Raw genomic sequence first — 72,089 nt, 5'->3', positions numbered from 1 at the left:
CTTTCTGTGATTGGTTAATTTTATATGTCTACTTGGTGAGATGATGGTACCATTAGCCAAAACCAAATCTAGATATTCCTAGATTGTGATTAACATCTATAGTCAGTTGACTGTAAGTAAAGCAGATTACCCTTAATAATGTGGATGAGCCCCATCTAATAATTTGAAGGCCGTAAAAGCAAAAAATGAGATTTCTTGAAGAGATTCGGTCTCAAAACTGCTGCTTCAGTTCCTGCCTGAGTTTCTAGCCATCTGGCCTGCCCTGTGGCTTTAGGACTTGCCATCCTTACAATCATGTGACCAATTCCTTAAAATAAATTTCTTGATATAGGGTAAGATATATTTCTGTATATTCTACATAGAAATATCTGTATACCCTATCCTAGAAATATATTTCTATTTCAATGTATATATACAGAAATAGAAATATATATTAAAATGTAAATATAGAAATACACAAATGGAAACATAAGAATGTTTCTCTGGAGAACCCTGACTGATACACCTGCCTTATATTTGTCCTAGAATATCAATATTATAAAATTTCTCTCCATCAATTTTCTCCATTCCTTAAAGGACCTCTATATATTTGCTCTATCCCTATTTTCCCTCCTCCTTGGCAACATTTTAATTTTCACTCATGTTCCTGGATTCCATAATTCTCTTCATTACAGGACCTATTTCACCAATCTTTTCTGTCAATTTCCATTTCTTAGTGAACATAATCCTAATGCATAGGACAAAATGGTTGTCATTAGCCAGCTCCTTTCAATCTTACTATCAGTAAATGAGGGGCACTTGAAATCATTACTCCAAATATCTGTTAGCCAGATAAATACACATACACACAGTAAGTTCTAAAGAATATATTTTATTTTATTTTTCGTTTCAATCCTGTCCAACCTATTTATATTTTTTGCAGTAGAAGGCTGAAAAGCAAGAAATCAACTATGAACTCAATCGCAAATACTGGCTTTCATCATGAGGTATTGAATACTTTGATCCTTATGGCTTTGCATATTGGTAATTCTTAGAGAGCTAGGAATTTTTGGTTGCCTACTCAAAATCATATGGATGCTCTACATGCAGTTCAAATTAAACCTTATCAAAATTTAACTCCCAGCTCCACCCGCCCAACTTTCTTTCTCTTTTCCTGTATTACCTATTTGGCTGTTGGCAATATCATTCATATTTCTCAGTGACTTTTGAGTGTACATTTTCCTGTAAGTATCCAGTTTGGTCCTAATCCTGCCAATTACTTTTCATTACTAAATGCACTATACTCTCTTCAGCTTTATGCTTTTTTTTTTCAACACTGATTCATTCATTTAATAAATATCTGTTGACTGTGTAAGCTGCATCAGACATGGTTGTATGTGCTCAGGATACACCAAGGAATAAAGCAAAGTCATGGACCTTAATATATTCCAGAAGGTTGAGCTATATAATTAACAATTAATATAATTAATAAGTAAATTATATGTAAGAAGATGACTTTTTCCCTTGAGAAAGGAAGAGAAAAGAAAGAAAGAAAAGAAGAAAGAAAAAGGAAGGAAGGAAGGAAGGAAGGAAGGAAGAAGGAAAGAAGGAAGGAAGGAAGGAAGGAAGGTAGGAAGGAAGGAAGGAAGGAAACACAACAAGCCCCTCTGGGAATCGGGTAGCTAAATATGTATTTAGGAAACATTTATTAAATTAGTGGTTGATTGAATGAATAGTACTTTAATTTGTCTGATGTTTAATGTCCTGGAAGAAATGAGTTATACATAAAGAGGGCTTAGTTCATCTGTTTGCTTGCTTTGGTCATGTGAAGACTTGTTTTGTTTTGTCATCTGTTTGCCTCTCTGTCTTTGGTAGAATAAATGGGTGAGGGCTCAGAAGATGCTGACAGTTTAACAGAACAAGTGGGTTGTTAAAAAAAAAATCCTCTAATCTATTAATCTAATCTAATCTATTCCTCTATCTCCCTCTGTCGTTTTGTTCCTTCTTTCATTCCTTTCATTTACTTTAGTAAGAAACTATGTAATTCCTGCTATGATGCAGAAACTATGCCCAGCACTGGAGATGCAAGTCTTACCAGTAAAGAACCACTGAACTTACGGAGAGCCCAGTTGGATGGGGGGGGAGGGGGGACACATGTAGACAGAGGTTGGGGGAGCCAGGGTTCTGGAGCTATGCTCTGGTTGCATTCCTGTCTCTGGGCCTCAGTCTTCTTTTTTGAGGAATAGGGGAAAGGAATAGGAGCTACACAGGAAACTGTGTTAGGATTCAATGAATTTCTATTTGTGAGCTGCATAGAAAAGCAGTTGGTATATAATAATTACTCAGTAAGTTTTCACTCATTTTACTTCGTCTTTTATTATAAGGACAATATGCTGTAGTAAATTGCCGAGTAGTAAATTGCTGTAGTAAAATGCCAAGAGTTTATGGAAGGTTACACGTGGTAGAGCTAGAAGTGGAGGGATGATTGTTTGTTGTCTGTAAATTAAGAAGTAAAATGAGGTTCCTAGAGACAGTCTGGGGATCAGGTTTGTCGTGAGGCTCAACGAGACAGTCAATTTGGGAATAGCCTTCAGTGAAGAATGAAAGCAAGCCCTGCTGAAGAGCAAGAACTATGTTTGAAATTTCCAGACAAAACATATTGGAGAATATTGGTAGCACGGTATGGAAAATATTTGGCGAGGAAACGGGCCGTCTGTAAAGTCGTGAATGAAGTAGTGGAGTTTTTACTTGAGTGGTTGGTCTAGGACATGATCGTTAATGGATTATTCATTGCAAAATGTCATTGTTAGCACTTTAAATTATAATAAGTAACTTTAAAGTGCTAGTTGTTTGGGATTTGACAGACTTGGAGTTTATAATTTAAGAACTATGCCAATTTTGTGAATTTTAGGAGATTTTTATGTTTATTCTAGAAACTGTTTTCTTACCTATAAAATGTTTCTGATACTATTAAATCAAGTATATTATCACGTCAGTCTTGTTTCTAGTTAAATTTTCAAGCTGTGGAAGTTCATGTGTTATAATTGCTGCTTGGTAGGTTTCTTCAGGGGATAGAGTTGAGTTCATGCACACTTTTATATAATGTGCAGTTATTAACACTAATTTCAATAATTTAGAAAAATACATTGCATTGCTATATTTTATTTGTTAACCTAGGACTAGAAAATATTTTTTCCCCTAAAAATAAAGGGAACAGTGATTTGCTTCCTGACATAAAGTAGCCTTAACATAAACACACACACACACACACACACACACACACACACACACACATCCATGAAAGCATATATTTGTCTTCAAAGAGCAAAAAAAGATTTAGAAAAGAGGGCAAACTTGCTAGGATTTTAAATCAATATTTGTATGACACCTTTTTATCTACTGCCTGGAAGAAATAAAAACACATTAAACTTTTTAATAAAAGTAAGTTAGAGTAACAGAATTTTTTCAATCACATAATAAAGATTTGTTTCAGACATAAACAATGACTTTCTGTGAGCTCAGCCCTGACATCTAAAGAATTCAGAATGACATTCGCTATCCAACAGGGTTTTTCCTTCCGAAAACACAGCCCACTAAGAATCCCTAAACTACTCTGCCTCTTTGGTTCCTGTGTTAAACACCAGGCAGGCATGAGAAACAGAAACAGGCTGGCTGAGGCTTGGTAAAGAAGACAGTGCAATGGGGAGGCTTAAGGCAGAATTTTCCTAGAAGCCAAACCAGGCCTTCAGATCCTCCTGTCCCTTTCCTGGCCAGGAACGAGTGGGATCTGGGTAGGGATAAAGAAATAAGGCCGTGGGAGATCACAGGAGAGCAAACAGAACACATCCCCCAGCTCTACTAGTATAGTAGAGAGCAATAGTAGATAGTAATTATCAACATTCAATTAATTAATTAATTAATTAATCCATTCAACAAATCTTTGCCCGCCAGGCATTGTTCTTGGTGATAAGATAAAATACTGAATAAATCAAAGTCCTTGCCCTCAGTTTAATTCAAGAGACAGACGAGAAACAAAGATGTGGTAAGTCAAGTGGTTATGTATACTACGGAGAAAACTAAAATAAAAGAAGTATTGAGATGGACTTAGACTTGCTAGGGCGTTAAGCTAAAATTTAATTTCAGATAAACACCAAATAATTTTTTAGTATAAGCATGTCCCATGCAATATTGGGGATTTTTTTAAAGCATAAAGTATATCTTCTGCAATACTTGGGATATATTTATACTAAAAGATGAAATATTTGTTGTTCATCTGAAATATAAATATAACTATCTCGGTGCTCTTCCATCCCCAATCTGGCAACCTTGTTAGAATTAGAAGCAGGAGAGGGATTCTATTTTTATATTGAGCAGTCAAGGAAGTCCTCTGATGAAATAATAGAAAAGCAGAGACCTAAAGGAAGTGAGTTATTTGATGGAGGAGTTTCCCCCAGAGAGGCAGTCTGTGAGTGAAAAGGCCCTGAGGCTAGAGGTGTTCTAAGAGGCCAGTGTAGACACTGAGGGCTGGGAAATGAAGTTGGAAAATGCAAGGGGATGAGCTCAGATAGTTGGATGGAGAGCCACATCCTGTAGGTTTTATAGGATAGCAGAAGAGCTTTGGCATTTACTCCAAATAGGATGAGAAGTCATTGGAAAAGTTAGGTCAGGAAATGCCATAATCTACTTTGAATTTTAAATGGGTACACCAGCTCCGAAGACTGGGACTAAGAAGAAAGGTAGAAGCAGGAAGACCAGGAAGGAGAGTTAATTGCAAAATGTCCAAAAAAGACATGACTGTGGTTTTGTGTGAATGTGGTAGCAATGGAGGAAGAGAAAGGTGGACATTTTCTGAAGAAATGTTGAAGGTAGAACCCATAGGATTTGTTGACAAACTGGATGTTTGTGAGATCTGTGGTAAAGAAGGCCAGGCTACTCATCTGGTGTTTGGCCAGAGCAATTAGAATTAGAGAATGTAGTGGCTGTGGCCTTCAGAGCAGGCTGAGGAAGCCATGGTGTTAGACGGCAGTCCCAGGTATGTTTTTAAGGAGCTGGGTTTGCAGTGGTTTTGTTATTCATGTGGAGGTGGCTAACAGGCCAGTACACGTCCATCTGGTGTTTAGGGAGAGGTCAGGATTGTAGACATATTTGTGAGTTGTCAACAAAGAGATGTTATATGAAGTCATGAAACTAGTTGGAATTACCTAAGTAGAGAGGGGATCCAAGGATTGAACTCCGGACATGACTGTGGGTAGAAGCACAGTAAAGAAACATTGGAGAAGGAGCATTTAGAGACATAAAAGGGAAACTGAGCAAGTGGAATGTCAAAGAAAGCAAGGGAAAAATAGTGTGAAGGAAGAAAGATAGTCATGTTAGATGCTGATATAGTTTTAAGATTATTTATTTATTAGGGAGAGAGTGCAAGGGGCACCTGGGTGCCTTAGTGGTTGAGCATCTGCCTTTGGCTCAGGTCTTGATTCCAGGGTCCTGGGATCCAGTTCTGCATCAAGCTCCCCACAGACAGCCTGCTCCTCCCTCTGCCTATGTCTCTGCCTCTCTCTGTGTGTCTCTCATGAATAAATAAATAAAATCTTTAAAAGAGAAAGAGAGAGAGCGTGCATGTGTGTGTGTGTGTGTGTGTGTGTGTGTGTGTGTGGTGGGAAGGGCAAAGGGGGAGGGAGAGGATTTCAAACAGAATCCTGCTGAGCATGGAGCCTGACATGGGGCTCAATCCCATGATCCTGAGATCCTGACCTGAGTTGAAACCAAGAGTCAGATACTCAACAGATTGAGCCACGCAGGTTCCCCAAATGCTATTGATATTTTGAATAAGAACAGCAACAACCTTAAGGTTTTTTAACTATGCTAGTTTCACTGAAAATACAACAAAAAAATGAAACACATAATATCTATGATGGGGCTTCTAATCCCTTATTGATTTCTTTAGTTCCATCTTTCTAGATTGGAAGTATTTTGATAAAAAATTCAGTAATATAAGAGGACAGATATGAATCAATATTGGTAATTTCAAGCTCTTAATTCACCGTACTTATATTTGTTTTGTATTCAATTAACTTCCACTATGTCCTAGACTCTGGGTCTTTTGATAATACATCCATTTTTTAAATCTATATCACTATTTTGAACCTACCTATCTTTTATTTGATTTTTTTTTCTATGCTCACCTCAAAGACATTTACATTCTTAAATAAATACATGAATTCAGGGCAAACCTAAAGTTTGCCTTCCCTGGCCATGCTTCCACTTATTACAGCTAATAACCCACCTTGATCTAAAAAGCATCTGAACCATAATCCCCATAAATAAAAACCTCATCTATCCTGTGATCCACTCCCACGGTGTTCTGCAACTAATCTGAAAAACAAGTCTAAATCAATGTGTTGAACAACTAGTAGCCTAATAGCCTCCCTTTCAAAATATTACATTTTATTCCTTTCTAAAAAGATGTTTTACTTATTTATTTGACACAGAAAGAAAAAGAGAAAGAGAGAGCACAAGCAGGGGGAGCAGGAGGCAGAGGCAGAGGGAGAAGCAGGCTCCCCACTGAGCAGGAGGCAGACATGGGGCTCCATCCCAGGACTCCAGGATCATGACTCCAGCCGAAGGCAGAGGCTCAACCAACCGAGTCACCCAAGCACCCCAAAGTATTAAATTTTTAAAAGAAGTTCTTATAGCACATAGTAGCTACTGGAAAAAAAAAATAAGTTGAATGATTTCTCTTGGAGAAGTTAGGTGTGAGGACAAAGTGGATGGGGAGATAGTTTGGAGTACGTCTCTAAAAAATCATCCCCAATTCATCGAATGTAGTCATCCATCTTTCCACATTGTTTTTCTTTTTATATATGAAAGGATTGCCTCATTCTTTTCCTCAGTTCAGGCTAAACAGATAATTGGTGAGATGTTTGGGGAATGTTTTTTGGTTTTATTTTTAAAAAATCAGTGAAATATTTTCTCTACAAACTCCTAGAGTTCCTGTTTATTTTGTTGCTTTGTGTCATGCTAACAAGAAGTTACTTCTTTAATGAAAAGTTGCAGTTAAAAATTAAGTCATCTTCACAGATGTGTTCCCAAACAAAGCAAGCATAGAGCGGGATTGTCAAACATCTGATGTGGAGTTTACATGTGACCAGAGAATCCTTTACTAGACTCATTGAGCCACCAGGAAATCCTCTTCTGGCTCTGTGGTGTGTCTGTGCCTAGTGTGGGGGATCTGTGCTACTTGCAAGTTCACCTCTGACTGGTCAATGGAGTCAGACAGTCAGACCATACGAGCTACAAAAATGTCACATTTGTTGAACCCAGAGACCCTTAGTGTCTGGGTTCTATTTAAATAAAATCTGATGCTGAGTTGCTTATCTGTTTCCTTCCAAATGCTCAGAACCTCACAAGTTAGTCCACAAAGTAGGGTTGAAAATTTGGCCACGTTTCTAGAACATCCACCCGTGGTGTTCGCCAAAAATATCAAAACAGCGGACTTTTTTTGTGGTACTCTGGCTCTTCTGATTTCAGGCCCAGTTAAATACCAGGCACTTTCTTCTTCCTTTTTGGGTGGGAAAGTAGAGTAGAGAAAACTAGGACGAAGATGGAATATCTAGACATTTTAAAAGTAATCTTTTCATATTTTCAGATCCTTGATTGGAAGTAATGTAAACTAATGAGTTTGAATGTTTTTCGTGTGAAGTAAAAAGAGCAGCATAGAAAAAACAAAAATGGAGGCAATGTCTGTGCCAAGACCAAAGGGTAATTTTGTGTCCTGGCAGTTCAGGTTGTGGGTTGCTTTTCCACAACTATGCTTCCCCTGCTATTACTTAGTCTGCTCAGAGTTCTACCCTGACTAGTACCCACATAATCTAATAATGAGCAGATGCTCCTGCTGTGGACATTGCTTTTATATGATGATTTGGGAGGCGATTTAACTGTTTCATGATTCCAGGAGACAAAGGAATGGAAAGGGAGAGAAAAGAAGAAGAGTAACCCAACTTCCTAAAATAATTAATAGAGCTTACAAACTTACCTAGTGTACAGAAAGGGACCTGAAGCAAATAATAAACACACAAGAGATAGTGTTTTAAAAAGCTTTCTCTTTTTTTTTTCTTTAATGCTTAATGGTCTTGGTGATATTATTGCAAATACCTGGGTTTTCTTAGGCATCATTAAGTAAAGGCCCCACACAACTTGTCAGAGGTAAGATATTTCCCTGTCGTATGTAGTTGAGTGATACGCGTTCAAATTTCAATGTCTAGTAGGAAACGTTACCTGGCTAAGTGATGGTTCTAGGAGAAAGAAGCAAGGTTTTGATTTTGGGGGAAGCAAAATACATGTAAAATGATATGTAGCTAGAAAAGTTTCTCTTTAGACATCTGGAGATACTTCAGGAACAATAGGTATTTCGAAAATCTAGAGAATAAGTTGTGCTTCAGAAATTTACTCCAGAAATGTCTCCTTAGGGTATAAATTGTCAATTTTGATTGTGCTAGCTCTATCATCACCCTTTCTGGAATGTACTGTATAACTGTAGGAGACAGAGTAGAGAGCTTCAGCCTGCAGAAGATGGCAGATCCATAGTTTGATTAACAACTTAGTTATTTGATAATATTAAATAGTTTTTTTTATAATTTCAGTGTAATGAATGAATAATATAGGAGGGATCCCAAAAATATATAGAATAAAATAAACATTTATTCTTATTACCCATAGTTAAACATTATTGAATATATATGGGTATATGTGTGAGTATATATGTATGTATACACACACACATATATATATATATTCATTTGTGTTTTTTTTTTACTATAAAATGGTGTTATTTCCTATAAAATGGCATTCTATAGTTTTTCCTGATGTTTTGCATTTAGCATTATATTTTGGGTGGATTCCATGTTATTAAATATTCTCAAAAACATGCTTTTCAGTGGTTGCATATTATTCTGTTACATTATGGGCCCCAATTTTTAAAATCACTTCACATTTGAAGCAGTAATGATGTCTCCAAACTTCTACCATCATAAATGATCATTCAATAAATACATTAAATTTTTATAAACATTTCTCATGATATATTTTGGGAGGTTTTTTCCTAGTATAACTGCCAGATCAAAAAATATATTATAAATTTTAAGATTTGATACATATTGACAAATTGCTGTCCAGAGGCATATGTTCATTGCAAAATCACAGTGTGTATGTGTATGTGCATTTTTAACCTTTTACGGTGTGGTCTCTTTTCTTAGCTTTTTTTCTTACTGGGGCTTTGATGTTTCACAAAGTTTGTATTTGTGTTCCACTGGTTACCTTTATAATTACACCTCATTATAAGACCCTTCGTTCCCTCTTTTTTTTAGGCAGCATAATATTTTCTACTGTGGGTATTTTGATTATCTATCATTGCCTAACAAAGCATCCTAAAGCTTAACGGTGTAAAAGAGTATTTTATTATATCTCACAATTTTGTGGGGAGAAATTCGTGTAGGGGGTACCTGAGTGGCTCAGTGGTTGAGTGCCTTCAGCTCAGGTCATGAACTGGGGTCCTGGGATCAAGTACTGCATCAGGCATAGGGAGCCTGATTCCCCCTCTGCCTGTGTCTCTGCCTCTCTCTGTGTGTTTGTCATGAATAAACAAATATAACCTTAAAAAAAAAAAGAAATTCATGTAAGGATCAGGTGGGTGATTCTTCTATTTCTTATTTTTTCAACTGGTTTCACTTGTCGGTATTCACCCGATAGCTTGGCTGTCAGAAGGTTTCAAAAAGGTTTAACTTGTACGTTGGTGGTTTGGTGGAGATGACCAGGAGCCTGGGCTCAGTTGGGATCCTCTCCTTGCCCATGTCGTCTCAGGGCCTTTCCAAATGGCATCTCCAGTGGGGTAGTCAAACATATGACAACTCATGGTGCAAATATTAAGTATGGCTTGAGCCCGGGTAGAAGCTGAAACGCTTCTTATGACCTAACTTAAGCCTCAGAAGTGTATTTCAACTCCCTTCTTTTGAGCAGGGAAATTACTAGAGTCAGGACAATTTAAGGGGAGGGAAATTATACTCAAACTTTCAATGAAAAAAAGTAGAAAATAATTCATGGTATCTTCAATCTACACCATTTATACTTGGGCCACAAATTATTTACTTTCTACAACATATGAAATACTTTCTTCTCCTCTCAAGATTTGCAAAATTATCATCCCCTTATCACATCAGTGTGTAGTCCAAGATTTTGTCCTCTAAATTAGGTCCGTGTGCTCTCTGCCCCTCATCCCCACACACAATGTTGGAGTAGAGATAGAATCAATAGACGCTTGAATTAGAAAAGGGGAACAGGAGGTACTTCGTGGTTCACAGTAATTCTGGGAATCTAGCAGTTTTCATAGTCTAATTCAGCTCCCTAAAAATGATTCTTTGGAGTCTTGGTTATACCCTCTGGGTTCCTGGTTCTCACATTCAAGTCATCCTTCTTTTTTCATTAGAAATTACCAATATTAGGGATCCCTGGGTGGTGCAGTGGTTTAGCGCCTGCCTTTGGCCCGGGGCGTGATCCTGGAGACCCTCGATCGAATCCCACGTCAGGCTCCCGGTGCATGGAGCCTGCTTCTCCCTCTGCCTATGTCTCTGCCTCTCTCTCTCTCTCTCTGTGTGTGACTATCATAAATAAATAAAAATTAAAAAAAGAAAAAAAAAGAAATTACCAATATTAGTATCTATGTAGCTTTCTTAATGTGCTTTGTAGCTATAGAATTTTTGAAATTCAGAGATCTTTTTATTTTGTAGTTTTTGTACATTACAGTTTCAGTCTAATGTAATATAACTACTTTAAAAAAGCTTTTTTTAATTTATCAATTAATCATCTATTCCATTAGATAAAAGCCATATTCACAAATCTCTTTGAGATCAATTCCTTCTTTATCTTTGGCTTCCTGTGACATTGCTGAGGGACAATACCTTTAAAAATCTCAGAAATATTGTCTATGGATGAGAGTTTTCTTAATATGTACCCATTCTGTGATCTGTGGCCCCTTTACCTCTTAAAACCTAATCCATTCCCTCACTGCTTTTGCAGTCTTTCTTTAATGTCTTCTTGGCCACCATCATGGATACAGTACATAGATAGAGGGATTTCCTTTTTCTGGCACTTCCAGAGATCTGCCATCACTAGATATCGTGGCCCCATTTGTCATTTCTTTGCTACTCCTTGTGTTGCCTCTTTCTGTAATAATTACCAAATATCAAAAGACTTTGTCAATCTCAGTTGCCTTAATCAGTCCATACGCCATTTGAAATCTGTCTTCAATTTCCCTGGAAATGCAGTACATAGATTTTGTTCTTGTTGTTTTTCTTCTGTAGTTTCTAAGAGAGGAGGGAAGTTTCATATTTAACTTCCTGCCATATTTCTACTAAACTTAGAATTGATTTATTTTTATATCCTTATATTTAAAAAGAAATCACCTTTAGAGTAAATGCTAGCCTGATAAGGGAAAAAATAGAACAATTTGAAATAGACAATTTGAAATTACCTTAATGTGTACAGACACAATTTATTGAGGCCATTTGGGTACCACAAATTGTAATAATATCTTGATGAAGCATCCTGTCCTTCATTTCAGTAATGAGTTCAGATGGAGGTGATAGTCAGAGATAAGATGAAAAAGAAAGAAGATGAGACAGTATAAGAGAAGGACAAAATCTAACTTTGAGTCAAAGTGAACTGAAGTCAAAGCAACTAAATTGAGAAGGCGAAGTCCAAATGGACTTCATTAGTATCACATTAATATTGGAAGAAAATAAACCCAGAATATTTACATTAAAAGAAGCACATTTATATTACTAAATACAGTATAAAAAGTTAACTAGTTTTGAGTTAAAACAGGAGATTTTTTCTGGAATTCTCTGCAACTTAACTTTCACATATCTGGCCCTGGTCATTCAGGTCTCAAATTAAATGTCGTGTACTGAAGAATGCCTTCACTGAACTCCCAACCTATAGTAGCCCGTGAATCTCCAGCTTATCAGTCTATATTATTCCTTATAGCACTGTTTATTCTCAGATGCTTCCTTGTGTATTTATTTTTTATTATCTCTTGCTCCGCTCACCCCAATAAATTATAAGCTCCTTACAAATGGAAACCTATGGGTCTTCTCCCACAGGAGAAGTGTTGTTTTCTCTCCAGTGCTGTTTTCTCTGTATCTGGACAGACCTTAGTACCTAGTTGGATCACAAAAATATTTTACTTATGAATGATAGAAAGGACACAGAAATTTCAGACTGGCAGTGGTATCCCACGGGGGTTCCACTTCTGGGTATCTAGTCACTCTTTCCTGTTTTTAAGCATACTTCCATGCAGATGGAACTTTGTTCCAATTAGCTACTTGTAGTATCTAAGAAGCTAAAGATTTTATTTTTCTGTTGCATTTGATCATCATCTCAGCATTCATTAATTTTAAGAGTTTTTAAATGGTATGTTTTGTTTTCGGTGTGGTCTAGTCATAAAGATAACTTTGCTCCTTTCCAAAGGTTTTGGTACATTTGTGTAGACTGTTTTACTAGCTCTTTAATTAGCCAGGACCTTCCCGATATTATTGTGTAATAATGATAATGGTGCATCCTCTCTTATTCCTCAGTTTCATGGGAGTATCTCTAGTAATTTAAAATAAGGTACAGCTGATTAATGATTTAAAAGCTATTCTATACTATGCTTAATGAGTAAGAGGATTACATTTTATTCAATTGTATGTCTTTATAATGGTGAGATTGGTACTCGTGTTTGGTATTTTCACATCTATATAACTGACATAAATGTCCAATTTCCTTATTGTTACTCTTATCAGATTTTGATATTAGATATTTCACTTTTAAAATTAAAAATCTACCTTTTATCCTTTAGAAGCTCTAGAATAAATGACACAAAGCTGGTTTTGTTCTCCGAAAAAAATCTGAAAAGCAATGATCATTAGTTAAAATAAAATATTATGTTGGCCTGGAGCTATCTTCAGAGATTTTTTTTTTTTTTTGGTAACATTTCCAATTTATTCAGTAGTTACTTGCATATATAGATTGCCTATTTAAAGTTGATACGATTGGAAAATGTGTATTGTACCAGAAAATTGCCCGGTTCTTCTAATTTATCAAATTGATTGAAAATTATGCATTCTTACCTTTTATAGCCATGTTTTCAAATGATTTTGTTAGAAATAATATAGCTATTAGGAGCCAGGTCTTGGCAAAGTCAAGGAGAGGAAGTGATTCATTAAAATCCATCTTTGATATGTACGAAGCTTTGTGATAATAGTAAATTAATTTCCCAGCTTCAATCACTGCTTTTGTAAAAAAGGAAAATGAATAAACACTTCAGGGTTTTGCTCTAAGGATTAACTGAAATCATATACGAAACTCTAAGGGTAGCATCTGCTACAGTGAAAGTATGTACTACATCCTAGCTATTTAGCATTATAGTTATCATCATGCCCATTTCCCTCTCCACTTTATTTGCAGGAAGTTTTTCTGTTCTTTATACTTCTTGAATTTTTAATAAATATTTCTATTATCTTCCTCCTTTATAATAAATTAATTTCTGTCTTTATTTTCACTCTTTTCTTTCTCCTATTTTCCTTAAGTGTGTTTTCTTTTTCTAATTTCTTTAATTAAATGCTTGATTTATTTTCATTTTTTTTCTCGTGTAATTATAGAAATATTCCAAGGCTGTGATTTTGTCTCTGAATACCACTTTGGCTGCATCTCATATGAGTTAAAAATTAATATACTGATTTATTTTCTAAATAATTTAAAATTGTTCATTTTTATTTCTTCTTGGTCTAAATGTTTTTAGAAAAAATATTTCAAATTTCCTAATAGAATTTTTACTGTTTTTTGTTTGTTTCTTGGTTGGTTTAGCTTCTTCTTCTTATTTCTTATATTACTGCATGGTCATCAGAGAATGTGTCCTGCATTATTTATGCTTTGTAAAATATATTGAAATATTTTGTGACATTATAGATGACTATTTTTTCTACATGTTACATAAATATTGCATATTTTATATTTTTGTACAATTTATAGTTAAAATATGTTTATTAATTGAATCATATTACTTTCTGGCATAATTTATATATTTTTTCTTGACCTACTAGAAACAACAAAGACAGAGAACGGTGTTAAAGTCGTTTATTAATCTGAAGATCTAATTGGTTTTATTAAGTGATTCATGAATCAGGGGTTATCCCATCTGGCACGTAGAGGGAGAACTCCTGCAAGTTGTACAAAATAGAAAGTTTTCATAGGACAGAGTTGGGGGCAAGAAGTTATTAGCAAAAGAAAAGATTGTTTCAGGCTAGGACACTTTTCCTGGGGAGAAGGGATGAGGAGAGTTTTTATCCTGTAGCTTACCCCACTGGTGCTCATCAGGAAATTTCAGATTGACTGTTAAAAAGTCACATTCCTGGAAAAGATTGAAACTCTAAGTCTTGACTTGTTGTCTTAGAGGGAAATGACTCCATTTGGGGCTTGCTTTTTCTTTTTGGACAAGGGCCTCTATAGAAGTTCTATTTCTACCCATTTTTTACATAATATTTTAATGCAATTAATATATAAGATTTGTAACATTTTTACAACTTTATTGTAAAGTGTATTTTTTCTGTATAAATAGCCTTTGTCATCTGATTACCTTTACTTTCAAATGCGTGTTGATTTTGCACTCATATTTTCATCCCTACAGTTGAACTTATGGTAAAAATAAAAGTTATATGAAATTTTCCTTGGTAAAAATAAAAGTTATATGAAAAGAAAAGAACTAAAGATCAAAGTCCCTCGTGATATATTTAGAGCAAGGTAACTGCCCTTGTTTTTTTTTTTTTTTTTTTTTTTTTTTTTTCTGGAGGGAGAAATCTTTGCCTGAAGAATTTTCTCCTGACATGCAGGTGATAACATGCAACATTAGCATGAAAAAGTATGAGAAAGAAGGATTTGCTCTTGACTAGTTAAGAAATAGGCTTAACAATTCACAAATTTCTTATGGGATTAGACTTTAATACCTAATAATCACCTTTGTCAAGAAAAATGTATTCGACACTCTGGGAAGTAATTGCAATTTATGGAAATGTTTGGAACCAAAGGAAAATAAAAATATTGCTACCAAGAATGGTAATATAAAGTTGGCTCAACTGTGCTAGAAAGGAGATGCATCTTGACCAGGGCATCCTCTGGTCTTCCTCTCAGGTAACACGGCATGTCTGAAAAAGAAAAAAAAAAAGAAAAAAAAAAAAGGACACCTGCAGAAAATCTGCAGAAAATAAAGCTTAACTTACATCTTTAAAAGAAAAATTTAAAAAAAATGAACTCCCCAGGTTTTGTTCATTACATTCATACTTCATCATCCCAATTAAGACCCCTTTTCCACAACACTCTGGAAGAAAAATTGCAATTGACTCCCCTGGTAGCTTTTCCCTTTAACACTCTATTTCACATAACCGTCTCTCCCTCTTTTTTAAAATATCTAATTACTTATAGACATCCTTGCTTAATGCCTTCTCATTTGTTTTTGTTTTTTAAATATTTATTTATTTATTATGAGGAGAGAGGCAGAGGGAGGGGCAGAGGGACAGGAAGAGAGAGAGAAAGAGACTCTATAGCAGACTCTGTCCTGAGCATGGAGCCTCATGACCCTGAGATCATGACTTGATCTCAGGTCTGAAATCAAGAGTCAGAGCTTAACTGACTGAGCCACTCAGGTGCCCTTTTTCATTTGTTTACTCTTCCTTCTCCAGTGACAGATGGTAAGCTTCTAGAAGGCAAGAATCTTCTTGAGCTTAGTTTGCTCTGTCCTAGGCAGAGGACAGACACATGCTTCAAACTCTCATGATGTGCCAGCCATTTCCTTTTACTACCATTATCTATCCATTCCTCTGCCAACTTTTTTTTTTTTTTCCAAATAAGAGCTTAGTAACGGATGCTAGTCTAACTATTGGGTAAAGAAGTAAGGTATAAAATTGAAAGAAGTCTTAATTTTCTTTTAATATCTTCAATTTTTGCCCACAATCATTCAAAAGCTATATTTGACAAGGCCTGTAATATAAATTTAGTTTGAAATGTTTTTATAAATTTGCACTTGCATAGTTAATTGGGTGAGAGGGAGTAGCAGTTAGGTTAGATGTAAGTTGCTGTATCATCTCATCAAAGGAAACTAAGTAGCCTCTTGTCTCAGTCTATCCATTAATTTTCATTTATGTTTCAACCACTTCATAATCTACTGATTACTGAATGAGCTATTATCATGCAGTCTGATATTTGGGGGCCTGAAAAAGAAAATTATCTGGGACATTCAGTACCTGGTGGAGGTTGGAAGAAAACAGTGGCCCAATACACCAGCTCCATCTCAGGACACCTAGGATCCCTGAATAGTCTGTAATTAAGGAGGAGTTGTGTAGGAGTGGTGCCTATATTATGTAAAGCAGGATCCCTAATTGAATTAAGCAGTGAGGGGAGGGGAAGAAAACAAAGCTCAAATAACATCAGGTCCTCTTCTTGGCAATGACATTAATGATGAAAAGATTTCTTGGTTCTTTTGTCTATTATACCCCACTTAAAATGAACACATTATTGCAAATTGCTCAGAAATCCCATTTTGAATGTTAAAGGAAAACTTGAACAGGTTGAGTTTTCAGAGTTTTAGAAATCTCCTCCTAATACTTCCTACGTGGAAATTTAAGGCTGTACATGAAAGCAGCTGACAATGTTAAGAGAATGAAAACCCTTAAGAGTGAGCACCGTTATTGGTGTCCTACACATAAACTGCCGTTAGGAATAGCCTCGGGGGGCCATTTCCAGGGAAAGCCTCACCTGGTGAGGTCAGAACCTCAGGAGTTTAAAAGCAAGGGTCATGCTTCATTACAATGTGGACTGGAGGTGAGCAAACAGATCCCATCACTCTTTAGAGAAGCTATTTCAAGTCTTGCCCAAGTGCTGAAGCATAAATACACTAGCAGGAGGCCCTTTAGAAGGGGTTCAGACAAGTTATAGTACTATCTGAACGTGAGCCAGGCCAAACTGCTAGGGCCTGAATTAAAAGGAAACAGTTTATAGGCTGTGGGACCTCTTACCAATCCATCTTTTTCACTGGGGAGAAAAAAACGTCTCTTTTGCAGAGGTGATGAAAACCTGTATTAAAAGGTGACACAGCAGAAAAAAAAAAAAGAGGCTAAGCCAATTGGTGGAGTATTTCAAAAAACAAGGAAAAAAAAAACAACAACAACGTGCTTTTGAGAGTTATTTAAGTAGAGAAGAGAGAAAAAAGAAAAAAAAATCATGGTATATCCTATGATTAACAGTTCCAGGACAAACGATCATGACAGTAAAGAACATTTAGAAAACTCACAAATTTATGTTATATTTAGGTTAACTTCTGCTTTTTTATAGCAACATATGTGAGTATGTTAATGAACCCTTTACTATGGCGTGAGATGTGAGATTTGTAAAATTTAAACGCTGCCAATTAAGTAGGACCATAGCTAAAGCCAGTGTCCTTGATAAGTCTAGAAAGGAGCAGTCCAGCCAAAGCACAGCTTATGTATCTGATAATTGTTCTTCTATACTATAAATATTAGCATATAGGTTTTTTGTGTACTTCAAGCTCTTTTTCTTATCCCCACAAGCCCATGGGCACTTGCACATACATCTATACTTCAATATAGACCACAAAGGTGTAGTATTGCCCGTGACAGGTTGAAATATGTCTGGATAGGACATATCTTATTCTTTGCTGTTAATATAAATGGTATAAGAGGATTTGCTAGACGGTACTATGAGTGGAAAAAATGGAAATGTATCACCCAGATCCCTCTATAAAAAGGGACTTATTGCCCTAACTTCCAGTAGATAGTCTCCACTTGTCATCTCCTTTAGGGTCTGCCAAACGTTCTGTGGGCTGCTTCCTCCTAGACATGCTTTTTCTGCCCCCCACCCCAACCTTACCTGATACTGACTTACGCGAGTATAAATATCCAGCCATTCCTGCCCAAGACAGAGCAGCTCGGAAAGGCTATATTTTCCCCAGAGCTCCCCTGAGATTTTGACTAATGGTTTATTGGGCTTCTATGGCTGTTCAAATTCTCCCTCTGCCCAACCTTGCTTTCTCTCCTGACATATTCTAATTGTCAAATTCACCCTCAGTTCCTACCTCCAGAGAAACTAATCTGTGCATATGACTGTATTAAGAGAATTTCTAAAAAGTGCTCTGTGCATGGGCCTTATTTTACAGATTAAGCAATTAAAATACAAAATGAAGAGAACCTGCTTAGAACAAATATTGAATTACATATTAGGTATCATGGCTGTGATTTTCTAATCACCAAATTAGCCTCTCATTCATCTGATTGTAAGACTTCCCAGGGATCTTCAACAAGAAGGACAATTTTATAAGTTGTAGTTCAGTTGGTTAGTGTGAATCTTGACTGTCAAGTGATGTTAATTGAACAGTAAAATTATGTATAGGGTAGCTGATGAACTAAAACAAGCAGAGATATTGAATAATAGAGAATCACCATTAAGTTTCCATCTTTTTTCTAAAAGATTTCTATCTTTTAGAGTTTCAGTAAAACTATGTAACTAGAAGAGATCTTGAAGATTATGTTCATTCTCCCTTTTCAATTGATATACAAGTAGAACTTGAAACTACGAACATATAATTAAACGGGAAAAGTAGACAAGATGTTTTGACTGGGCCACAGGTAGATCAACCCAAGGACAGCCAATGCATTATGTAGTACCGGAGGTCAGTATGAACCAGGAGAGTTGTAGACAATCAAGGTGTAACCATCTTCATGCTAATTGGCCAGTTTTTGTTAACTAGTATTGATACACATTTACTTCCTTTAACATATAAAATGGATAATGAAACTATATGATATATCCTGCCATTTATCTATTTTCATATGTTTCAACTTTCAAATTGAGTAAAAAAATATCCATTTAGATTATGAATGTTTATTTCGTATCTGCTCTGTGCTAGGCAATATTTTAGACACTGGGGATATAGTGGTAAGCAAACACACACTCTGACCTCATGGAACTTATATATTTGGTAGAAGAAATAACAATAATGAAGAAAGTAATTAATTAAATAAGTAAATATAATCCGTAAGGATATATTATAATGTCAAGTAAGTTTGTAAGCATTAAGATGCAGTAGGATAAGAGGATAATGACAACATAGGCTGTTCTACACAGGATTATAAAGGTTAAGCTCTGGGAAGTGAACTGTGAACAGAGAGGGAATAAAATAAGAGGATGGGCCATGCAACTATCTAGCACACAAGTATTCCAAGCAGAGTGTAAAAGCCCTGAGATGGGGAGGCAAGTGCTGTTGGAGTGCAACGAGTAAGCTGAAGTATGTAGGAAATTAACTCCTAGTGGTTCCAGAAGATGGCTCTGGTGTGGACTTAGATGCCATGGTAGGGATTCTGAATCTTATTCTAAGTATAATGAGAAGGGGTTGGAAGATTGAGGTCAAGGACATTACACAATCTTATTTTTCTTTTAAAAGGATCATCAACAACTGTGTGGAGGTGAAAGTGTAGGGAACAACAGTAGAACCAAGTAGCATGAGGACCATTGCTTACTGTAGCTCACTGCTCTTTACTACTGTGGTGGTATAGACAAATGATTATGATGAGTGGGTAACAGCCCCAGAGATGAGAACTTGTTGGATTTGCTAATGATCTGAATGTGGAGTGTGAGAGAAAGAAAGCAGTCAATCATGACTCTCAGGGTTTGTTTTGAGCAAGTAAGTGGTTGATGGTACCATTTACTGAGATGAAGGCCACCATGGTAAGAAATAAAACAGTGCCGTAACTGATCTATTGCCAACGGCTCATGTCTGAGATCCTGGAGCCTCCAAATTGTTTCTTACCTAGTTATGGCTCTGCTTTTGGTGCTTAGTGCTTCATGCTTTAGTTGAGGGTCAAAACAAGCACAAAATCAGAATGTGACATGCAGAATGCCAAAGGAGGAGAAATGACAGTTAGGAAGCATGAGATTGTCAGATGGTAGGGAGCAATGCTTGTGGGAGAACATTTGTGTGTGTGTGTGTGTGTGTGTGTGTGTGTTTCTTCCCTGAAAGGTTACAACAAAGCAAAAGTGATGTTTTCCGATTCCCCTCTATCGGGAATATAAAAAACACAACACAAAGGTCCTTTAAAATTCTATAATATCCCCATTTTTAATTGATATTTTGTTCTAAGACAAAATAGGACAGAATTAGGGAAATGACTTTTCTGATTGCAATTTTCAGTTCTTTTTCTTAAATCACAATGTCTCACTCACAGCTATGTAATCTGGCACAAAATAGGCAAATGCCAGTCACTCTCCCAATAATCCTCTTTTCCTTCAGCATTTCTCTGCGGCCTTTGGAGGAAGACTGCTTTCCCTGTGGCCTCATGTGTATTAGTGAAAAGGAACTTTGGTTGCAAGTATCTGAAAGATTGCATTTACATTTGAGTCACCTTTCAAATTTTGGTCATAGTGCTTAAAGTCTGTTTGTTTCAAGAAACACTCATAAGGTCACAGTTATGGTTCCAGCTGGGATCCCCTGAGAATTTGAAGCCACACTGAACCTCCATGCCAAGAGATTAATGCTTGAGATGTTGAAGTTGACTAATCCTACCACCTCCTATACCGACCTTCATCCAACCAGCAACAAACACCTAAAGAATACATTCTTTGTTAGTTCTACTAAGACAAACTATGCCTTTGCCTTGGAAAGGTTTTGCCAAAAACAGAACATGGTGGAGAGAAGCCCTTATCGGATCATCTGATCATCACAGACTTTGTCCATGATCATCATTATCCCGGGGTGGGAGATAAAACACATTTGTGGTGAAGTGATAGATTTCTTGGGCACAGGGAAGATTTCTAATCTCTTTTCCACATACCCCATAGACTCTTGTGTCTTGAGATTTTTAATATGCCTGTTCAGAGACTAGTAGTGGTAATAATAAAGCTAAACTTAATTGACGTCCTGCAGTAATATGTAGCTCCGACTAACTCTTGTAAAGTGGCAACCAACCTATAGAGAAAAATTTCAATCCTTAATTATTATGATGTAGCTACCTTGTGATTTATCTCTGAAGACATTTCAATGGGCATTGAATTTTCAATATAGGTCAATTAATGTCATATTAATTGCTGTTATTATGTTGCCCCAATTGACCTATTTCATATTTGCAGGACTCCAGTGAAAGAGAGGAAAAGACAACAGAATAAGCCTTTCCTTTAATGCTGCTGTAATGTCCCATCTTTCTGGAATTGCATTCAGAGTAAGGATTTTGCATGAAAGAGCTTCAGGAAGTTACAAAACTCCTTTACATGGGCTGTTGGATCTGTGTACAATTTCCAGCATTACCCAGAATAAATACCAGGAGACTGGTGTGGTTTATACAAGAGTTTATAGAGAAAAAAATCCACCCACTAGCTCCCATGCTGAGGATTACAACCAGGTCCCTGCTGCCAAGTTTTGTGTTTAGGTAAAGCATGAGAAAATCTGCCATTTTTTTAAAGTCACAAAAGAGTTTCTATAGTAAGGAGTGGTAAGAAGCTGACAGCTTTTTATGCATAAAAGGCAGCTGTTCCTTCTCAGGTAATATTATTAATAAACCCTAAGGTAATGTTTGCTCTGAAATATGTCTAATTGAAATAATTTACTCTGACCCTTGGAGAATTATGAAACTGTTTTCATCATGTTCACACACAGCAAAATAATTATGAGATGCCATATGGAAAAGCCATCATGTGGTAGATGTCTTTCTGAATCTATATTTTTGAAATGTTTCCCACAGATAAATCATATAGCTAATTTACAAAGTAGAGGTGAGCAGTCTCTTTTCCACGTGGAGATTTGATGTGAAATGTTTGCAGTTCCAGAATATTAACAGGGGTGTTGACATCAGTAATTACTACAGTTATGAGACATTTTTCACAAAGTATTATGAGAGTGATACTTGGTCATACTTGGAGAAAAAAAGGTATGGGGCTTTATACACCACATTTGAAGTATCTAGGAACCTTTAGTCTCAGAAAGCTGTGGGCATGTTGGTGACTGAGGTACTTTTTGCCTGTAGCATAAAATCTGTCTGGAAAGTTCCAGCAGTTTCCACTGAGATAGCACATTTGGCAAGATGAGGCTGAGCGTGGTATGTAAGGACTTTCGGGAAAACTTGTCAGCTTTCACAGGGAAAGGTCCAAGTGTTTATGGGAACTATGAAGTGGTGTTGGGTGGCTCTCAAAGGGATTTGTGGGGTCATTTGGGACAGGGATTTGAAAGCTTTTTGATTGAAGCTCTTCTGAACTTATCAAAATGGTTAAAATTCTGGCTGTGAGTCTCATGAGAGCAGACTTTCTTGTGAAATTTCTGGTATGGTACTTTCCTACTGGGATGAGAAAATCGTAGTAGGACTGACTTTCTCACCGTAGTTTAATTCTTGAGATCCTCGTCCCTGTTAAACCCAGGAAATGGAGAGTCACAGGAAACCGAGCTTTACTTTGACTCTCTGGTAAGTTAAGATTCAGATCTCTCTAGAGTTTCAATTGTTGAAATCAACTTGTCCAATTTCCTGGCCGTGCCCCCCCACCCCACCCTCCACCCCCTACCAAAAAAAAAGTGGGGTGCAAGAAAAAAAACACATAAAAAGAAGATTATTTAAAAATGCCATTCACTTTTTTCCATAACTCTGCCATTTGTCCAGATTGCTATTGAAGAAAAAAAAAAAAAGAAACATTGATAAGTGGAGTACAGCCTGTTAACCCTGTGCATCTCCTACCGGGAGCGGTGTCAGAGGCCTCTTTGACCCTCAGCACTGTCGGTTATTAGAGGGATCTCCATTTCCAGGGCCCACGACTGGATTTCAGAGCACTTGGGCACGGCTGAAACAAATGAGCCTTTTCTCCTCATAACAGCTCTTTTGAGGCAGGCGCTAGGATGCAGATTGTAAGGCTGGCCAGGCAGTGTCATCCTCACAATTAGCTAATATTTGGCACATTGAGATCCCAGTTCCATCCCCTTGGGTCCTTGCGGGAGCCTCCCATTTGTTGACAGCCTCATCTCACTTCAATCCTCAGCATTCAGTTATCCTCGAAGTTTCAAAAGAAAAAACAGATTTACAGAAGAGCTCGCATCTGTATATGTGACTTACAAATATTTACGAGATTTTTAGGGAAATGCACCAGAGACCTTTGTTCCCTTCTCCAAAGCGGCACTTCTACCTTCAACAACAGAACACAGGGTTTTGAGAGAGAGAGAGAGAGAGAGAGAGAGAAATGCAAAACTGGAAACCTGACAAAACGATGAAACTGCTGTTGTTTTCAATATATTTTAGGTCAGATTCTCGTACTTCCCATTTTTAAACAACTGCCAAGCATTTGTTTTTATATCTCCTAGACATCTGTGCTATTGGTGAGCACTATTTCTAGCTATCGACTGTCCTAAAAGAAAGGTACCATTTCTGTGTGATTTATAGTCTATCATTATTATAGTGCGGCCCCTGAATGCATGAGCTAGAGATTTACTGCACACTTGTGTCTTAGCCCCGACTCATGTAATAGAGGAAAGGTAAAATGTCTTGGCTGGGTGAGGGCTCCCTTCTTCAAGCAGCTGTCTTTTTTGGTGTGGTGCTTGCAGCTCGGTGAAACTACCTCGAGAAGGTCAGTGACTAAAGTTTGCCTTTCACAGTTTCCCATAACACATGGTCCTCCCCGGGAGCAGTGCTCAGCCCAGGTTATTTCCAGCGATGCTCTCAAACTGAAAGAATGGTCTTTGCAGTAAACCAACACATTCCCACTTTCTGTCCTTTATCTCACACGTCAGCAGTGACAGCATTTGTATTTCTTCCGCTGACTGGGCCAAGAACAACTGGATTAGGGCTCTCTCTTTTTCATAAGTGTATTATACTCTTTCTTTGACCTTTTGAGACATGGGAATCTTCAGTTTTATAAGACCTCTCAGGAGGGGAAGTGCCCTCCCCCATGCACCTCTATTTCCCACCACTGTTCTCCCTACATGGCCAGATGTCAGTGGGAATAATGCACTCAGCACACACACACACACACACACACACACACACACACACACAGAGTCCCCAATCTCAAACACATTTACTGGAAATTTAGAGTATATAAAGGAAATAGAAAAAAAAAAAAAAAAACAAGCTTTGCTGTAGGACTGGACTTCCACCTTATGTCACACTCCAAAAATGTTTTGGGAAGACATGATCACTAAAAGGTCAGTAACCAGTAACTTGTACAAAGTTTTAAGAAAACATAGTAGCTGACCCTACAAGAGTGAAACTTCAGAATGACATTTTGACACCCAATTTCCTTTTATAAAATATAGCAGCGATATTTCCATGTTTTCTTACCCACCCTTGTTTAATAATAGCTCCTGATTTCAGATTATGTTTTATATGTGAATGGCTGAGGACTATTTAGGAATAGAAATATGAGCGTATCACTAAATTGACAAAGCCAGTTCCCAAGGAATGCTTCTCTTACATCCTTCAGTTGGGTACCAAAGTGCTACTAAATTTTTATTTTAAATTCCATAATTTCTTTCTGGTGTTCATGGGACTGCCTATTTTTTCTCCTTCTTTTCCATCTGAAGAAATTTAGTTGAGACCAAGGCAGCAGACTGATTATGTCTCAAAAGAGAATATTGACGGAGGGCAATTTCTCATGGTGTTGGTAAGTGCAGTTGGCCATTGCGTAACTCCACCTCCTGTTGGTCTCAGGGTGTTAGAACAAGCACTTACTTTTGTCATCTCAGAATAAGGTAAAATGCTCTTTAGTAAACTAAAACAGTCAGTCAAATCATTTGTCATATGTCAGTATAGTTTAAATGAATATATTCCTAGAAACTCCATTCACCCGCCCCACTGCCGGGTTAAGGGCCACAAAAAGAGCTGGACTCTGACCATTCAGATATCAACTGCAAGAGAAAAAGAGGGCTTAGAACTAAAAGATGACATTTGGGAGGCAAGGTCTTTCCACAGATCTCTGGATTCTAGTAACCATCTGCCAATTAAATCCCTTTGGCAATCCTGCAGGGATCTCATGATGAGCCCATCTAAAGGAATGTCTAATTTTTACCTCCCCGTTGTCCCTCCATCTATCTAGTCCATCTTAATAAATGATGCTATTGATAATGTAGTTGTTCAAAACAGAAACCAAGCATGCCCCATGATGCCTCCTTTTCTCAACACCTACAATTTCTGCATCAGCATGTCTTCTCTTCTGTCCAAATCTCTTGGTCCCTATTACCAGCACCCTCATAGCCTAATTTAAGCCACCATCATCTTTCATCTGAGCCACTGAGATGACCTCAGGCAAGGTCAAATGAGGAAAACAATGTGGTAGGCTTCATGTTGCCCTTTCTTGGGCCTCAAACTCCTATCTTCCCATTTACCCTACCTAGCTAGAGGGCAGTTGACAAAAGTAGCCTTGAAGATGTTGTTTGCAAAAAAACAATTCCTGAGGAGCCACATAAAGGCAGGAATGAATGTGTGAGCAAAAGTGCGAATACATGTCACAGTCCACCTTTTTTGTTATGCAACATGTGTTCTCCCCAAACATATTTATCTTCACACAACAGCTTCATGCTTCCACCTAATATAATCCAAATACAAATGGAAATGCTCCCACACTTCCCCACAAAAGGAGCACATGAAGTCTTATTATTCACTCTTAACTCTCAGAATTGAAGGTCTCCAGGTAATGAAATACCCTCTTCATCAGGTCTGGATATAGTTCCTCAAAGTATGGTGACTAATAAATTAAAATGGAGGTTTAAGTATCACCAACACTCTTCATATAGATACTCAAAGAAATCCTCTTTTTGAAGGAATACATACAAATAATTTGTTAATATATAGAGTATATAAAGAGTATATAATATATATATATATATATATATATATATATATATATATATATATATAACAAAAATGAACAGAATTGGCATAGCCCTTATTTCTGTCTCTAACCAGGAGAATGATTCTTCCTTCCAATCTTGTATGTTCCTCTTGCCCTCTACCAGAACCTCAATTGATCAGGGTTCTATATTCTGGTCGGTGACCCAAGACTTCTTTCCCAAAGAGCCTGAACACTGAGTGGTTCTGGCTTTATTGGGTAGTTGTTGTGGATTTTATAACTGGTCTTGGGATTACTAAGGTTGGAATAGTGTCCCAGTGAATTCTATCATGTTTCAGCAAACTGATGTCTTAATGGTAAGCAGGGTCAATATTCCATCCCTTTTCTTTGGCTGATGACTAATGGCAGGAGAAACCCAAGCTATCCAGGTAGAGCTCTCAACTTGTAATTCAATGGGACAATTATTGGGTGATTAATTAAAGTATTCCTATTTTAGGAACTAACCTTCTAAACTCGCAGAACATGAAGTTATAGGTACAGGGAGCAAAAATGATGCAAGTATACATAATTTGGTGTAATAGTGAAAACAATAATGCCTACTTCTACTTCTTTGTTTCCAAACTCTAATGTACTGGTCATGGGAGAAATAGCATCTAATACTAGTCCCTTGTTCCAAGTACCTGACACTCCCAGGATGTGATCTCCCAGATAATGTCACCTGTGAATCATCAGTAGGCCATTCACTATTTTGTGAGGTCAGTTTCCTTTGGGCTTTGCAATACAGATGAATTTCATGGTTGTAAACCCATTGGTGCACATTTTTCTGTAAAATGAGCTCAAATGTGCTTTGCAATTCTGTGATGATTAACAAGGTATTTCTAGAGTTCATGGATCATAATACCGGCAGATATATAGATAATCCATTTACAGAATAGGTATGTGTTCTAGAAGGGATAAACACCTCTTCAAAATTATAGAGGCTCACTATCTTTAATCTGCTATTGGGAAGCTGTTGATCTCTTTGGGAACGATGCTATGTCAGATGTTAAGGTTTGGCCATTGCTATGTTGTGTTGATAAAGCAGAAGTAAAACCGATGCCACTGAGCCCTCACGACTCCTTTATTTCTGGCATCATGGTACCTATGTACATGGACCCATTGAGTAAGCACTGTGATGTCTAGGGAAGGATGCTGCCTGAAATCTATTGAATGAATTATTTTACGCCTTTGATATGAGAGCCTCTTCAACAGTGGATTTTTTTTTTAAGATTTTATTTATTTATTCCTGAGAGACACAGAAAGAGAGAATGGCAGAGACAGAGGCAGAGGGAGAAGCAGGGTCCATGCAGGGAGCCAGATGTGGGGCTCGATCCCAGGACCCCAGGATTGTGACCTGAGCCAAAGGCAGACACTCAACCACTGAGCCACCCAGGTGCCCCAACAGTGGATGTCTTTCACTGAGCATTTTAAATGGGATACAAACATCCTCATGCTTTGTGTCCATACTCGGTACCTTCATCTAATTTAGCTTCAGACAATGTGCACCAGTTTTCAAGTGCTGTGCTTCTAATTCTGAGCCAGCTAGCCTAATGACCAGTGACTGCCTATGAGTCAGTCTGTTCCTTAGGCCATTTATCTTCCCAAGCAAACTAGGTAACCAGATTTGTTACCTCAAATTGTGCCCATAAGAAAGAATATCCCTTTATCATATACTTTAAGTGGGGATTCATAGTCTTTGAGCCACTTATGAGTGGGTCTGCAGTGACTGGTACCAGCATATCCTGCAGCCCATCTGTAACAAGGTCTGGGTTTTTCTTCCTCAATCAACTGGTCATAGGAAGTTCCTAATAGGGGTGTTATTGTGAATGGGTTGGGTGGATTGAGAGAGGCAGAGATAGTGTGGGGTATTGGATATAACAATAAAATCAGTTTTATTTGACTTATTGAATGGCTGCCTCTTCAATTTGCTCTTTAGAATTATCTACTTATCTACTCTTCTGAGTCATCACATCATCGGGGTGTTGGGACATTTTGGGGTAGAAATAGCTTTAACACTTCATATAGATGCCCCTTACAGGGCCTGGGGAATTGGATCAAAATATCCTCTCTAAAACTCTCAGTAGTTACCCATCCTGTTGACTGAATAGACCTATATCTTGTAAAATGTTCTTTCTTTTTTAAAGATTTATTAAGTTATTTGAGAGAGAGAGAGAGAGAGAGAGAGAGAGAGAGAGAGAGAGAGAATGAGAATCTCAGGCAGACTCTGTGCTGAGTGGGACTTGATCTCACAAATCCTGAGATCATGACTTGAGCCAAAACCAAGAGTTGGACTTTGACTGAGCCACCCAGGTGCCCCATGGCCCCATGAAGTGTTTCTTGAATCTGGATCTTAACCTTGAAATTACATTGTTCTGAAGCATTCTTTCAGTAGAGATAATTGTTGCCTCTACTAGTCAAAGTATGCACTGGGTAGGATCTAAGGACCAATTTCTAGCAGTTCCCTTATTTTTTCCATAGCTCCAATTTATCTCAGTAATTTTCCAGGGTCTCTGCAATTACTCAAAAAATTTATCTTGGGCTGGAGAATTCACATATTATAATTCCAAAATAACTTTATTACTCCATGGGAATAATTTATTCTGGTCATTTTAAAGTGATGACCTGGGCTTCTTCCCTGTATGCTTCCAAAAACCTGGCTTGAGCAAAGCTTTACTTTGACTTTACTGAGGGCTCTAAAGAGGGTCTGCATCTGTCAGGATACTTAGTGCAAGCCACAGAAATAAGCTCTAGACATTTCAAGCAGAAAATGAAGTTACTAAAATACATTGTGGAGTTTGCTGATGGCCAGGGAACCAGGCTCCTTCTTAGAACAACATCCAGACACACACCAGAGTTCTGTCTATGAGGACATTGTGCTGCTGCCTTTCCCCTTCACTACTGATGCTTTTGGTGCTGACTGAACACAGCTGAGAGAAATGCTGCACGTTACTATTTTGATGTGTTTTTCTTTCCCTAGGACCTTTTCAAAATGTACATATATTTTTGTTTCTATACAAACTAGGATACACTTTTTAAAGTTAGCAATACATGCTGAATATATTCTTGGAATGCTCAGAAACTTTTTTTTCTATAAAACAATTTACCATGGAGCATAGCAAATTATTATGTAGGTCTACCATAGCTTATTTAACAAATCTCATGTTTTTGTGCTGTTTAGAATCCCTTTTTATCTTACATAATGTTTTAGTGGACATCTTTGCATTTGTATTTTATACCAATTTCAGGATATTTCTTTAGGTTAAAATTCATAGAGATGGAGTTGCTGGCTCAAAAAACATGGTGGTTTTCAAGCTTTCAGACTGATATTGCCAAAATGAAATTGTGAGAATCACCTTGAGAAATGAGGGCAGATCCAAGGGCATTTTGGGGGAAACAATTAGTTATGGAAAACAGAATAGGCAAAAAGATTCTTTACTCTTTCAGTCCCGGTGTCATTCTATAGTGTTTCACTTATCTGGATTCCAATTCCAACTCTGCCCTTCTCTTTTTATAAGATTGTTAGGATAATTACAGTAGATACTGCGTAAATTGCTACTTACCACATGCCTTGCACAAACTAAAAACTTTTTTGGAAGTTAACTATTATTATAGTTTTTTTCATCCTTCTCATCGTTGGTAGCCAGCTCTCATTGTTACAATGTTAGTTCTCTGCCTCTCAAAGACTCTTGATGTTCACATATATGTGTAAGAAATTCTGCCCTTTGAAGACAGCAAGGTATAAATTCAAAATGATTGTTGTTAAAGTGAAACAATTATAGGTATAAAAACAACATTTTTTTGGAACTAGATTCACATCACCCCTAAAGCCTCTATAGAAACAAAGAAAGCGGCCTCTCATAAATTGAAAAAATGTCATTTGCATAGATATTTCTAGAAATATTTAGTATAAAAATGTATTTTAGATTTATCTTGACGGACGTAATTTGTTGTAATTACATCACCAACACATATAGATATTATATATATGTCGCCTTGGCTTAATAGTGACCTGAGAAGGAAATTTGTAGGTTTAGCAAATCCCTTCTAGTAACACCCACAGAACTGAAAACTTATCCCACTTCTTGGTGGTCTTTTGCCCATCCAAAGCTCCGGAGGACCATAAAAAATATTGGTTCCTCTCCTAAACTGCTGTGAAATATATCCTGTGAGACCCAGGGGAAAATCTTTCTGAGACTGAGCATTCCATAGAGACTCAATATTCCATATTTTGAAATGTAGCTAGAAGTGGAAGTGGATTTACTTCTCATGATCTCTTTGTTCATAATTAGGGTTATAGAAAGTAGAGTTCAGAATGTGAATGAAATATGATTGAAAAGAAAAGTCTTGATTTTACATATAAAATTTCTTTACCAGATGGGTGCACCGAGGTAACTTAAGATAGTCCTTAAAATTGAATAGCAAAATTAATTGAAACTATGGAATATAAAACTTCTGACACCCATGAGCTTGAAAGGTTATCATATATTGTTAATGTGTTCACACATTTAACACATATGAATGTGTTCGTTATATATAAGGTGTAAGAGTTATAAGAACTTGAAATTATACATCATTCAGTGATGATAATAATTCAGTAATCATTAATGACAGTAATGGTGTTAGTAACCACAAGGCAGGTTATTTAGTTTTTTTTTTTCTTCCCTGTTCTTTCCTATTTCTCTTGAATTTCTTTAATTTGATGTTAGCCTCTCACTTAAATATAACCTCTTTTGTTTCAAAAATTACTTATGACAAATATATTTGTATTTGTTATCTAGAATTCGTTAATGATTTGAACATTGTCCTGGTAACCTTGTGTTCCATTTTTCACTCTATTAGTTGGGACGAATTGCTGTGATTTCTCTTTCACTTCTTTAAAGATTTCATGTATACAACAGTCTCCCTTGTGGGTTCAATTCAGTCTTGATATGGAATCCAGAATCTTTGATGACACTGAGTTTGTGCTTGAGTCACAGTGATACAGACTTAGTCAACACATTGACACTGGGTCAATTAGAGCATTCTTCATGGTTGAGAAAACTGGTCCTTTGGGTTCTGGGGACTGCTGTGGCAGAGAAAGCCCCTCCTTTTGTTATGAGCTCCAGAAATCATATTCTTTAACTGTATTCTGGAGGAAAGGGAAGGCACTAAGTTTTTGAGCATCTACCGTGTCAATTCTTCTCTTTTCTCAGTAATTTTCACGGAAGGCTTTTCTTTTATTACTTTTCCCATCTTAAAGATGGGTGAAAAAAGTGCCATTAGTGCTAAATAGTGAATCAGAACTAAAATCCAGGTTTGCCATCATTTATTCAAACAACAAACATGTAGCACATACCTCACTGTTTTAGGCATTGAAGTAATGGAAATTGTTGGAAGGTTTAGAAGAGCTAGCATGGTGGGAGTTATCCCAAAGTTGCTTTATAATCTACCACAGTTGCTGAAAACATTTTAGGTGCATCCTTGGTATTCCCTGAAGATTAAAATCCTAATGTAGTAAGTCAAATTTAAGTTATAATCAAGTCATGCACAAACTAAGAAGCAGCAGTCAAATAAACTGATTGTGTCTCTGCTGGCATTGTCATCAATCGTGACAAGGTCTTGATGGAATCTTCTTGTTCAGTCTGCAAATGTAGAGGATCTGGAATATTCAGTGTGAACGTAAGGTAAATATTGAGTTGGTATGCTCCAGTGTGGTCATAGCCAGAGGTGGGTTTTCATAAAACTAATCATGTTTAAGCTTCCAAGGTCCTGGGAGAGGCCCTGGTAATGATTGTTTTATTTTCTTTTTTCTCATATTTATTTGAGAAAGCAAGGCAATATGTATTCACTTTCTTCATGGGTATATTCCAAATTATATGAATTCTAGCCAGAACAAATTCTTTAACCACCTCTAGTTTTACCAAATTTTAAAACATTGTCCTACTCATATAACTGATTATTTACTAGCTGCAACCCAGGTCCTTAGGGGTCACGCCTCCCACTCAAGCTATAGAGGTTTCTCCTTGGAAATCACCTGGCTCTCTGTATGATCCAGCATTGAGAGGTTTTGCCAGTACAGGAGGGAGGCTGAGAACCCTACTCCAGAGCCATGGTGGGGGCCTGTTTGGATCAGTTGTCTTGCTATTTTGGTTGTTAAATACTGTGAATATCATCCCATACAAACCTGAAGATCCAGATGAATTTCAAAAGTCCCATAATTGGCCACCAGGTGAGCCACCTGGGTGGCTCAGTGGTTGAGCATCTGCCTTTGGCTCAGATCGTGGTCCCAAGGTCCTGGGATCAAGGGGAACCTACTTCTCCCTCTGCCTATGTCTCTGCCTCTCTCTGTGTCTCTCATGAATAGAAAAAATAAGTCCCATAACTATTGAAGGATAGTTGTAAAGCAATGTCAGCTAATTTGTCAAGTTCCAATTACTCTGGCTTAATAAATAGGTAGAACTTGAACCTGTTTGAATGCCCAGAGTTTCCTAAGTAATTAGCCCAACTTCAATTAGGTATAAAATCAAATAATCATTTCATTCATTGTATTTGTTGTATTGTGATCCTTGACTCTCAGGATCTTGGGGGAGAAGGAGAAGAAGTAGGACTGGATGATGGCTAAATCTTCTCCCTTTCACCTCCTTTTGTAAATTAGACTTTATTTTAGGAAATGTTGTTCTCTTCCATCCTTCTCATTCATACCCCCAAGGATTAATTTTAAGACCCATTCCACTAAATAATTAACATTTTTAATTTGACAAAGCATTATTTATATTTGGACCTCAGATGGTTCCTGAATTGAATCAATCATAAATCCTTGGTTCATGACGCATTAAAATCATTGGTTATGAATATTCCTTTTCAATCTATATCAATCAATCAATTAATTAATTAAAAAGGAAGAAATGCCCATGAACTCACCAGTCAACCTAAGCACTTGTTATCAATAACTAGGGTGACACCGTGTCCAGGTCTGCCTTGGGAAAGTCACTGTTTACTAGTACTTCCTGCTTTAATTATCAATAGTGCCCCTTTTTGCTCTCAAAATCATCCTGGTCTCAATGATATATTGCACTATAACTCACTCTTCCCTCACCTAAAAGGCAAACAACTAACTATTCTTAATGCTATGTTGTTTTTTTTTAATTTTTATTTGCTTGTCTGTTTCTGTCACACAGTCATATATTCTTAAATATTATTATGTTGTTCTTTTTAAAACATTATAAAAGGGCTATCATACACATCTACTCTTCTGGAATTTGCTTTTTCCAAGTGAACATTATGTTTCTAATATTTATGTTTTCTAAGTTGTATCTCTGTTGTTGTGCTTAGGGGCAGTTCATTCATTTTAATTTTCTCTGCTGTGTTATATTCCATTGTGTGAATATACTACAAGTTATTATTTCCAGGTGATTGTTATGTGGATTTTTTGCAATTTTGTTTTTTGCAGTTTTGTTATTTTTTTAAAAGAATATTTATTTATTTATTTATTTATTTATTTATTTATTTATTTAAGAAAAAGAGCAGGGGAGTGGTCAGAGGAAAAGGGAGAGAGAATCTCAAGCAGACTCTCCACTGACCATGGAGCCTGATGTGGGGCTCAATCCCATTTCCCTGAGGTCATGACCTGAGCTGAAACCAAGGGTCAGACACTCGACTGACCCAGCCACCCAGGTACTCCTAATCAGTTTTATTCTGAACATTCTGGTACAATTTTGGGAGTTGCATGTAAGAGTATACATTTATCAGAAAATTTGCTAATAAAATATTTTTGTTTTTATTTTCTTGGATCCCTTAGACATTTTTGGTAATTTTTAAAAAGTATCTTTTTTTGTGATAAGCAGGTGGCATGAGGGCTAGTTAGATAAATTATAGCTCATTTAACATCTGTGTGCAAAAAAATATTTGTTAATGGAATAGTAAATTAGCATTTATCTTATTTGTTAACTGTATCATACGCTAGATACATTTACACCAAATTTGGAGTCTAGGTTTAAGTTGGTCTGACCTCAAAGTGTAGTTTACCTGGCATACAAGAACCCCTTTTATAAGCCATGAGGTTTCAGAAAGAGAAGTATAAGTGTTTACCAGAACAGCTCATGTGATGTCAATTGGGAGAAAAATGGTGTATAAATGCAGACATTAGTGACAGAGAAAGCAATCTCTGTTTTTACCACAAACTCCCAACTGAAGTGACTGAAGGCAGACACCTGAATGGAAGATAGTAATCGGTGACTGTGCAGCTTCTCTTGAGGGCAGTCAGCAGGTGGGGGTCTCCTGGCTTCTCTTCCCCGAGCTACTTCACAGTCCTCTCCTGCTCTCCTTCTGTTCCCTCTGTTGATCTCTTCTCTGTGTCTCCTTGTCCTTTTTGGAATTCTTCTGGCTTCTGCCCTGGGCCCTCTGCTCCTCGTGCTGCCTTCTCTCTCCCTAAGTGATATGTTCCAGTCCCGTTTGCAAATGCTCTCTGTAGGCCGATGACTCCCAAACTGTCTTCTCCAAAAACATCTCTCTTCTAAGCTCCAGATCTGTCCAGCTGCTTGTGCAACACTTTCACTTTGATGCCTTAGTTGAAAAGTTTTGAAACTTTATAATGGAAGCTTACCATTATTGATTCCCATCTCCTCCTGAGTCTAGTCCCACACTCCCTTTTATTTCCCCATCTTGGTAAATGCTATTATCACCACTTAGTTTTTCAAGCCAGAAGCCTGCCTATTATTTTGGATTCCTTTTGCTCTTGAACTCCATATCAAATCCATCATCAAGTCTTAAAGATGTGACTTTCCAAATATACCTCAAGTCTGTCCATATCCTTCCATGTCCAATGCTGTCATCTGTCCTAGTGCAAGTCTGTGTCCTTTTCACCTGGACTAATGAACTATTTTTCTCTTTGGTCTCCCTGCCTCCACAGTTGTTCTTTCTAATTAAATTTTACCTCTCTGTTAACTCTATCATTATTTTCCAGGCAGACAGGATTATCTTAAAAGGTCAGTCTTATCATGCCACTTTCTGGCTGGGGGCCCTAAATGTCTTCACAGAAGTTCAAAATCCTCACCATAGACCAGAAGGATCAACATGGCTGCTGCTGATCTTTCTAAGATCTTCTTGTATTTCCCCAATATTTGTTATTCTCCCATTACACTGGTCATATTTCAGTTCTTCAACCTAGCCTGCATTTTCCCCTTCTGAAGATGTTTCTATTTCTGTTTCCTTCATAATTTCTACTTACCTTTGGTCTTAAAATAAAGTATCAGTTTCTCAGAAAACTTTGCCTCCTCCCCATGCCCCCTAGACGTCAGATCCCCAAATAGACTCTCTCATCAAGTGGTGTTCTTACTTCACAACTTGTATCACTGGCTGTAATTTTACTTGTGTTTCTGGGATTCTTGGCTTCATGTCTCGTCCTCTACCAGAAATATGTATGCCACCTGAGGGCAAGGGATCATAGCATTTTTAAAATCTGACCCATAGTAGGTGCTTGATAAAATTTACTAGATCAATGAATTGATTTAAATATTTATCAAGTATCTTCTGGTCACCAGAGTAGTCATCTTGAAGGAGGAAGAATGCAAATCAATTCAAAATAAATAAAGGAAAAAAATCTCTTAAACCACTAACCCTCTAAACAATTAGAGAAGAAAGGAAGAGAGCATGCAATTAAATGTGAAAATGTGTGATACAGCATGAAACTGCTGCTATGCAAGCAAAGAAGAGATACCCTGGGGCTCCAACCACCAGGTGACTATTCTTTGGATTAGGTAGGACATCCGTGAACATAGGCTTGGTCACTTCAACCAACATATATAAATTTTTACTCTCCTATACCCAAGTCTCAGTTTTAACAATTATTGATTTTTTTACAGCCCTTCTTTTGCTGTTGTAAAGGGCCTCATAAATATGTTATTATTTAAAATTCCTTTTTTCATCTTGACATAGTCATATGTTTCTCTGCTGCTTACCACCCATTTGAGTGACATCAAGCAATGCAGCGTTTGCTCTACAGGGGCTGTCCCAAATCAGAGCCTTCAGAAAGAATGGTGTTCATGGCACCAAAGTGACACTTCCCCCACCCCCAGCAGCAGATGAAATATTTCAAAGAGGACATCTGCCACCACCACTGAGATTTTATGGAGTACCCACACATGTAGACTCACTAAAGTGGGCATGACAGCTGAAAAATATTAAAAGTGTGTGTGTGTTTTTAAAAACAACTTATGGTTAGGAATTAAGAACTGACTTTTAAATAAGAACAGAATTTTTTTTTGCAAGTGTGTACTTTTTTTCTTTTTCCTTTTTTTTTTTTTTTTGAAGACCCCACACTTGCAAAATCTTTTAGGTCATGTGTTTGCTTTATGAAACATTTGGCAAGTAATAGGTGCCATGGGAATATATCCACTCCATCTGGAATCAGCAGATCCTCCTGGTTTCCCTGTACCTGTGTTACCACCAGTCCCCATGGCTCACAAATGTTTTTGTTTTCTTTCTTTAATAAATTTTGGATGCAATAATTAAGTGGAGAAATCCTAGTGAAGGGAGTTCTTCCTTAAATTTTGTAAAGCAAATCTTGGTAAATAAAGTAAATGCATATTTGCCAACTTGATGTTTATAAAAATGAAACCTGTGTAGAATGTCCTTACTTCTTTCCTTGGTCGAGCATTTTCCTTTCACAAAACAAGGCCCAGTAAACACATTATTTCTGACCTAGTTTGTTTTCTCCCCTCATCCCTCCAGTGGAAAACTTTTTAAAGGCATTTAATTTTATTTAGATAATAACAAGTTATGGGTCATGTTGTCCTAACTTCTGTGTTCCTTTTAAAAATTGAACAAATATTGAAACTGGAAAATGATTTGGTTATCTGATCTATTCACTGTCAGGGTAAGATTGTTTCTTGCTATATCCTTTTTTTATTTTCAATTTCTGTCATCAACTGAGGATGGTTATATCATTTCACAAAAAGCCTTCTGGGTTTCCACTCCTCCAATTATTTTATTTTGTTTTATTTTATTTTAAAGGGGAGGTCATGTAGAAAATCAGGCTTATAATCTCACAAATACAGCATCCCCTTGTTTGATATTTGGATCTTTCTTCTTTCATTTTGGCAAGAAATACTGTGGGAATAAGTGTTTCTGCCAAGTATCAGTTATTTAAATATTTCATTACCTCACAAAATAAAAAAGAAGACAAAAAAATAGCTCCTCTAAGACAATTGGACAAAGACAAATTCCTGATTTATCTGAAGACCAAGTTTCTGCCCTTTCTTTAGAACAATACACTAATTTTTAAAAATTCCTCTAAAAAATGTCTGGAGTTATTCATACTATTAAATTAATTCAAATGTTGACAATCAAAGACAGTTTTCTGAAAAGGAAACAATTTGGTATAAAAAAAGAGATGTTTTCCCACAAAAGCAAAACCAAAACAAACACAGAATAACAACAACCAAAAAATATAATAATAAAGTATCACTCTAAATACCCTTTAAGGAAAAAGAACATACATCCGCATGTGTAGAACGGCCTTTCATTGATCTTAGTGTTTTGGGCCATTTTCTTCTTATACATATATTTCTAAATAAAAAAAAATTGAGGGAATATTAGTCACAAGAAGAGATTAGTGGTGGTGGTGGTGGTGGTGGTGGTGGTGGTGGTGGTGTGTGTGTGTGTGTGTGTGTGTGTCTATGCAAGCATAGACTAAGCAAAACCAGAAATACTATATAGAAATGAATTGTTTTGCATGTGCTAAGATTTTTTGTTTGCTCAATTGCTACAAAATACAATTTTTGGTGGAGAGCCATAAACCTAAATTTAGTAGCAATCCAAGTAGATCTTAGTGGTTCTAACTTTTCTATCAAAAATATATTATCTGATTTATTTGGCAAGAAACAGTCAAATCGATTTTAATAAAACACATTTCTCAATTCATATTTATTTCACCCATCACTTTATAAATGCATCCTCAATGTTGTTATTGACTAACTTGCCAAAACATGAATTTAAAAGACAAGAGAACAGAAAAGGACTAATATATTTTTCAGAGAGAATCTTATTAGTACATTTCTGATAATGGTGGGGCATTTGACTCAAGATTATTTCTGTTGGACCTCAATCCAGGGTCTTTATTATTGTTAGCTTCAGATTGTCCTCACTTTTAATCCATGTCAGCCAACTGACAAAACCCATAACATGGGTCTCTGTAAGAGAAGTGTATTGACAAGTTTCGGTATATTATTATTTAATCATATTTTAATTTCCTAATGACAGAAGGAATCTCCTATATGCCAACCTGTTGCTCTATGCCTGGTTTTAAATTTCCATATTAAAATAAAGTGAATCCCTCCATTTCTATCTAGAACTATTGATTTCTGAATGAAAAGTACAAAACCTCTGAGAAGCTAGAGATGGTCAAAACTCTAGGACACACTTCTCGGCGTGCAGTTAGATATAATTTATACACCAATAGCTTACACATTTGTTACATGTCACATATAAAGCTCAGATCTTAATGAATGGAAAAGTAATATTTTCAGACATTATTATCTAAAAGTAAAACTTTTCAACATATTATGACCTAAATTTTTTGATGATACTGTAAAGATGAAAAGAATAAGTGATTATATTACAGAATATACAACAGACTCAATACTCATGACATGTGTAAATTTAGCTGATACTCCTCGGATTTCTTCTTTAATACTTATTTTTGTGGACAATCCTCTGAAACCTAGTTATAGCAAATCTCCAAACATTTCTATACACTAGAGGATCAGGAGAAATTTGAGTCAGATTATGCCTCTGAAGTCATATGTGACATAGAGTATTACATGACAGAGAGAATATATATCAGTGCTGCTGATTTCATTCATAAAAAGCAGGTTTTGGTGGAACTTTAATTTATTTTTAAATATTTGAAAATAATTTACCTCTGGAATAGTGACTCAGAAGCTATTCCATGAAATAAGCAATCTCTGAAAGTTCCCGTTGTATGAAATATGGGTTCAGTAATCATTGAGTTATCTCCTTCCCTTGAATGGCTTGGCCTAGTCTCTTTCTCTCTCTCTCTCTCTCTCTCTCTCTCTCTCTCTCTCTCTCTCTCTCACACACACACACACACACACACACAGACACTCAAAGCACCTTATGTATTTCCCATTTTGTTCCCTTGACTGATAAATTTGGCCAAGGCATTTAAGTTTGGGGATATGACCAGAAGTGGATATGGGTTTTTGAGGCCCTGAAATATATAGAATTTGGGAGACCTTCCTTGAGAAAAAGAATACACAATTACAAATATAAAAATAGGTACAAGGATCTTGGAAGGAACCCTTACTAGTGAGTTACCAGAATCTTACGCTTCATTAGCATCTGGGAAGTGACTATAGGATGAGAGACTGAGGCTTCTATGTGAAGCTTCAGACCCCTCTCTAATCTCTTTGCCCTTTTCTGCATGTGATTCCCAAGGGGGAAGTGTTAATGTTGACCAAGTCATTTGGGACACTAACCTGTTTATGTCCTAGTCTCTCTGTCTCTGTCTCTCTTATTCTCTCACTCTGTGGTTGGTCCTTCGGGAAACTTTGATCATCACTTCTTCTTCCCAGTTTGTTTTTATTTATTTATTTATTTATTTATTTATTTATTTATTTATTTTATTTATTCATGAGAGAGGCAGAGACGCAGGTAGAGGGAGAAGCAGGCTCCATGCAGGGAGCTGGACGTGGGACTCAATCCCAGGTCTCCAGGATCAGGCCCTGGGCTGATGCTGGCACTAAACCTCTGAGCCACCCGGGCTGCCCATTCTTCCCAGTTTTTAGATTGGGGCATGTCTTAAGAAAGCCTGGAGAGAAGAAGGACATTGTCCTTACTGAGTAAGAACATGAAACATATGTTTTCCCTCTTTCTCTTGAAGTATTTTTCTCTGCGCCTTGCCATCGATGTTTTCAGATATAGAGGGCTAGGACTCAGGTAGAGAATTTAGATCAAATGTCTCAAATGGAAAGCCAGGCAGGTAACGGAAGTGAACAAAGCAGGTCTGGCCTAAGGGCTTCACATTGAGTGGCAGAGACTGTAAGTTTTGTTTCATGGACAGAACAACCAAGCGTCAGCTCTGGAGAAACAGTCGCAGGTAGGCAAATGTTCCCAGTGGTGCAGATCTTTTTTGTTTTTTGTTTTGTTTTGTTTTGGTTTTTCCCAGAAAAACAGAAGTCTTGCTTTTTAAAAGATGAAATCTGATTTTTAGTTGTTTGTAAGGAATTCCCTGTTTTCAAGAATGAAGTGAGGGCCAAAGCACATAGGAGCGTGTTCCAGCTAATGGCCCCTGATTTGTAATCTCAGGTCTACAGGGAAGGGACAGAGTGGAGACGTCAGTCCATTAGGCCATAAGCTACAGATGTCTGCCTCTAGTTTATGGAGGAGGAGTCTGTTAGTCCAATCTAGGTTTTCAAGGTTTTTCCTGCTCCATTGGAGGAGGAATGAAGAACATGTATCTCCTTAGCCATATCTACTGTGCATATACATTTCCTCCAGTGATCTTGTGTGGGATGAAGATGGAGACTGGAATTGTGAGATAGTGGCTAGTGGCAGGACAGGCCAGGAGTCCACGATCCTGGACCTCTAATAAAGTACATTCAATCCCTAAATGTCATGAACACACACGCACTTTCCTTTCAGGGAATTCCTGTAACTTTTCCTTGGGCTTTAGTCTAGGGAAGCTTTCCCTTAACTCTGTAGCTCTGGCATTTTGTGGTTTCAAATCCATCCAGGAATGCTGTGCTGTTGAGGATATTCCTACTCCCACATTAAACATGAGAGCAGCATGATTCTACCAAATGCATTTCCTGTCACTTGGCCTCTTGACATTTCCAGTATTCTCTATAGCTGAGCCTGGAAGGGGTTTTGTATGTAGTTTAAATCACTCATGGGGAAAAAAAAAAGCAGGTCTGGAATCTCATTTCTTTTTTCTCTAGGGAACATCCATGCGCTAAATTGACATCAACACATGATAGAAATTGGTCACTCCCTGATACAGTCATTCAGGAATTTTTGCTATTTTAAGGCCTATTATTATTTCCAGCAGTTGCTACTTCATCATTCAGCAAAATACAGTCATCCAGGACTTCCTGACATATCAGTAGTCCTGTTCCAGTCCTTAACTCCCCAGTAGCCGGCCCTGCCACTTCCAGACATGGCAGGGGGAGCGCTCATGGGTGTGGCTCTAAGAGGACTGGGAGCACCAGGCCTCTGTCTCTTCTCCCCCGACGGTCCCTGGGCCTCTTATCAGAATGAAATCAAGCTGATCTTGAGACTGCATCCTGCCTGTGCTAATCCCAATTGCATCTGCGACTTCTCTTCGTGCAAAATGAGGGATGTGAACAACGAAGGAAGTGAAAAGAGAGCAGAAAGATAAAACATGTATGGTTTGTTGCATAAACTCAGGTGCAAAGAACAGAAAAGATGGGGAAGAGAAAACTGTGAGACCATAGGAATGAATAAACAGGAGGGAATTGGGGAAAATATATGCTCAATTACAATTTGCTCCTCTTTCTCGTTTTCCGTGTTTGAGTGTTTTACAGAATTTTTCAATTTTACATGAGGGAACTCAAGAGGATATTTATTTGTTTCCTTCCCTTCTCCTCATCTCTCCCCTCCCCTCCCTTGCCCTTCCCTGTCCTGTTCATTATGCTGGTTCACTATAGAATTTACAACTATCTAGTTGCTAAATTAATTCTTCATATGACACGATGTGTGTGCCCATAGCCTGATTTTACATTTTTCCTTCAAATGCGTTTTTTTTTTTTGTTTTTTTGTTTTTGTTTTGTTTTGTTTTTGAGGCTTTGATTGCCAAGATTTCCAAGCATGGATAACTGAAGAAGATTGCTTGACTTGACTTCGGCACAAATGAATTCCTTAAAAAAATGGTTTGGATAGATATAGCCTCACATACAGAAAAATTTAAACAATTTCAGAGAATAAATCAATAGAGCATGGCAGGAAAAGCATATGAGGTCTCTGCAACTATGAGAACTTTTTATAAAAAATATTGAAGTCATTTTAAACCATAGTTTACTTCATTATTGGTTTAGAGTAGGTAATATGGACTGATTCTATGCTATTGTTTGCCTAGATGACTAGATTGTCAGTTTTAATTAGCTTTTGTTTTTCTTAAAGGCTAATTGCTTCTACAGAACTCAAGGTTTCTTGATTGCTAATGACAGGAGTAATAAGTAATATGGTTACATACTTTTAAAAGAAAATTCACAAGCCTATCTAATTGTACAGAACTAGATTTCCTTTGATTTTTTTATAATAAAGTACATATTTTTAAAACCAGAAAAACACATATTTACTAATAATATTAGTAAAATAATAAAATGTCTTGTTTTTGGCAAGTGGATCGCTAACATATTTCATAAAACATAAACAAACATTTCTGGTTCTATTTGGCTTTGAAATATACTTTATATCTCCATTTCCTTATGAGTATCATCTCTTTCTGGATTAATGCACTATACTATCCAAATAAAAATGCTATATATAAAAGTGTTTTGGGGGTGCCTGAATGGCTTAGTCAGTTAAGCAGCTTCCCTTGGCTCTGGTCATGATCCCAGGGTCCTGGGATCCAGCCCCGCCTCAGGCTCCTTGCTCAATGGGGAGCCTGCTTTTCCTTCTCCCTCTGCCCCTCACCCCTGTTTGTGCTCTATCTCTTAAATAAATAAATAAAATGTTGTTTTTTAAAAAAACGGTTTTTATGGATACTCCCTATAGGTATATGCTGTAAGAATCTCTCCTTGTTCAGATCATGACCTGAGTTGCATGATGTCATCAATATTTTTTTATTGTTGTGACTTACTGTATACAGTGTTTAGGTGGAGGGGTAATACTAGGGTGTTTTTACTGTGGAATGCAGATTTTCTTTCTACAGGGCTAATTGGTTCACAGGTGAAACAGGTGATTAACCTTCTTCATATTCTCAGAAGCCATTGGCTAAATTCAACACCTCAGGTCCACCATCAGATTTTGTGGACTACTCGCAGGGTGAGATGCTTGAAGTGCCTGTTTCATTCACAGGTGAACAAGACAGACAAAATGCCCCATCCACCGGACTTCTTTTCTCATAGTAGAAAACAGATCATAAATAAGATGAATAAGCAAATTAAGTGGAATATTAGTAAGTACTGTAGGGGAGCAGGGAGGGAGAGTTGCCCTTTCAAATAGGCCAGAGATGACCTTCCTAAGAAGGTGATATTTCAACAAAGATGTCAAGGAAGTGAGCCCTAGGATCTGGGAGGACCAGCCCTGCAGGTGAAGACAGGAGCCAGTGGAAAGGCCCAGGGCTGGGAGTGTGTCTCCTATGGGAGAGCGAAGCCAGGGAAAGAACACAAGAAGCTAGGTTAGGGTGGTAAGGTGGAATGGATCTTACAGGGAGGGCCTCTTGGGCCCCCAGAAAGATTTTGGATTTTACTTGCAAGAGATGGGAAGGAGGCAGTGCTAGCAGGGAAGGTCAGGATCTCCCTTAGGGTCTAACAAGAGCCTTCTGCTGAAGGAGGAACTGATGGAGGAGGGCGTAGCTGGAGGCCAAGGAATCATTCACGGGGTGAGTGTGACCATCCGCATGCGAAGAACATCAACTATCCTTAATGTGTCTCCAGGTAGCACAGGTGAGAACCTTAGTCCACCACCCTCATGGAGAGGATTATGGTCAAGCACTGAGAAGTCAGTCACCCCGAGCTCTCCCCGTGACTCCCTCCTTCACGTGGTCCCCTAGCACAGAAATTGACACAGGGGAAGCTTCTATCAACTCTGTGACAGTTTGGTAAATACGTAATCATACATGTGGCATCTTCTGTATGTTCTTTTCAGCAACCAATTAATATAAACCAGATGTGTGGTGAGCCGGAATATGTTCTGGAGCTTGTCCTGAGAAAGTAAAGACACATTGATTGAGCGTGCACACCTGCAGTTCTTGCTGCTGTGTGCTGCTTGTGCCACGGCTTTGACGTCAGCTGCTGAAGGGAAGCCTCTGCTTCCAGAATCCTCTCTTGTTGATTAAGTAGAGGAACTCTGGGTCAGCAGGATCATCTAATCACCTCGTTGCAAAGCACAGAGCATCAGGAAATGGCATCTTCCTAGAAGAGGTCACTACACCCCACCTGGTGTTTAACATGATCTGCTTGCTTTATAGGGAGCTTGAAGCAATCACTTCTGGTTATTTGTGAAAGTAAAGGCTCGGAAAATGTAAGACCAGGTAGGAGTATTTGAAAGGTTGTGAGAAAAATGTAACCTCACTCTATTCTCTTGGTAAAGCAAGAAATAGGAGTTTTCACTTGAAGCAAGATCTTGTGCATAAGACATCTAAAAGAGAGACAAATGAAAATGGCATTGTTAAGTCAACAAATAGTTAAAAAAAAGAAAGGATGGAAATCTTGGGATTTAAATTATTTATGAGAATAATCCAGAACCATAGCCAAACAAAGCACTAAACATGGCTTAGATCAAAAGTGTTATTTTTTTTAATTTCCCTGTTTTGTTACTTAAGTACCGAGTGGAAATTTACTTTACAATTGGAGAAATATGCATAGTTAGAACATTCTTCTTAAAGATTAAAAGTTCAATAATTATTGAGGATATTGGCAATAATTCCATTCACCGTAAGGCTTGATTTTTTTTTTTAGATTTTAGTTATGAGCACACAAATCATTACAACCAGATTATACTATGAAATCTTTACTTCTATTATTATTTTATTTTATTCATAAAGATTTTGTTAACTCATCACCTATATTTCATTATCACTGGTTCTTCTCTCGTATAAAGAAATCCAATCCTGATTTTGTAGAAATCATACAATATCCAAGGTGGAATGGTTTATGCACCTAATAAGGCAGACAATTTGGGTTGTTTTTCTCTTGGTCGGGCTAAACCTGGACTTCCTCCTTTAATTAACAGACCAAGAGTATTTAGGTAATGGAACTTTGATAGGTCCACGAGAGACCTAAGCCAGTGGAGAAAACACATCCATATAGAGAAAGGTTGTAAATGGTGACTGACCTTCTCTCAGGATAGGAAAGTTAGAGTTCGCTTTAGTGCTGGCTACTTTTCTTCTTGATGTAGCCATGGATCCTGAGAATACTCAGCTCTGCTGAATTTCTCTACTTCCCTGAGCAAAAATCACTTGGATCCTGTGTTCCTCCATTTCCTCTTCTAATAAAATAGAATAATAGCATTTTCTTCCACAAATATGAAGGATGATATAAATGATAATGTTTTATTTTTTTAATCTCCAGACAAGATAAATGGCTTGAGGGTGAGGAAACACCTATTTCTTTCTTTCTTTCTTTTTTAAGAAAAATAAAGAAGAATTAATTTCATTTGAAGAAAGCCAGATGTCCTCAAGATAGGTCCTGTCTGCCAAAAGAGTTCTTTAGAAATTCTCTGATGAGTCAAAATTCCAAGGTTCTTTCCCATGTTGGCTGTGTGGTTCTTTGAGTTAGGTCACAGCGATAAGGCGTTTCTCCCTAAAATGTTTCTATAATACTCTCAATTGTCAGTTGATTCCTTGAATCTAAAATCTTTTCCCAAGAAGTCACTTTATTTCCCACAGATTCCTGAGCAGAGCCATTAACTAAGCAATGGGGGAAGGGAACAATATTTGTATGATCACTGATTGATTCAAATACTAATTGGTAATATCTGTGTGCAGTAGTTTCCTTCAATACATGTTCTATTATATTTAACTAGTCTCCTGTCTAGGATATCAGATATTATGCATCTGGACAATATTTGTTATACTTTGTTTAATTGTCTTTTATAGATTATCAATAGAGCATTTTAAAGAGACGAATGAGAAATGTGTGCAAAGTGCTGCTCCGTAACTGAATGGGTGTGTATTATATTCTCTTTGGTCAAATTTCCCAGAGACCCTGCTCTGAAGTAGTCATTTAAATGATAGCGATCTTTGGATGATGCTGTTAGGATTAGATAATAAGAGTATGACTCATAAACATGTCATTTAAACATGGGAACAAGTAACTAGAGCCACTCTTTTTAGCCAAAAACCTCTCATTTTTATGGGTTTTCCACCCCCACACGAATGGCATACACCTCTAGTCTTTAAACTGGCAGGTTTTCTTAGAAAAATGACCCATTCTATGATGAAGAATACCTAAATCCCACAAGTAAAAGAAGCACCCTGTTATTACTCTTCCTGTTCGGCGCATGAAAAGCAGAAGTATGTGAGAACCAGACCCAACCTGTAATTTGGTAGCCAAACAACAGATCTGTGCTGTCACAGGAAAAATAAAAATATAGTTCTACTTTGGTATTCTTGGCCGGTCTGCCCTGGAGGAGTGAAACTTTTGCTCAGTTTTTCTCTCTTCTAGAACAATGTTCTTGTCTGCCACTAGATTCCCAATAAAGACGCTTGTGCACATAGGGAGTTTGATGTTTTCTTCCATTCTAAGGACTGAGATTGAGGAGTATATGGTTTGTGTTTTCTCTGTTATATGGAAGGCTTTCTTCTCCTAATGCACGTGCTTTCTCCTAAGTAAATTTTAGGAGCAAACTATTTTAGGCTCTATGTATACTTTTTCTCTATATTCCAGCAATAAAAGATAAACTGAGGCACATTAAGATTTTTTTCCAGAAGTTTCTTTGAGCATATATCAATTCAAATTTGATGGTGCCAAACAGAGGGTGGTCAGGGGAGCTCCACATTGGGGGCTGGGAGAGAGATTTTTACAGACAAGGTGGAAAGCAAGGTGAAGGAATTATTTGACTGGCTGTAGCTTAAACAGGTGCCTCATTTGGGAAAAACTTTCTGGCTATTTGTGATTGGTTGTTCTTAACTGTCATTTTTGTGGATTCAAGTGTATGGTTCTGGCTTGGGTTTTGGTTTGTTTTCTTTGGCAGCCAAGGCGTTACTATAACGGCCTCCTTGTTTAATTACTTTAACACAAGAGACATAGTTCTCTCACTACTGAAGTGATCGGGGTTCGTCACATCCACAACTGACTACAACTTGCTTAGTGACAGAAAGGGAAGATCTTCCCAATGCAGTCCACAATATAATAAAAAGGAGATTGAGGTCAGTCCTTGTTTTATCAATACCGCTGGCACATGTCGACCTTTTTGGTAAAATAATCTATTTAGAGCTATAATTTTCACAATGGGAAACTACATGTGTCTGAGTGTGTCTATGTGTCTATGTATATATTCTCACACATATACACACATACATACTTACACATGCATATATATATGCACAGAAATATGCACATATGTGTGTGTATAAATTAACAGAGAATATTCAAATTTGTCTTGAGCCCTATAACAATAACAACAAAAATAATGAAGACAGTGTTATTATCTCATAGCTGTCATCAAAGACGAGATTTTTGTCATAGGTCAGCGAGGAAAGGGAAATTCGATACAGTTGTAAGATAAATAAACTTTCAATCCACACAGATTCCCCAAAGCACAAGTCATTCCACCAAAATGCTGGGAATCTGAAGCTCAAATATATGCTAGTTACCTTGACAATAGGTGTCTTGCCTTCTTTATCTAGTACATGACCTGAGGTCAAGTCGGTGATTTGATTTTCAGGCCAGTGAGTTTCCCTTATTCCAGGTTGCCTTGTAACTTGAGGTGTTCAGATCCCAGGTGTTACTAGTTTCTTACTTCCTTAGTGTTTAATCCCATTGCCTTTTTTTGAAATTTTTTAAAGATTTTATTTATTTATTCATGAGAGACACAGAGAGAGAGACAGAGACACAGGCAGAGGGAGAAGCAGGCTCCATGCAGGGAGCCCGATGTGGGACTCGATCCCAGGATCTGGGATCACGCCCTGAGCCAAAGGCAGATGCTCAACCGCTGAGCCACCCAGCCGTCCCAATCCCATTGCCTTTTTATTGAGTAATGCGTATGTAGTAATAGAACTTGACACTCTGAAAAATGTGCAAAACTGCTTCCATCATTAAGTGGAATCCAATCAACATCATGATAAAATGTTGTGTGCAATTGGCATTTATAAGGCGGTATCACGAGATAGATATTATTTTCCTGGTAGATGAAAAATCTAAAGAGTCTTTTGGTGGGTTCATTTGTTATGGGAAGAAATAAAATGTTACTAATTGCTGTGAGCCTCTGTATTTAAAATGTGTGGCAAGATGAGCCAAAAAGTAGCTTTTTCTATTCTTTTCCCAGCCTCACTCTAAATTGGTGGAGTTAACCTCTGTGTATCTGAAGGACTTAGTTGCCATTATTGTCCTGTTCACGTCTAGGTCAGGGAAGGGGGAGGATGAGGAGAAGGAAAAGATTTTTGTGTTCTGGGACCATCGAAGGGGATTATTGAGAGTGCCAGAGCTGAGCTAGTGCTCCGAGTTGATGAGGCTGTGTTACAAGGGCATTTGGAAAAGAGGAGTGCTTTCAGGGTGTTGAAAGTCTTTCTGAGCTGGGGAGTTGACTTCATATCTCCTCAGCCCCTGCACTGGTAGATAGTCTTTACCCTAAGACATGCCAATTTCACTCTTGAGGTGGTTTAGGGCTCTGAAGGTGGGGGCAAAGCATTAGTAGCCGTGGCCGTGAGGGTCACAGTGCAAGGTACCTGTGCCCAGTAGAGAAGGCTCCTCATGATCTCAACTGGTGTACATAACAGCCAAGTCCAGTGTACACTGATAGCCAGAGTGCCCTGCTCCAAATGTTCTGGACTGACCCAAGAGGAAATCGTGACTAAATCACAACTTCCTTTCCAAAAGACAGGAGGGAATTCTGAGCACATTGTTTGATGAGTAAGAGAAATGTTATAAAAAAAAAAAGAAAAGAAAAGAAAAGAAAAGAAAAGAAAAGAAAAGAAAAGAATGAAAGAAATACGGACCAAATTTCATTCACATGACAGAAAACCTAGCCCACTCTGATGGGTTTTTGCCCTTTTTTGTCTGTGTGCATATCCTTCATTCAAACTTTGAGGTGAGAAAGATGAGTTAAAAAAAATAGAAGAAAAACCATGAAAGTTATTTCCTGGCATCTCACCCAGGAATGAGTGATGAATAGAGCCTGGAAACAACTTTAAAAGCTATTTTCTTTGCTCATGTGAGGTCACGAGGTTGCTCCCTGCAACTCTCTGGGCACTAGAATGAATGAAAATGGCATAAAACACACCCAAGGTCTATCATTGATTTAAAGTGATTGATGGCTGGTCTTGTCTGATTGTGCTATATTGTCAAACCATCCATCATTCCAAACAAACCCTACACTCCATAGTCTAATATACAGTTACATGTGGCCAAAGAGTTGAGGATTTATTTATTTATTTTTCCCAGAGAGCAGTTGGTGGTGAGGTGGGGGCGGGGGAAGGAAAGAAAACATGCTGCTTCCTATTACAAAACTATAAAATCGTTGTCTGTTAAGAAGAAGTGCTCTGATGACACATGCTGAATTCTTGCTAAGTTTATGTAGGAGTGTGTTCATTTCCATTGAGCAAACCATATTTTCCACATTTCCCACTCTTTCCTCAAGCTGTGTCTTCCCAAGCTTTTTCACAAGACCTGGTATTTGTCCTACTTAGGAAATCAGCTGTTCCTAATTCCTAGACCAATCCTGGTTTGAGACAGGAAGTTCATTTTTTTAGGACACCTAAAAAATGATTATAAAAATATTTCCTACTCCTTAGTCCAAACATGGAAGATAAAGAAAAGTACAAAGAAAGAAATGAAAATAAACATAATCCCCTGTCATCCCACATCTTAAAGCATAGCTCCACTCTCCCCTTCCATGAGGTTTCCTAGATGTTGAGATTTACATCCAGTTAGCTATGATTACATTTTTCTCCCCTTCAGTTCAAAAGTAAGATCGCACTATATATGCAGTTTTGTGTACTTTTATTCCCATCCCATGGTATGTCTTGGGTGTTTTAGCCAGGCCGTTGCAAAACCTTCCAATGCATGATTCTTGGGGCAGACAGGGAGTAATAACCTCTTCTGACTCACTCTATGGGGTTAGTAAGATTGTGTAGGGGTGCACTGCTACAGCACTAGGGGTGATCCCGCCCGGTCTGAATCACCACTGCAGCTTATCTCACCCATGACATGGTGTCTCCTGCTTACCTCTGGGCTCCAAGGTTGAGTCCAGAATCTAGCTTGCCCCTTAAACCCTGAAGAGTCTTCAGTCATATAAAATCTCAGATCAAATTCTTCTCCAGATGCCAGAGTTCCTAGATCTTGGCTTCTCCTTAGTCACCATTCAGGCCCCTATCTTTACGCAGCAACGAGGACCAGACTTTGCTTTTGTGTGAACCTGTACTTCTCACATCTAGAGAGGAATGATGTTCTGGCTCAGAATCTGAGAACCACTAGCTTAGATCCCACCTCATCCGTCCCTGCTTCCCTGATGCTACATTATGACGATCTCTTAGCAGGTTCCACTGCACCTTGGACCCCAGGGCTAAGCCTATATCATGAACATGTGTAGCTATACTCTATGGGCAAACTTGTTTTTCCTACCATTAACCTCAGCCAGGATTTCTATTATCGTGAGCTCCTAAGTCCTGCAGAAACAGACCTGTGGCTAGTTGGGTGAAGGAATTGCTCTGGTAGGCTTCACTTCCTACCATTCTCTTCAAAACTTTACCCCCAACTGGTTGTTTTTTTTGTTTGTTTGTTTCTTTGTTTGCTTTGTTTTGTTTCAGTACCTGGATTTTCCTTCTTTGGGAAACTCCTTCAAAGTAACATTTCTTCTGGGTGGTTTATTTTTTTTTATTTTTTTATTTTTTTTCTTCTGGGTGGTTTATATGAATTTGGGAGTTCAGATCTCCCAAGATGGCTGTCTTGGCTCATTGCGTTAAGCGAGCGGTTCTCAACTGGGTGTGATTTCTGGCCCACCAGGAATGGAATCTGTCGGCAATGTCTGGGGATATTGTTGATTGTCGTAACTAGAGGAAAGCTACCGGCATCTAATGAGTAGAGGCCAAGGATGCTGCTAAATATCCTACAAAGTACAGGACTGGTCCACATGACAAAGAATTAACTTGAATGTAAATAGTACCAAAGTTTGAGAAACGCTGCCTAAAGCTGTTCCCATCATGGCCCATAAGATTTTGAGGCCATACTCAACTCTGGTCAAGACATGCTATGCCTCCCCTTTTTTGGACATATACTCAATGCCCTTCCTCCTGCCTAACTTACCACTAGTAGGTAAATGTAAACTAGGCTCTGAATCTTCTATGTTGAAGACATAGTATCAATGAATTCTGAACCCTGTGTAAATATATGTAAGGCACTAAGTTAGACACTTTGAATAAGACATTTTATTCTCCATGCTCTAGTACTTTTTAGGCTAACATGGAAACAAAATGTATTTACACTTGATGACATAAATCAGTATCAGTATATTATGACATGACTCTATTCAAATAATTAATTACATGGAATATGACTATTGCTGGCCACTTCCCTCCCTCATAATTCCCAGGGATATCTTCAATTCTGGATAGGCACTCTCACCAAAAATTATCTGAATAAAACCAAATTAACATTCAGAAATAATGTATGAAACATACCAGGCCAGTAATTTCATATGGAAGCCAAATATTTTATGTTGCCAAAATTCTTATCTGACAATATTCTTCACCTCACCTAATAATTTCTACTTCTAAAGAAAGCAAAAATGAAAAAAAAAAAGTTTCCTCCTTCAGTGCAATGGATTTCTCCTCTCCATTACCACTTTTCTCCTCATTGCTCTTGATTTTTCCCATACTTGTCTACTTTAGGTGAGCCCAGAGAGACTTATCTGCTCAGCTAGTTCTAAGCTTTGCTGTCAAACTTGCTTCCCTTGATATACTTTCAATGTCCCCTCTCGCTGGCATTTATTCTCTTTTCTTTTTTGTGTCCTCAACATTTTAGTATAAAAATTTTCAGACATAAATAAGTTGCAAGGACTATGCAGTGAACATCTGTAGATTTAGATTCTACAATGATGCTCTTACTGCTTTATCACATATCTGTTTATCCATCTATCCACCTTTCTTTTTTTTAAGTTATTTATTTATTTATTTGTTTGTTTATTTATTTATTTATTACTTATTTGAGACACAGAGAGAGAGGGAGGGAAAGAGAAGCAGAGACACAGGCAGAGGGAGAAGCAGGCTCCACGCAGGGAGCCCGATGCGGGACTCGATCCTGGGACCATGGGATCACCCTGGGCCAAAGGCAGGTGCTAAATCGCTGAGCCACCCAGGGATCCGTAGCCACCTTCCTTTTTGATGAGTTTCAGAGTACATCCTAGTCATCAGTACACTACACCTTTAGACTTCAGCATGCATAGCATTTCTAGAATTCATACCTAGTATGTCTAGTTACCTGTCCACATATTTTTATGAAAAAATGCATACAATGAAATGCACACATCTTAAGTGTACCATTTCATGAGTTTTGACAAATGCATCCACCAGTGTTACCCAAACCATAGAGATTTTTTTTTAAGAACAAAGCTGATCTCATTACCCATTAAATCTGAACTCAGTTCCATGTGTGAGCAAATGTAACTCAACATATTCTACTACATTGAGTTGCATATCTAGAACCATCTGAGGAGCTGTTTTGGAAACACAGATTCCTCTGTTTAGACCCTAATTCACAAAGTCCATATGAAGGCCCAGAAATCTGTGAGTCTTAAAAACCCTCCAGGTGATTCTGGTAATGAGCTAATTTTGGAAATCTCTGCCCTAAGGTAGTGTGACCCAAGGTAGTATGACCCAAACTTGCCTGGTAACAGTCACCCAGAGGGTGCTTGTTAAATGCACGGATTACTAAGCCTGATTCAGCAGGTGTGGTTAGGACTCATGTATGGTTATTTTATTGTTTTGTTATTTTAGCTTTTCTCCTTTTCTTTCTTCTTCTTTCTTTCTTATTTTCTCTTTCTTTCTTTCTTTCTTTCTTTCTTTCTTTCTTTCTTTCTTTCTTTTTCTTTCCTTCCTTCTTTCCTTCCTTCCTTCTTTCCTTCCTTCCTTCCTTCCTTCCTTCCTTCCTTCCTTCCTTCCTTCCTTCCTTCCTTCCTTCCTTCCTTCCTTCCTGTGTATTGAGGGCCTATTATATGTCAGGTACCTGCACATTTTTAGGCTTTGGGCAAGTGCTGAAATCACTCTATCAAACATCAGAATAATGTCAAAGTTGAAGATAGAACAACACTTGGAAAATTAGGGTGGGGACTTTAATCATCACTTCTCCTAGCCCCTCTCTCCCTTTCATGACTGCTGCAGTCAGGTGTAGGCGGTGCATCCAAGAAGTGAAATCTAATCCTGAGTCATCCACTATTCAGCCATTAGCTGGGGGATTGAGTTAGGAGAAAGGAAATCTACGGTCAAGTTACAGAAGCATAATCCTGAAGCCTTTTGGCCACATCCATGGTCTCATATTTGCAGACTTTTTGATCAAAAAAGTGTCTAGTGTGCAAAATAAATTCAAGGGCCATATAACCTCTTGGACCCCTGAAAAAGATTGTAGTGTTTTTCTAATCACTTGGCCATGCAGTTCACATTAATATAGTGATTTCCATGATCTATTTAAAGCCCTTGCCTCCCATCATCTTAATATGAGCCCATGAAATGAGCAAGATTGACCTAAAGCCCTATGTGGCTATACTGGTGGTATCCAGGGATAGGTGTCCTCCCTCCAACTTACTGAAATGATGGATTATTGGGCAGAAAAGTAGCAAGATACCTCTTTATCCTTATGGGCCCCTTGTCAGAGCTACCTTCTTGTGTGGGTAATACAGAAGGGCACGTGGATCCTCCCAAAACCTCTAAGTATTCACCAAGCCAGAAGCACTGGCATTTATTTTACATTTAGCAGAATGAGGTGAACTACTGTGGGAGAACAGAGCAGGGGATTTTATATCTATGAGATTCAAAGCACTTATGGTAGAGGTGGCACTGGATAGAAGAATATTCTAGTAGAAGGGACACAAGACATGTGTAAAGGCATCCTTGCAGGGAAGTATATGACATACTTGCAAATGAAAAGTTATATGTTTTGATTGGAGTGTAGTGGGTGTGAGAAGGATCAATGAGGAGAGAAACTGGAAATGGAGATTTGGGCTAGATTATAGCAGGCTTTGAATTTTAAAGCTAAGAGTTTAGGCTTTATTTTATGGGCAATAAGGACCCATTGAGCTGAGTGTGTTATAATCAAAGCCGCACTATAGCAAAATTACTTTGGCAGAAGCTTGAAGGATAAGCAGCAGCATGGACTAAAGACTCAGACTAAATCTGTGTGCTAGACCTACCATGTATTAGCTGAGTGAACTGGAGTGAGAGATCACCCAATCTTTCTTCACCCATTTCCTCGTTTGTAAAATGGGTGTCATTATTTACCCTGCAGGTTCTGACAGGGATTTGACATACTGGATTTAAAAGATCAGTACCATATTCAGGCACAGAATTTAGTTCTTCAGCAAGTAATTTTTGATAACAAAAAACAATTTTATTTGTAGATAAGGAATAAATGACAGCTGTCATATGACTCTTCATGGCAGGTACTACATTAGGTATTATATATTATCTCTATTTTAAAAACTAAGAAACTGTGATACAAAAAAAATAAATAAAGGAAGAAGAAGAAAAGAAAAGAAACTGAGATATAGAGAGATTAAGCAAATTGCCTAAGTTCCCATAACTACTAAGTAGCTGAGCCAGGCATTAATTACAGGCACTCTGGCTCCAGAATCAGGGAGCATTATCTCTATATTAGACTGAAAGGGTTTAACACCCTAGAAGAATTTCTAGATAGTTCAGCTTTGGTGAAGGACTGGTCAGGCATGGCTGGTCTACTGTGGAGAACTATGAAGGTATAGAATGTCAATGACTTCCTACAAAATTTAGTCAGCAAACTAAGATGTTTATTTTCTTTAAATCAATTCAAATCCAACGAAGCTGCTGTTCTATCATGGGTTCTAGGTAAAGTTAAAATGTTGGGGAATTCTTTCAGGCAGTAGTCAGAAATTCATATTATGTATTACTGAGACTCTGTTTGTATTAGCTTATACTGGGGTCCGTAGATCTAGTGACTCTACAGCTCCCAGGGCCTCTAGAGGCAGGAGAAAGTTGGAGATTCTGGAAATCCAGAATCCATGTCCAGTATCTTTAGTTGGTCACATCCCTGCTATATAATGTGTTGGCCCCTCCACAAACTGAGTCCAGTACACCTATTATCTCCCCAGCCAAGGGAAGTCTTTCTTCCTTCCTTACTGCTGCATTTGGAGAAATTTTCTTTCTTTTCTTTTTTTTTTAAGATTTTATTTATTCATGAGAGACACACAGAGAGAGAGAGAGATGCAGAGACACAGACAGAGGGAGAAGCAGGCTCCATGCAGGGAGCCCAACGTGGGACTTGATTCTGGGTCTCCAGGATCACATCCTGGGCCGAAGGCAGGCACTAAACCGCTGAGCCATCCAGGCTGCCCGAGAAATTTTCTTTATCCTCTCCTCCCTTATCATGACACCAAAGATAATTTTTCGGTGAGTTTTGGCTTTTACAAATAAAAAAAAAAATGTCTCCACTTTTAGAATTGCAAACATACTCAGGGCAACATATAATAAGAGACCGACTCAAAAACTGAGGACCCTCCTACAAAGAAAAACCCAAACCCAGATGACTTTACTAATGAATTCTACCATTTATAAGAATTAGTGCCAATTTTTGATGAACTCTTCAATAGGAGAGAATACTTCCCAACTCATTCTCAAAGGCCAGTATTACCTTGGTATGAAAACCAGACAAAGACATCACAAGTAACTACAGAACAAACACAATGTTTCTTATAGAAGCAAAACTCCTCAATAAAATTCTAGAAAACCATATCCAGCAACATATAGAAAGGATTATATACTGCAAACAAGTGAGATTTATCCCAGTAATACAAGGATGGTTTAACTTCTGAAAAATCAACTAATAGAATACATAATGCCAATAGACTAAAGGACAAAACTACATGATCATCTCAACAGATGCATAAAAAGCATTTGACAAAACTCAACATATTGCCATGATAAAATAAACTGGGGATTGAAGGGATTTTCCTCAACATCTGTGAAAAAACCCATTAGCCACCATCATACTTAAGGATGAAAGACTGAATGTTCTCCTCCTAAGATAACGACAAAGATGTTACTCTTGCCATGTACATTGAACACTTTCCTGGAGGTTCTAACCAGGGTAATTAGGCAAGAAAAAGAAATAAAGGACATCCTGAATGAAGAAGAAAACTTAAAACTTTCTGTATTTGTAGCAGTCATGGTCCTATATATAGAAAATCTTGAAGAATCCACTAAAATAATTTAGAGGCAATTAATGAGTTCATCAAGGGGACAAAGTACAAGATAAAAATACAAAATTCAATTATAGCTATATACATTAGCAATGAACAATCTGAAAGCAAAATTAAGAAAACAATTCCATGAAAAATAATAAAATATTTAGGTATAAATTTAGCAAACAAAGTGCAAAATTTATACTCTTAAAACTAAAAATAAAAAAAACTTGTTGAAAGAAATTAAAATGATTTAAATTAATGGGAAGATGTCTGATGTTTACAGGTCAAAATATTTACTATTGTTAAAATGACAGTATTTCCCAAGTTGATCTATACGTTCTACACAATCTTTATCAAAATCTGAGTTGGTTTTTCTGAACTTGACAAGCTGTCCTAACATTCATTTAGTCAAAATGTTCAAAATAGTCAAAATAATAGTCAAAATAATCTTGGAAAAGAAGAACAAAGTTGAAGGACTCACAATCCCTGTTTTAAAAACTTATTATAAAGCTGCAATAGTCAAGCTAGTTTAGTGCTGCCATAAGGACAAACATACAGATAAATGGAATAATTGAAATTCCATAAATAAACCTTCAAGAAAAAGGGAGAGAGAGAAACACAGAGCAAAACCCAAATTTCTATCTTAAGAGACGTAGTTCCATATATGATCTATGTGTCTATCCCGTTACTAGTATTTATTTTCATGATTCCCTATGAAATCATTTTGGAATGAATATAATCAATTGGAATGAATATTTTTTTAATTGAAGCTTGGCAGTGGAATTTTTTTGTCACCACAGAGAAAACAATCAGTATTTCTCTCTTCCACTCCATTACATTATTCCCTATCCACCTCCCTCACCCACAGCCCTATGGCCAGCCACCTGGTGAACTCTCTGGAAAGGACAAACACTAGCTGATTTAAATACACACTGAGGTATAAACTATTCATATTCCAAATTTTCCTGAGGCCCCAAGGTCCCCGGAGGGTTAATGAGCCAGAGTATTTCAAAAGCATTTCGTGACCTCTGAAGACAGGCCCAGCCAAGTTACCAAGTCACCTAGGATCAGGATTTAGAGCAAGGCCAACTTGGTGAGAGCCTGCCTAAGCTCCAGTAACAAAACTATGGTTCAGTTTTGAGAGTTACTTTAAAGAAGCAACCATTTTGAAAATTGTGTTAAATTAGGAGAGTTGAGAGGATTCAGTTAAGATTTAGAAAGATGCGAGGAACATCCAGAGGTATCACACTGGAGAGAGTATTCAAAAAGGAGAAATATTCTTTGTGAGAAATTTTAAGTAGGGAGCGAGGCAGATTGCTGCTGTTTCAGAAGGGCCAGGAAGGAGACAGCACAAAACCAATAATTAATCTTACAATACAGGAGACTGAAGGAAATTAAAGTCAAATGAATACTAGTTCATTTGAGTTTGGTTTGGAATAGAGAAACCTATTTAATAATGAGGCAACGGCCCAGGCTGAAAAGAAATGCTTGGGGAGGGATGAAGAAAAGTTTATAAAGGCCAAATTCATTGAGCTCTTAAAATATGATCATGTTGGAGTGAATTTCAGAAGTTGTGATTATTAAAACTACTTACTACTTCTCTTCATTGTTATCCTGCCAAATCCTGCCAGTTAAAGGGCACGCAGCTCACCCTATTGTAATGAAATTTAGGGAATCCACAAACCTTCATTAATCATCACAAGAAGTCCACTGAATCTAACAAAACTCAGTTTTGCCTACCTTTCAAATGTCGGTTTCATTCGAAGAGTCCTTAAACCATATATGGAGTGGAAATGACAAGCAAAGCTGATAAGTTGCAAATGTTCTGAAGACTTAGTGATATTCATTTCCAGTAAAGATGTATTTTTAGTTGTGCCTCCCCCTCCACCCCCCACAACCCAGTATTCTGGTACATTCAGGTGGTATGTGCCACAGAACTAGAAAATCTCAATGAAATCATAATCTAAACATCTCACCGTGATCCTTTAAAAAAAAAAAAAAAAACAAAACCCAAACAGATAAGCTTTTTCCTCTAAATTAAAAAATATAAGCAGATGAATCTGGATTTGGGATATTAACCTAAAGTAGACTAACGAGCTTGGTGGTAAGAGACGGGGTGGGAGGGACAGGCAGGACAGGGAAGCAGCACCCCTGGAAATACACCGATAGAGGAACAATTAAAAAATTAAACAGAAGGAAATTGCCTCCACATTTTTGCAGGAGAAGGTTAATCTGAACTGACACCAGTCCTGAAGAGGTTGGCCGCCTCCTTCAGTGGCCCCGGCTACATACAGTGTTCACCGGCTACCTGAGGGAAGACGTTGGCCAATTTCTCTAGGTCACACGCCTTCTGGAAAGATCAGCTCTCCCGTGTCTTTGGCTGGCCTGCATTAGGAAGGCTTCCCATTCTGTGGAAGGTTTTGTTAACCTAGCTAGCAGCAGGTCCTGATTGGTCATGGGAGGATCTGGGCTAAATGGTATACATTTCCGATGATGTAAAAGTAAATTAGAGAACAGGGCAAGTTATTACACCAGAGAACGGGGGGCAACGGGGAATAATAAAAATCAGGCTACTCTAATTTCCTTTGAACAACTAAATATATACAGGTCATTATTTCCTGTAATCCGCAGGCCTCCCAGTGTAAGTCCTGGCCCTGTGTTAAAGCCTCTGAGACAAAAACAACAAAATGCGGTGTGGAGAGAAATGAAAAAGGCTGTAATGCTATTTAAAGAATGGATTAAGTACAGTTCTCAGTCTCCGGATTTCTTCTCAGATTGGAATGTTAAATTAGACAACCAAGAGGAAAATTCACCTTGTTTGAAAAATTCAGATGTTTCCCTACCAGCAATTTCCATCCTTATTTTCTGTAGTCTGTTCCGGCCCATTGCTGAGATGGCTGGGCCACATTTTGACTTTTGCTTGCCAAGGCGGGATCGTAAAGGGAGTCGCAGTTTCTCCTTGATTGGGGTGTAGGCTATAGTTACCCTTATTTCTCTGGAGATTGATCTCAGTCCTTAATTTCAAGTCTGTGCCAAAAGTGGTCTGTTTTCCCAGGACACACACCATACCACTGTTAGAGGAATGAGAAGTCCCTTTTCCAGTCACAGGTAGGTCTGCACGTCTCTCCTAATGCATGAGGACTTGTGGGCATCCAGAAGCTTCCTAGAGGACCCCAGCATCCTGTGTGTTGGCCAGAGGACTACTGACAAAAATTAAGCCATTTTCCCAGTGTTTTTGGCTGCATGGACCCAAATCACCTGATGGGCTTGTTACACACACTTCCTGATCTAATCACATTTGTGGAACGATGGACCCTGGGAACCATTTCAGATGATCCCAGGCGATTCTTAGAAACACTAAAGTTTGAAAATCACTGCTAGCCATTCTTTACATTTTCACGAAACTTATCCAAAGGAACTGCTAAGGATTTTTTTTTTTAACCCTTTTTGTACCTGGAAACAGCTACAACTAAATTCATCATGATCCTGCCAGGTCTTTTTTTTTTTTTTTTCCCTCTCTGCACTATAATATTATGGTGAATACAACTTCTTCCCATGGTACTACTAAGTTAGCTCATGATAGTGTCCTACTGCATTTGACACATCCTAGGTATTTCACCCGTGGAACCACGCGTATGTAATCCATGAAGCTTTTCTAGAATGTGGACTCTTGGCCGCCAGGCAGCTGGCCTGGGACAGAGGGTCTGCGTGATGGCAGAGAGCTCTCACTCCAGGACGCTGGCCTGGAGATACAGAGTCTCACCTGACCCCAGCAAATCAATCTAGAAGGACTGGATGCTATCTGGAGATGGCGACGGTTGAGTTGAGACCCTAGGAAGCTACAGAATTGGTCCAGGGGTTCAGCTTAAGAGATGGGGCAGTAAGTGAAAGAAAAAAAGAGGGGTGGTCTGGTTAGGAGACTGAGAGGATCCCGCCATCTCATGTACATCTAAACAGGAGTTTCTTTACAATCAGATCTAGATAAATATGTAAGGGGTCCCATTTACCTGGGAAAGTTCTGGCTTAGGCTTCTTCCCAGAGCAATCATTAATTGGTGGGGTGTTCAGTTTGGCTAAAAATGGTATGGTCCACAGTCATATCTAGTGCACCCATGACCTTTGCTGGTCTTCAAAAGAGGCCACGTATCCAAGTTCTATAATGAAGAGATTGCCAAGCCCCTTTAAGACTTCAACTTTTTTTAATAGGTTTTAGGACAGGTTTTAATAAGGTGAGAGAAATAACAGATTCCGTTGGTCCTAGGAATGCACTGGGGAGAGGACAGCATCCCAGAGAATGGTGTAGACTACGAAGATTGAGGACAAGTCTATGTAAGCCCATATCCGGTACTACGAGAAAACCTGTTGCTTTTGATACTATTTTTTCTTTTTCTTTTCTTTTTTTCTTTTTTTTTTTTTTTACTATTTTTTCTTTAAAACAAAAATTCTAGGGACGCCTGGGTAGCTCCGTGGTTGAGCATCTGCCTTCGGCTCAGGGTGTGATCCTGGGACCCGGGATCGAGTCCCGCATCGGGCTCCCTGCATGGAGCCTGCTTCTCCCTCTGCCTGTGTCTCTGCCTCTCTTTCTCTCTCTCTCTCTCTCTCTGTGTGTGTGTCTCTCAGAAATAAATAAATAAATCTTAAAAAAATAAAAGAAAGAAAGAAAAGTTCTATTTGTACTCTGGAGCACACAAAATGTTTAGACTTCATCTTTTTATCAAGCCATTGAATATACTTCTTTTTATAACTTTTCTTGGTTAGTAATACTCTTGAATATTAAATGCTACCATATTTGAAAAATCACACGTTTACTCTGCTTTACCTAGAAATAACATTTCTAGCAAATCTTTTCCAGCTATTTTCCCCCCTCATATTTGGTAATAGTTTAAATACCATTGACATATTAGAAAAAATAAATCCTTACCTTTCCAGGAAATGTTATTCTGGAGTCATAGAAAATTGGACATCTCTACTTAAAATAATTGTCATAGTTTCACTTAGGTCTGGGAGGCAAAGGGAAGAGAAACAAAATAGAGGACTGCTATGTAGTCTTTTAGAATTGGGGGGAAAAGAAGATACTTTCCTAGAACTGCATTGTGTTGTTGCTGCCAGAAAGCATCTCTGAGAAAATAAACATATACACTCCCTTCCAGAAAAAAAAAAAAAAAGTGAGAACAGGATTTTTTTTTCCCCTCTTAATTTGCTGTTTGTTTCTAAAAAAATTCCACCCCCACATAGGTCACTTGGAATTCGTTTTGTCTACATCCTGGACTGCACGTAGGGAGACAAAAAAAAAAAAAAAAAAAAAAAATGCCTGGGATCTGAAAAGAGGAATGTGGCAGGGCATGGGAATCGCAATGTCCTGGTGGTCACCCGAGCATATTTTGGCTTGTCTTTAAACAAGCGAGCACCGTTGGGCCTTTGGAGCACTTGCAAGTCGGTCCTGCTATCACCCTACCTATCAGGGCCTGGCTGCCTGAGAAAAAGTGTGTGGGTTGGAGGCTGCGGCCCAAGGCCTTGGCCGCCTCTGCGACCGCCCCTGCCCCACTTCTGACTCCCAGAACAGCTCGGTGACCTGTGCCCCCACCCGGTGTCCTGTTACAGTTCATTTCAATAATTAAACAGTTCGGGGATGGCAAGACTTTTGTGTTGTCAAGGGAAAAAATCAGGGCAGTGGCTTTTTCTTCATACTGAAATTGGGAGCGTTTGGGTTTAATTCTATTAGCCAGTGACTGTTCACGAATTTTTCCCAATCATAGGGAGGCGCGCTTGCTGGAGATTGGCAATGGGTTAAAGCGGTCACTGAGGCAGGGCATTTCAAAGGGAAGGGATCCGAACTCTGACAAAATCAGATGTCTGAAATTTCAATCAAGTGCCCTGAGTTCCAGTGGCAGCTTTAACTCCTTGAAATAAAACAGCTTCTCTCCCATCTGGAATCCCACATCGCTCAGGGAGTGGGCCTGAAGCCATTGGATGCCAGCTCCAGACATGCTGATTTCTTAATGCCAGAAAAATAAAACTGCTCCCTTCAAACTCCTGGTAATTGGTTGATGTATCACTTTTGAAGAGTCCCTTACATCCTCACTCTTGCTCAGCGAAGGTTTACCACCTCACCATTTCAAGGGGGGGTGGGGGTGTTGGGAAGAAGGCAATATAATATACTGAGTGAAACCAGCAAATTTGTCATTTTTGCTACTTTAGCAAAAAATGTTAATACTTCGACTTTTTGTTAGGGATGTCTTGGAAATTTTGCTTATTTTTTTCCCCCTTTGGAGAGTTTAATGTGTACCTTAATGCCCCCTTTCATTATTGGCCTGGCCTCCTTCCCAGCTCTTCCCTGCTGACTCCAGACCTATCCTGGTTATTTTGTGGCGGTGGCTGGCGCTTGGTCATTCAGACATGTTTGTGGCTTATAAGTGTATCAAATTAGATGCCTCAGTCTTCTAGGTCTCCTCCCTATACCCTGACAAAATTTGTCTTGTTCACAAATCTTCACTGGCCTCCCTAACCTTTTTTTTTTTTCTTTCAAATCATCTATCTTTTGTGAGCTTAAGAAATGCCCAAATGCCTATCTCTACTCACAGTGAAAATGGCCAAATCATAACAGCTCGAAGGTGTCCTACTCACCCCTTCCTAATCCTGGAGGATACAGTTTGCCAGTGAATAACCTTGGTGTTTAGGCTTGCAACCAGTCATGTTTATCCTGAGGCTCTAGGGACGAAGCAATGACTATAATAACCATATATTCTTCCCAATTTCAGCTGAAGAACTGTATTTCCTTGCTGACTAGCTAAAAATTCAAGGAGAGAAGAACATTGGAATCTGTGTAACATTTTTCATATTTAGTTCTGCAAGATTTTATTTGGTCTTGTTTGGACCCCTGTGGACCCCTGAGAGCTATACAACAGAGAGTTAAGAAATGGGTTTTGCAGTTCGATAACGGGAGCTCAAATCCTAATCCTGTTCTAACTGATTTGTAGGATTTGGGTGAGTTACTTAAGGTCTATCACCATTTTCTCATCTGTAAAATGGACTTGGTAATAGTGTCCACCCGAGAGCTTTGGTGGAAGGAGTAAATGAATAATTCATTGATAGAATGGTGTCTGTCACAAGATAACAAATGTCAGTTCATCGGCTGACAGCTATGACAGCATCTAAGACTCTGACCTATAAATTTTACCTAGATGCTCTTATTTCTTTGTAAGTTTTTTAAGAGTAAAGACTTAAGACTCTTAATTTCTGTGTCTTAATATGGCATCAAAGTGCTTCATTCAAAGTTTCTCTGCATTTAATAAATAGATGGATGGATGGATGGATGGATGGATGGATGGGAAGATGGACAGGTGGAAGTATGGGTGTATAGCATCGGGGTTGGTCCTAAGCAGTCACTTTAAAATCATGGGATTTGTGTCTGGGGATATCTCCTTTCTATCATCTCCTTCAACTGTTTAGGAAGGGTTGCCATTCCAAGTTTGGACATGCTCCAAGTCTTGTTTTTCCTCCTCTTTCTTATCACAGTTTTCTTCTGTTAAGTCCTTTTAAGTGACTAATTATCTAGTTTAATCAGTAAGTAAAAGGGGCTTTATGTGCCATGGCTTTAAGACAGATTGTATATTTTATCAGATAACTTTTTTCCTCACTGCTTCATTCCACAGAAGTGACTAACATGGGAATTTCATATTAGAGCTATTAGAAAAAAAATATTTTCTGTAGGAGGCTTTTGGACTTGAAATAAAAAATCAAACCCTATAAACATCTGCCTTCTTTACCTGGGGCTAAAGCTGACCCTGAACAGTATTTTGTTCCAATATATGAACAGCTAAATAAACTCATTTTGCATGAAAAGGTAGGGGGTAAATATCCAAAGACTGAGAGGCCACCAGGAAGCCCCTGTGGCATATGCTGAGTTACAGTCCAGCGACAGGATTAACACATGCAGTTCAGCCTCTCTCCCCACCCCCAGGGGAAGAGAAGCTGGAGTGTCAACATGAAATATTCGAGTCTCATATTTTCCAGGTGTACACAAGCCAAATCTTGCAATGATGTTGGCGACTTCTTAGAATTGCAAAATAATGGAGAAATGTTCAAGTGAATGATTCTCTGGCTCTCTTAAGAATATTCTTTATTTCTACTTGTTCTTTCAAACTTGCCATTTCAACACTGGTGGAAGGTCAAAGTGGAATTCAGACAAGTGTCACATATTTTGCTGAGGCAACAGGTATGTCGTGAAGGCTTCTTAAAACTGAGTGGATGAAACAAGAATTGAATAAAAACTCTGAAATTTAATATTCACACTGTTGAGGCATTTAGTAGAGGATGGGACGATGTCATTACCATTTTTCCCAATGCCTGGATAATGGCTACCGGTCACTAACAGAATATTGGGAGCACTGTTGAGAGGGTAATGCGAGGAAGATGGGTACTGCTGGCATCACTTTTCACTGCAAGCAATCCCCACTCCCTGAAAGGAGCTTGTAAAGGAGGTTGTAGAGGAGGAAGGGAAGGGGGTCTTGGGCTCCCTCATGGTGAGACAGTAGGTCTGAAAGGGAAAACTAGCATTGGGGGTGGAAAAAAAGGAAGTCATGGTGGCAAAAAGGAAGATCCAAGAACTTAATTCTACAGATGCAAGGGAAAGAAATATTAATTAGTGGAAAATATTACTAGAAGAAAGATTGAACAGTGTGAGAAATAAGGAACGGAGAGAAGATATGTTTATTATTTTCCTACTCTATTCTGGGAAGAGTTAGCCATTTTCTTTCACACCATGGGTACTCGAATGTAGGTATTTTTGGTCCCTATTCCATAAAAGATTAAGTCGGGGCTCACTGAGGTCATGCCACATGCCTCAGGTCAGTGTTAAGTAAATCAGGCTCAGGACTCAAATGCATATTGTCTGGTCCCATCTAAATTTTTTTCTGTACCTTCTGCACTTTTTTCCTGGACTTTCTGTCTCACAATGAGGGCCATTGATTTAGCTCTAACATGTTAGCTTCCTAAGTAAAGGTGAGAACTCCAGAGGGAGTGACATGGCATGGTAAAGAGAAGGCTGTCCTGGGAGTGGTGGGTCCCCTAGATCTAGTACGAGCTGTGTCATAGGTGGCTATGTTATTTAAACCACTAGTCTAGGCTCCTTTCTTCCTCATCTGTGAAATGAGGGAGTGGGAACTCAATGTTGCCTTAAGGTAGCTTTTGGCTTCAATATTCTGTGGCTCAACTGAGTTAAACGGAAGTGAATGTAACAAGATGAAGACTGGGCTTCTAGAAAGAATATGTTCATGTACTCCCTAGCAAGTAGGGTTATTAGGGTCACTGAGAGAAATGCTTTAAGTTTATATTCCATTTAGAATATCATGTTAGTAGATGCAAAAGAAATTACATGAGAATACTGAACAAACACGAAATTCAGAAGACAGATATTTCAAAACTTTTTGGAAAGCAATTGAAGGGAAGTCGGTAGGAGAAAGGTTGAATCAAAGTTTTCCCTCCCTTTGGGGAAACAGCTGCACTGCTAAGGTCCCTCTCCTCATACCAGAATTGTGTACTTGTTTCAGAATATGGAACCACTTGTAGCATTTTTCTTCATTCTTACCGGTTCCAAAGTGGATCGTATCCCTAGCTAGGTCATTCCATATTCTTTATTATTTTACAACTTACTTTACGTATTGTAAGTATTAACAATTAATCGAACCTATCTTTGTATTCAATTCAGAGACTGCTAAACTAAAATAATACAAGTTATAATCATGCTGCCTAAATTAGACTTTAAATCTCTACTTTATAGATTTCTAAATTATTTTTATATACCAAACTGTCTCTAGATTCTTTATGCAATGAGGTAGGTATGAATAATTAGATTAAATTGCCAATACATTGTGAAATTAGATTTTCACACAATCTTATGAAGAAGTTAAAGCAGATTTTATCATTTTCACGAATGAATCTGAGACACAGAAAGATTAATAAGCTTGCTCCATTTTCTTATTCAGTTTTGTTTCTGTTTTTTTTTAATTGAGGAACCATATTCTTTTATTGAAAGGAATGGTATAATTGGAAGAAAGAAAATCTTAAGCCAATGTTTTGCAAGGACAATATTGCAAAATGCATGCCCAGCATTGTGATGGGGGGGAGTCACCCAGTGGCCATGTGGAGGGTAGACAGCTGAGTTCTTACAGCCATGGACCATGCTGGGTGTGTCATTGGTACTCTGCCTCGCTGGCTTCCAGGGCCCCCATCCGACACAAGTTGATGAGATAGCCGCCCACTCTTAGAAGGACTTGACCAGCTAATGGAGGGAGTGACTCTCTAGGAACCCGCACAGTGGAGGTGGCTCCATCAGTGGCCAGCTGATGCCCATCAGGGAGGCTGAGCTCTGGCTTCCCCAGATGAAAGGCACATGACAGGGCTTTCCCAGAGCAAGCAGCCCCTGACAGGTCCGCCTCTGATGCTGGGAGGTGATGGGGCCGGCGCTGGTTCTCCAGCCGCCTGGGCTTCTCCTGGAGCTTCCTCGCCTGCCTCTCCAACCGGAGCTGGTGCAGTGCTTCAAGGCCATGTTGCTATGAATATATAGGTAGGAGGCATAGAGCACCAGGTTGGTCTGCCTTTTGATGGCGTCTTTGCAGTTGGGGTGGTAGTTAATTAGTAGAAAAAGGAATCTAGAACCCAAGTGTTCTAATTCCAGTTCAAGTCCTACTCCCTTGATTATGGCCTGCTTACTGTTCTGTTTTGTCCTCTAAGTGGTCAGAGGACACATCACAAAACTGAAATATCAGACAGTAGATGGGGATGCGGGATGGGTGACTTTCATAAATATGCAACTCAGACAATCAAATTTAGAGGAAAAATAGACAAGCAAAAAGAATTGCTAATATTTTCTTCATACTACCATTGGTCTGCCTTGCTCACCTTAATGTGAAGTTCCTATTGTAGTTACTAAGGTAAAAAGACATTATCAGTTATAGCGGGAAAGGAAAGATGGGTCTGTTTACTGGGTCCTCATGCAGGAGTGATCCAGGTAGACATGGGAAGACTGCAATTCTGATGGTTATCACATATTTGAATATGCTATATCCTCTAAAAACTGAAATAAGATCTGTTCTTCCTCCATTATGGTATTTTCTAGATACACTGAAAGCCGTTTCCAGTAGTAGGATGGTTGCCATGGCCTGTAAGGGGAGTGATGTCCAAACTGCTTTGGCTGACGCAATACCCCTTACTTCATGACTCACAAGTTCATAGTTTTGTAGACAAAACCAAGTTAGCAATGTGTTTGTGGGTGCTTTGGAAAGGTGGAGAGTTAAGAGGAAAGGAGGTTTGTTTTTTTTTTTTTAAGATTTTATTTATTCATGAGAGACACAGAAGGAGAGGCAGAGAAGCAGGCTCCCTGTGGGGAGCCCAATGTGGGACTCAATCCAGGGACTCCAGGATCACACCCTGGGCTGAAAGCAGGTGCTCAAATGCTGAGCCACCCAGACGTCCCAAGAGGAAAGGATTTTGAGGAACCCAAGCCGGGTTTAAAGGCATAACTTTCAATAGCAATATAATGAGTGAGAATTCAGGGAATACCAAGAATTGGAGGCAAGTATGACTCTTCATTTGGACAAAAACTTGGGGTTTTGGGGTTAATTTTTGTTTCTGTTAAATGAGGTTTCCATTTCTTGTGTGTATGTCTGTGTGTTCAGCATTGGCCGCAGATATTGAGGAGGTGATTTTGTTGGAGGGAAAGCAATCTGATAAAAATTCAGTCAGTTTCACCTGGAAACAACTGCCAGGCAGCTTCTGTAGGCTGGGAACTTAACCTATTACAGAGAGAGTATAGCATACTGTATTTGTAATCATGACACCCAAGCCGGCAAGTCAAGATCTTCCCCAGGTATCTGTTTCTCAGACTGTATATCCTCTTCAAATAATGGAATCACCTAAGTTCACTGCCCGAATCAAGACCTTCAAATCCTTCTCTTCCATGCCATCCCACATATACCTTGTATGTTTGCACCATAATTAGACAAACATTGCCATATTTGTTGTAACTGCAGCCATACCTTGTTTTATTGTGCTTTGCCTTATTGGATTTCACAGATAGCTGCTGTTTTTCAAATTTAAGGTTTGTGGCAAGACTGTGTCGAGCATGTCTGTCTGTGCCCTTTTTCTAACAACATTTACTCACTTCATATCTCTGTGTCATGGTTTAGTAATTCTCACAATATTTCAAACTTTTTCATTATAATTATGTTTGTCATGGTGATCTGTGATCAGTGGTCTTTAATGTTACTATTGTAATGGTACCAAACCCATACAAGAGGGAAAACTCAGTAAATGTGTGTGTTCTAACTATTCCATTGACTGGCCATTCTCCATCTTTCTCTCTCTTCCTTCCTCTCTCGAATCCTCCCTACTCCCTGAGACACAACAATATTGACATTAGGGCAATTAGCAATCCTACAATGGCCACTAAGTGTCCAGGTAAAAGGAAGAATTGCACATCTCTTACTTTAAGTAAAAAACAAGAAATGGTTAGTTTAGTGAGGAAGGCATGTGGAAAGCCAAAGTAGGCCCAAATCTAGACCTCTGGTACCAGTTAGCCAAGTTATGAGTGCAAAGACAAAGTTCTTGAAGGAAGTGAAAAGTGCTACTGTAGTGAACACATGAATGATAAGAAAGTGAACCATCTTTACTGCTGATATGGAGAAAGTTTTAGCATCTGAATAAAAGATCAAACCAGCCACAACATTCCTTTAAAGCTTAATCCAGAGCAAGGTCTAGCTCTCTTCAATTCTAGGAAGACTGAGAGAGGTGGGGTAGCTTTGGAAGAAAAATTTGAAGGTAGCAGAGACTGCTTCATGAGGTTTAAGGAGAGAAGCAATCTCCGTAAGATAAAAATACATGGTGGTGCAAGAAATGTTGATGTACAAGCCCTAGCCAGTTATTCCAAATGATCTAGTTAAGATAATTAATGCTAAGATAACTAGTTAAGATAATAAATGAAGGAAGCTACATTAAATAGCATATATATATTTTTTAAGATTTATTTATTTATTTTAGGGAGAGACAGAGAGAGAGATCAAGCATGAGTGAGAGGGGCAGAGGGAGAGAGAGAGAATCTCAAGCAGATTCCACACTGAACAGAGAGGGTGACATGGGCTCAATCCCATGACCCTGACTGAGATCACGACCTGAGGTAAAGGCAAGAGTCAGATGCTTAACAGACTATGATACCCAGGTGCCCCTAAAAAGTGTATTTTTAATGTAAATCAAATAGCCTTTTATTGAAAGAAGCAGCCATCTAGGATTTTCATAGCTAAAGAGGAGAAGTCAATGCCCGGCTTCAAAGCTTCAAAGAACAAGCTGACTGTAAATCCCCTTCTTTGTTAGGGGCTAATGCAGCTGGTGACTTTAAGTTGAAGCCAATGCTCATTTACGATTCTCTAAATTCTAGGGCTTTTAATAATTATGTTGAATATACTCTATAAATGGAACTACAAAGCCTGAATGACAGACAGCACATCTGTTTACAACATGTTTCGTTGAATATTTTAAGCCCACTCTTGAGACCTACTGCTCAGAAATAAAGATTTCTTTCAAAATACTACTGTGCTCAGACAGTGCACCTGGTCACGCAAGAGCTCTGATGGGGATATATAATGAGATTAATGTTGTTTACATAGCTGCTAATACAATATCCATTCTGTAGCCCATAGATCAAAGTAATTTAGACTTTCAAGTCTTATTATTTAAGAAATATATTTTATAAGGCTATAGCTACCATACATAGTGATTCTTCTGATCAATCTGGAAAAAGTTCTTTGAGAACCTAGAAGGACTCACCGTTCTAGAGTCCATTAAGAATACTTTTGATTCATGGGAAGAGGCCAAAATATCAACACCAACAGGAGTTTGGAAGAAGTTGATTCCAACCATCTTGGATGACTTTGAGGGGTTCGGGGCTTCAGTGGAGGAGGTAATTCAGATGCGGTGGAAACAGCAAGAGAACTAGAATTAGAAGTGAAGTCTGAGATGTGACTGAATTGGTACAATCTCATGATAAAATCTGAATAGATGAGGGGTTGCTTCTTATGCCATCTCATGATGGAAACTACTGGTGAAGATACTGTAAAAACTCTTAAAACGACAACAAAGGGCTTAGAATATTACATAATTTAAGTGATAAAGCAGCAGAAGGTTTGAAACAATCGACTCTAGGTTTAAACTCTGTAAAATTAAATAGCATCACATACTTCAGAGAAATTGTTCACAAAAGGAAGAGTCAATTGATGTGGCAAACTTCATTGTTGTCTTATTTTAAGAAAAGGCCGAGAGAGAGAGAGAGAGAGAGAGAGAGAGAGAGAAGAAATGGCCACAACCACCCCAACCTACAGTAACCATCACCCTGATTAGTCAGCAGCCATCAATATCCAGGGAAGACCCTCCACCAGCAAAAGGAAAGCTCCCTGAAAGCTCAGATGATCATTAGCATTTTTAAGCAATAAGTTATTTTTAAATGAAACAATAATTTTTAAACAATGGTTTTTAGATGTAATGTTATTACACATGTAATAGGCTACAGTATAGCATAAACACAACTTTTATATGTACTGGGAAGCCAAAAAATTCATTTGACTTGCTATATTATGATATTCACTTTATTGAAATGGTCTGGAACTAAACCTCCAGTATCTCTGAAGTATACCCATATGTGGACAAGATTAGGATCACTAAATCAATGAATACAGCCACCCACATCCACTGCATGATTTCTAGGAGTATATGTAGGGAAGAGAACACACTAGATAAATACACTCGATTAGTAATTTCGGATAGGAACCACTGCTCTATATAGTCTATTCATCATGAACGAAATGAACAAAAATTGACCATGTGTGAGCCTCAAGGATTCCTTGTGATTATTAAATTAGAAGGAAGAAGACCCCAGGAGGGAAGGAAAAGTGAGATGGCATGTGATCCAACAGACCAGCCACCCAAAAGAGAACTTTCCAAATAGAAATAACAGCTTCCAAGTACCTCCCTTTCACAGGTGAATCCAAAGCCTCCTGCTAATAGTAGTATAGATCTTGAGGATGAGATCTAGGTAGAGGGACGAAAAAGCAAGTGAAGAGACAATATTTCTTTCTATAGTTTACAACACTTAAAAAATTGTCTGAAATTTTTTCAAACATCAATGGGAATCTTCAAGTGCTAAATCCATATATAGTTGAGGATTAAACAATGAGCCAAACTGACAATAAAATATTTCTAAAATATTTCCTTCTACAATGATCTTGAATTGAGAATCAATTTTGCTGTCCTTATTGACCAACTATAAAGTTATGTGTTCTCCACAAAGTTTCACATCACAGAAGCATTTTGAGAGCCTTCTAGTTTCATGAGTTTTCATATTCCGATCCAGGATATGAACATGTTTTATCTCATTTTTCAACCCTGCTCTCTTAGTGGTGACTTGATGTTATATACTTTGAAAATAATTCATGTACCATAAGATTTCTATCATTAACTTTCAGTGGCTGCCATCGGTATGGAGACAGAGGGTGGAAGTATGTATTCATGTATTTGACATTCAAAAACAAAACAAAACCGGAATAGGAAGTGAAAAGAAAGGAAGAAAATGAAAAAGGCTGGTAGATGTTTGTGCTTTATACAGAAAGTAAGATGAAGCAAAAATATCGTATGAAAAAAAAATCAAAGATACCCAAGGACAGGACAAGGCTTATGCTTCAAGATCACATGGCAAGAAAGTACCAGCTACTTGGCTTAAAACAATCTTAACATTTTGGTATAACACCCCCCCCCCAAATTATGTACACTTTAAAGGTACTAAAAACAAGCTCAAGTGAGAGCAAGCTTGTGGCTCTTTGATGTAGGACAAATTCAGGAAAGAGCCGTTGGAGC

This window comes from Nyctereutes procyonoides, unplaced genomic scaffold, assembly GCF_905146905.1.
Source record: "Nyctereutes procyonoides isolate TBG_1078 unplaced genomic scaffold, NYPRO_anot_genome, whole genome shotgun sequence".
Taxonomy (NCBI): Eukaryota; Metazoa; Chordata; class Mammalia; order Carnivora; family Canidae; genus Nyctereutes; species Nyctereutes procyonoides.
Note: the sequence above shows the minus strand (reverse complement) of the source record.